Consider the following 70800-nt stretch of genomic DNA (forward strand, 5'->3'; position numbering starts at 1 on the left):
TATATATATTTTTTGAGACGGAGTTTTGCTCTTGTTGCCGGAGCTGGAGTGCAATGGCACGATCTCGGCTCACTGCAACCTCCACCTCCCAGGTTCAAGCGATTCTCCTGCCTCAGCCTCACCAGTAGCTGAGTTTACAGGCATGCACCACCACACCCAGATAATTTTTGTGTTTTTAGTAGAGATGGGGTTTCTCCATGTTGGTCAGGGTTCTCAAACTCCTGACCTCAGGTGATCCACCCACCTTGGCCTCTGAAAGTGCTGGGATTACAGGCATGAGCCACTGCACTTGGCCCAGAAACACTATTCTTTCATGAGACTCATCATCTTCTAATCAGGGAACCAAATAGCAATACAGTGCCCAAGTGCCTGCTCGGCATGGAAAGGAATTTTAAGGTGGAGCTCAGCTCTCTGAGCATTGTCTGGATAATGCTTTTCTTTCTCTTCCCTGTAGACACGCAGGTGGCCCTGGTGACTGAGATGACATCCTCTCTAAAGATCTGGGGCCTGCTTTGCATCCTTTGCAGGCTGTGTGTACACTGCAATGACGTTTACTGGAGAGAATTCTTAAAGCTTCATTACTTAAGTCCAAGTCGAGAATTCAAAGATTACAAATGTGATGTCCTCATGAGAGAAAAAGCAGCTCTGAAAGGCAAGAGCTCTCACTTGTTCATCTACAGCTTATGGTTCAAAATTCAACGTACATGCATTAATGAGAAGGGGAGCGACCGATATAGAAATGCATATGTATGGGCCCCAGGTACCCTCAAAGTACTCAAGTGTCACTGGGAGATGTATAACAATCGGTACACAGAGAGCAGAAGCTTCAGCTACGTTGAATTCCATTGTGGCATAGATGGGTATGTTGATAGCATAGAAGACTTGAGGATTATAGAGCCTATCAGCAACTAGAAAGTCTATGCACATCCTCAGGTATTGATAGAGTATTCAGTGCTTCCCAAGTAGTGGGCCCTGCCTCCATCAATATCCCCTGCCACTCCCCTCTTACATTTATGTGTCAGTGTTTTCCAACTACTTAGAGTTATGTATCTTGTGATTTCTTGATACCAAATCTTTGTGTGGTTCCTGTATCTGTAATACAATTTCGTCCTCATTTGCCTAATTTACATCCACATTTTTTCCAAGATTCAACTCATATGGCATCTGTCCTTGACTACCCTAAGACTTTTCCTGATATTGACTCTCTTTATACCTACCCACGCTGAACGACCTGCCTTCTCTTAAATAAATTATATTGCTCTAATGTATGTGACACTTATATATGTTATGTATGCAGAGTATGTTTTGTGTGATTGGTATGGGTATGGGTGATCTAGGCTATTTTTCCTATGGCTATGCAAGGGGTTTTGGGTGCATTTTTTGTGTCTGTATCTAATGTATGTGATATGTTTATGTATTTCATGTGGATATAAATGATTGTGTGCTAAACTGGAGACAAGTAGTGATGTAGGCATTGATTGTGGTATCAGTTTGAAACCATCAAAAGGGTCAAAATCCAGTTTAAAGAGTGGGCTGGGCACTGTGACTCATGCCTGTAATCCCAGCACTTTGGGAGGCTGATACAAGTGGATTGCTTGAGATCAGGAGTTTGAGACCAAGCTGACCAACATGGTGAGACCCTGTCTCTATTAGAAATACAAAAATTGGCCAGGCTTGGTGGTGCATGCCTATAGTCACAGCTACTTGGGAGGCTCAGGCAGGAGAATCGCTTGAACCTGGGAGGCAGAGGTTGCAGTGAGCTGAGATTGCGCTACTGCACTCCAGCCAGGGAGACAGAGCAGGACTCTGTCTGGAAAAAAAAGAGTTTATTAAAGTGAAAGCCTGGGAATGGACATTCTGTGGTACAGACTCCAGAGAAACAGGGTCAGTACTCCAAAATTGAAAGTTAAATTCTTTTTTATGTAGGAAAAAGAGACAGAAGTGAGAGAGGATTACATTTTCTATACCAAACCGGTTCAACAGTTACAACAAATTAATTGGTTACAGTTTTGTCGCCCCACTACATGACTTGTTCTATTTATAGTTATTTTCAATCCTTTCCAACTCAAAAGAATGTATTTAACATTCCATCTTAAGACACTGTGAAAGCTGGGAGGCCGAGGTGGTTGGATGACTTGATCTCAGGAGCTTGAGACCAGCCTGGGCAACATGATGAAACCCTGTCTCTACAAAAGAAAAGCAAAAATTAGTCAGGCATGGTGGCATGTGCCTATAGTCCCAGCTATTAAGGAGGCTGAGATTGAAGGGTGACTTGAGCCCAGGAGACAGGTTGCGATGAGCCAAGATTGTGCCACTGCACTCCAGCCTGGATGACAAAGCCAGACCCTGTCTCAAAAACAAACAAACAAAAACAAAATGACAACAGCAAAACAAAAAAGACAAAGTGAAAGCGATGAAGTCTTTGCATGAGAAAGGGAAGAGGGGAGTTAATTCATAATGAACATCAGCAGTTGAGAGAGGATGAGTCTTCCCTGGCCCCCTTCAGTCATTTATAACATTTCACAAATGCAGGTAAGAAAGAGGCTTAATCTCTAATCAGAGAAACCAAGGTACACTTGCCTTGGTTATAGCTGCCTGGTATATGACTCAAGCATCATAATCACATTCCTTTAAGGTTCTGAATAATTTAGAGTTCCAATAACTTAGATTTGAAATTGTAGATTTTTTAAAGAAAAATTTGTATTATTTTAATTATTTCTATGCACAGAAAACTCAACAGTGTACTTTTAATCCAGTTTAGTGGCAAGTTTTTTAGCATTCTCTATGCCACGATGGCTGATTCCCCTGCTGGGACAATACATACTATGCAAATTAAGTGCTCAAGAAACTTTTCCCCTAGAAAACAGCAACTATATCTGCAGGTCCCACCAAAACAGGCACTGCAGCTATAGATGCTACCCACTCCCCCCCGAGATGAAAGAGGAAAAAGCCTTTTCCCCAGAAGTCTGCAAAAGAGTCAGTAATTGCATTTTGGCAGACGGGGTCTCAGGAAAAGCAAGAAACATGCAGCCAGTGCACATGGAAGTACAAGAGGGGGCTGGAGGCTGGGCACAGTGGCTCACACCTGTAATCCCAGCACTTTGGGAGGCCAAAGTGGGCAGATTATGAGGTCAAGAGATAGAGACCATCCTGGCCAACATGGTGAAACCCCGTCTCTACTAAAGATACAAAAATTAGCTGGGCACGCACCTGTGGTCCTAGCTTCTCGGGAGGCTGAGAGGAGAATTGCTTGAACCCGGGAGGCAGAGGTTGCAGTGAGCCAAGATCATGCCCCTGCACTCCAGCCTGGTGACAGAGTGAGACTCCATCTCAAAAAAAAGTGTGTGTGGGGTACCTTGGAAAAAACATTACCCATTAAAAAAGGAAGCTTCAGAAGAGATAAAATCTATCCTGCAAAACTTTCTAAAAAACGGACTGACCTGTCCTTATAGGTTCCTATATAACACTGTCATCCTGCCTGTAAGAAAGCAGGAGGCGGAGGCTGCAGTGAGCCGAGATCGCGCCATTGCACTCCAGCCTGGGCAACAGAGCAAAAACTCTGTCTAAAATAAAAAAATGCATTTTAAAACTTTTTTCTTCTCTCTTTCTCCTATTTTTTAGACTCAAGATATAACCTTGAAGCAAACCGCAGAAACTTTTTTCCCCTCGTCAGTCTTAATATATAGCTTTGAAACACAAACACTCTGTTTCCTCCCCTTTCCCAGTGTACACTCTCTTACATCACATACATTTACCTGACTGCATGTTTGTATCTAATTATGTGCTTACTTAGAAGTTCCAGGGACTAATTTTGAGACAGATCAGGCATGGAAACCCGGCTACAAAATTCCAGAGATTACCTCAAAGCAGTTAGTCAACAACCTGGCCATTGTGGGGATGATGCCAGCACATGCTGCAGGTGGACATGACTCAGGGCTAAGGTAGCCACCAGAACAAGACACACAGACCTGTACCCAGCACCACACCCTGCATGCCACCTACTACAAGTTCCCTTTGTAAGCCCCTTTCCCCAGCGTAAAGTTTGAAATGGTTCATTTAAGGCACAAGCCATGGCCACTTCCCCAGTGCTAGCTATGAAATAAAGTTACTTTCTTCTCTTTTTTTTTTTTTGAGACGGAGTTTTGCTCTTGTTACCCAGGCTGGAGTGCAATGGCACGATCTCAGCTCACAGCAATCTCCGCCTACTGGGTTCAGGCAATTCTCCTGCTTCAGCCTCCCAAGTAGCTGGGATTACAGGCGTGCACCACCATGCCCAGCTAATTTTTCGTATTTTTAGTAGAGACAGGGTTTCACCATGTTGACCAGAATGGTCTCGATCTCTTGACCTCGTGATCCACCCACCTCAGCCTCCCAAAGTGCTGGGATTACAGGCGTGAGCCACCACACCCAGCCAGGTTACTTTCTTCTCACTGCATCTCATCCCTGTTATTGATTTTGCAAGCAGCCAAGCCTGCATTTGGTTATACTTTATTGTTTAAAAACTACTTTCAAATGCATTACTTCTAAAAATTCTCAAAATTACTCACTGATGTCCTAGAATATGAAAGAACAACTAGATAAGCAAGAAGGTGATAGTAGCTTAAAACACTAGCCAGGAAAATGAGAATCAGGAAACTAAAAATAACATCTTAACATACTTCCCTGAGTTCTTCAGACCCCGTACCCCCACCAAACAGATCTGCTGGCATGCAGACCTTAGATAAGGGGGAAACTGAGGACTAAACTCTGACCACCATTATTCTAATTTTTTTCGAGTGGTCTGGAGAAAGCCACACCCATGATCCAAAACTAACATTGTTTTCTGCTGACCCCCTATTCTTAAACAAACTTTCACCTCCCTTAACCATTTGCAAATCAGAAGATCTTTGAATCTACCCATGACCTGTGAGCCCTGGCTTCAAGATCCCGCCTTATTCAGCCAAACTAATGTGTAATCTCCACATATTAATTTACTATTTTGCCTGTAACTTTCGTTTTCCTGAAATTTATTCCTACCTTTAAAATCCCCTACCTGAAGTCACCAGAGAGGTCAGGTCTTCAGTGTGAGCCACAAGATTCTCCTTGCTTGTTGGCTTGCAAATGACTCCCTCCTTTGTCCTGCTGCGGACTTTGGTGTGGCTGTTTGATCTTACTGTGTCGGAGGAACAGACCTCAGTTCAGTTCCGAAGGAACCATCTCTCCTCCACCCACCACACAGAATCTATCAGCACATGATTCCCTATTATTTAACAATTGACAATTGTTTGAAGAAAAGGTCTGGATATAAACTGAATATTCTGACATTCTAATAGCTCGGTGGTCCAGTGACAAACTCAACCAAGGTGGCTCAGGTAGGAGTAGCCCTTGAGGACGTTGATAGAAAATACATTCAAGGCCAGGAGCAGCAGCTCACGCCTGTAATCCCAGCACTTTGTGAGGCCGAGACAGATGGATCACTTAAGGTCTGAAATTCGAGACCAGCCTGGCCAACATGATGAAACCTCACCTCTACCAAAAATACAAAAAATTAAACTTTTGCTTACCATTACTGAAACAGTATTGGTCACGTACCAATTTACAGAGAGTTGGTATGAAACATGGTGGAAATTCCAGATGTGATATGAAAAGGGTTCCACCCTTGGCGAACTCTGACTTTTTATCTTGCCCAAAGTCCTATCCAAAGGGTCTGGGGAGTCATGCCCTACAAATCATAAATTCTCATCAGATGGGTTTTATTTAACCCTATAAATTGTGTTTGACTTTCCAACCTGACTTTGGCATAACATTACAAGACAAAGAAGAAAAAATACTTTACCCTAAAACATGTTTCTTTGCCACATCTTGAAATTGCCCTGCAAAGCTGTTCTTTTTAGGGGAAAATCTGCATCTGTGAAAAATCTCAGGCTGGGCCCAGTGGCTCACACCTGTAATCCCAGAACTTTGGGAGGCCAAGGTAGGCGGATCACCTGAGGTCAGGAGTTTGAGACCAGCCTGACCAACATGGAGAAATCCCGTCTCTACTAAAAATACAAAGTTAGACAGATGTGGTGGCATATGCCTATAATTCCAGATACTCGGGAGGCTGAGGCAGGAGAATTGCTTCAACCCGGGAGGCGGAGGTTGCAGCGAGCCGAGATCGTGCCATTGCACTCCAGCCTGGGCAACAAGAGGGAAACTCCATCTCACACACACCAAAACAATCTCTAATAACAAAGCTAGATCTTTTTCTTCTAGACCTTTCCAATCCTAAAGAGATTAAGATCGGAGAGGGAAAAATTTGTCATCTATTGTATCTAAGGGCAGACTTCAAAACAATTGGTCTCTACAATCTTTATTTTAACCTGAACATTCCCTTTCTACCAATCCCAGGTCTTTAGACAAAACCAGTTGTTAGCCAGAAAGCATTTGAATTTACCTAGAGCATGGAGGCCCCCTTACTTCCCACCAGCTCTGCGTTGTCCCAGCTTTCTGGACCAAACCAATGTATTTCTTAAGTGTATTTGATTGATGTTTCTTGCCTCTCTAAAATGTCTAAAACCAGCAGTTCTCTGACCACCTTGGGCACATTTTTCTCAAGACCTCCTGAGAGCTGTGTCTTAGGCCATGGTCACTCATATTTGGCTCAGAATAAATCTCTTCAAATATTTTACAGAGTTTGAATTTTTTCATCAACAATAATAAACTGCCTAGTGAAACTTCAGATACTGGCTACCTAATCATAACTGTCTGGCCAACAGATTCACTACTCTTTCACCTCTCAATGAAAATCCTGCAGTTCACAATGTTATAAGTGGCTTTCCTCAGAGAAGTTTCCGTGTAACACAGCATAACCAATCAGGGACTTCCCAGAACTTTGTCAGGCATTGAGTGGAGAAGCCAGGTCTCTTGTTGTCTACTGATAGCACCAGATAACCCCTTTCTGGGGTCACCTCACTTTAGAGTCTTGCACTTCTTTTGTGCCCCGGAGTCAGTCTTTGATGTTTGCAGCCTTTGCTTGAGGCCACTATCTGAATAAACTCGAGTGTTCCAGATGAGAAGATACAAGTACAGGTTCACATAATAAGGCTGTTCCCCATCACCACCGCTGCTGCCAATCAGCTGGAGCGCTGCATCTCCCCCTGCTATTCCTTTCTCCACTGCTGCAGATTTCCTGGGCTCTGAAAAAAGGAGGAGGACGCAGACTCTGCTCTTCAGATCCACACACTGATCCGCACTATAACCACTGACCTGAACTCGGAGTCTGAGTAGGGTAAGAAGGGGTCTGCTGAGGACGCTCCGGGGATGACCAGGAGCACTGGAAGGAAGCTGATTGAACTTTGAAATAGCAAATAATGGAGAAGGATCCAAATCATCGAAAACAAAGTCCTGAATTCTGGTCAGCCTCAGTCCCACTGATACAGGCTTTCCCTGCCTCTCCCTTCCTTCACCCCCAGTCTTTCTAAGCACAATGCATTAAGCGGCTCGCATCCTGCTCTTCTCTCCTCTGCAGGTCTTTATGACCAGGACAGATTCCACAGATAGGAAGTACTGACTCTTTGTTCTGTGTCAGATGTGGGCATTTGACACTGTGAGAAGTGCGCTCACATACATGCATCTCATCAGACCCTCTCAGGCCTGTAGGGAAGAGCCATTATTAGTTTCATCTGAGGACATCAGTGCTCAGAGTTGTACATCAGGTTAGAGATTCAGTAAGGACAGGTACATTTCTCACTGGGAGGACAGAGCACTGGTTTAAAGGGCAGCCTCTTTCAAAAAAAACCCACACTCCATGTTCTCACCAGAGAAGCCACTGTGGGGGCTCTTTTAGCCTTGGGACTTGATTGATTACAGGAATGTTTCAAATCTAGAATTCTGGCTGGGTGCGGTGGCTCACACCTGTAATCCCAGCACTTTGGGAAGCCGAGGTGGGTAGATCACTTGAGGCCAGGAGTTTGAGACTAGCCTAGTCAAACTTGGCCAGTTTGAAACACTGTCTCTACTAAAAAAAACCCAAAAATTATAGACTTGTGGCACATATACACCATGGAATACTATGCAGCCATAAAAAAGGATGAGTTTATGTCTTTTGTAGGGATATGGATGAATCTGGAAACCATCATTCTCAGAAAACTGACAAAAGAACAGAAAACCAAATACTGCATGTTCTCACTCAAAGGCAGGTGTTGAACAATGAGAACACATGGGCACAGAGAGGGGAACATCACACACTGGAGTTTGTTGGGGGTGGGGGGCTAGAGGAGGGACAGCAGGAAGTGGGGAGGTTGGGGAGGGATAACACTGGGTGAAATGCCTGATGTAGGTGATGTGGGGATGGAGGCAGCAAACCACCATAGCATGTCTGTACCTATGCAAGAATCCTGCAAGATCTGCACATGTACCCCAGAACTTAAAGTACAATTTTTTAAAAATGAAAAAACAAAAACAAAAATTAGCTGAGAGTGGTGACACACACTGTAATCTCAGCTATGTGGGAGTCTGAGACTGAGAATCTGTTGAACCCTGGAGGCAGAGGTTGCAGTGAGCTGAGATTGTGCCACTGCACTCCAGCCTGGGTGACACAGTGAGGCTCTGTCTCAAAAACCAATAAACAAACAAACAAAAACCTCAAAACTGGAGTTCTTTTATAATGACATTTTCAATGAGCAGCTCTTACAAACCAAGTGATAATTAGGGGACTGGCCCCTGAGAAAGAATATGGGTAGTTAGTAATGAACATATGTTCCATGCAGGCTTTGGGGGAAGTGTTATAAGGAAGTCAAGGTTGGAGAAGTGTCATTTTGCAGAGTCAGTGTAATTGCAGGCTGAGCTGTCATCTCAGGAAATTGAAGCCTTCCTGCCTAGGAACCACCTCCCAAGTAGTTACTCAACTTCTACATTTCCCTAAAGTGTGACCACCCTTTCCACTTCAAGGACAGAAACCTTAAAATACCATTCTCCTTTGGACACACGATCTCCTGAGAGCTGATCTGGTAAAAAGGAGCCAGCTGGGGGGTGATTGGCTCTTCAGGTTGGGTGAAAGAGAGAGAAGACAGGAGATGGTCAGAATTCTCAAAATGAAACTCATTTATTTTTTCTAACTTTGTGTTTGGCTTACACAGCCTGAAGCATGTGTTTGGTTCTTAGAAACTGTATCCTCTAATGAGAATTATCATCTTCTCACTGGTGAACTAAATAGTAAAACTGCATCCAAGTGAGGAAGGAATTTTAAGGTGGAGCTCAGCTCTCTGGCATTGTCTGGATAATGCTTTCCTTTCTCTTCTCTGTGGACACACAGGTGACCCTGGGGACTGAGATGGCATCATCTCCAAAGATCTGGGGCACACTTTTGGCCCTGCTTTGCATCCTATGCACACCGCTTGCACACAGCAAGGATGTTTCTTGGAGAGAATTCATGAAACTGCACTACTTAAGTCCAAGTCGAGAATTCAAAGAGTACAAATGTGATGTCCTCATGAGAGAAAAAGAAGCTCTGAAAGGCAAGAGCTCTCACCTGTTCATCTATGTCTCATGGTATAAAATCGAGCATATGTGCATTAGTGACATCTGGATGGATCGCTTCCGAAATGCATATGTATGGGTCCAGAATCCCCTCAAAGTACTCAAGTGTCACCAGGAAAATTCCAAAAGTAACTACACAGAGAGCAGGAGCTTCAACTACATTGAATTCCATTGTGGCATGGATGGGTATGTTGATAGCATAGAAGACTTAAAGATGGTGGAACCTATCAGCAACTAGAAAGTCCATGCACAACCTTAGGTATTGGTAGAGTATCCAGTGCTTCCTAAGTGGTGGCCCCTGCCTTCATCAATAGTTCCTACCACTCCCCACTTGCATTTATTTGTTAATGTTTTCCAAATACTTAAGAGTTATGAATCACATGATTTCTTGATTCTGTAACTTTGCCTGTGTCGTTTCTCTGCCTGGAATACACTTTTGTCTTCATTTACTTAATTTACTCCTATACTTTTGTCAACATTCAGCTCATATGGCATCTGTTCTTGACTAACCCAAGACTTTCCGGATTCTGGCTCTTTTGAAACGTACCCAAGCTGAACAATCTTCCCTTTGCTAAATAAAATTATGATTCCAATGTGTGTGACGTTCACATATGTTATGTCCAGAGTAAGTACTGTGTGATTGGTATGGATGTGTGTGATCTAGACTATAGATGTGATCGATGCTGTGAAGGGATTTAAGGTGTATTTTATGGGTGTATGTCTAATGTATGTAATATGTGCATATGACGAGGGTGTAAATGACTGTGTGCTTAGTTCGAGACAAGTTGTGATGTGGGCATTGATTGCAGCATCAATTTGAAATAATTGAAAGAGTCAGAATCCAGTTTTAAAGAGTTGATTTAAGCAAAAAGCTGGTAATGGGCATTCTGTGACACACAGACTCCAGAGAAATGGGGTCAGTGCTCCAAAGCTGAAAGTTAACTTCTCGTTTATATAGGAAAAAGACAAAAGAATTTAACAGGATTACAGGGGAATTGCTTGAACCCAGAAGCGGAGGTTGCAGTGAGCTGAAATTGCACCACTGCACTCTAGTCTGGTGACAGAGCGAGACTCTGTCTCAATAAACAAACAAAAAAAAATGTATTGAGTTTCTTGAGTTCATAAGCAGATTGAGTTCCTGAGAAATTTTGTTTGCTAATTGCAGAAGTAACGTGCAAAGTAAGAAATGTTTACTTGTTACAATTTTGCCTAGAGCAGTATGGGCAGGGAAAATGCTAAACACTGAAGTACCTTGTGTTCTTCAGTCTCCTGCAATGTGAAATGACTCTGGCCTTGAAACAATTAAAGAAAAGACCAAAGTGTCAACATTATTTATTATGTGACTGCACACTTTCCTAGAACTCTGGCCTCAATGAATAGCTAGTGTATCTAGATTGGTCATCATGTTCCAAAGGCAGTTCCTCAGCTTTGCAATTTTTGAGTGCACCTGGGGACGAGCAGACACTTGGGGATGATGATCTTTACCAACCAAACTCAGAAAACACTAGTATTAAACCAGCAGCTCTGCATGTAGGATCAATATGCATATGAGAAGAAACAATACTGATTGTTTCACTTAGTTGACAAATGCTCTTCAAAATGTATGTAAGGGAGGAAAAATTTTTCCTTCTACCCTTTTGGTTCTTGGCTGGGCCACTGTAACAAAAGTCAGATTAACAAGAGAAAAACGGAAGTTTAATAACATGTGCATCTCATGTATACATGGGGAAACTCAGAAAGCAACTCAAAGAGGTGGCCAGAACTTGGGCTTAAATGCCTTCAGCTAAAGCAAAGGAAGAACCACGTGGGTGAGTGACTTACAGGGAGATGACCAGGAAAAGTATAGTAAACAAGGGAAAGGTTCTTCCTGCAGATTTAAGTCAGTACCTTCTCCACTGATAAGGGTTTCCTGTGATTTAGAGACACCTTTCTCTTTCTGGTACAGAGAGAGAGAGAGATCCTTAAAAATGAAGGTTTCCCTTATAAACGCAAATTTCTCTTACAAAAGGGTAATGTGCACTCTATTTTCAGAGCTTGACTTGTGTATACTTTTTCTCAAAATAAGCAGTTCAAAATAATGTTTATACGACAGAAGCATATTTTGGGGTAGCATATTCTGGTCTCCTATACTAGGTTCTCACAAATACCTCATTTAAGTAACTTTAAAGCATGCTTTTATTAAAGAGTTAGCAGATGGTTATTCAAAACAGTATAGGAGGAAAGTAGATTTAAGTGCAATTAGTGTAATAACTTTGTGTTGTTTCTCTGGCTTTCCTGGTATCCACTCCTTATTTGAATAGCTGCATATTGACTCCTCTTAGGTATCTACCCTTCCTCTTTTGTGTGCAGTATTGGCGGTGCTGTTTGCTAAGGTCTGCAGTCCTGTCTACTGAGCCAAGCGAAGGTTATGAGATCTAAGGTAGCCTAACTGAACTCTCATAGGAAACAAAAATATGTCAACCAAAATATGCCTCCCGATTCAAAGTCCTGTCAATTAGCATTTTTGCTGCTCTGCATCCTTACCAGCTTTGATGATGTCAATTTTCACTGCATTTTAGTCATTCAAGTAGGTGTGTACTATTATCTCGTTGTTTTAATTTTTAATTTTCTAATGATAGATTGAAGGGATTTACAGCCCACCAATATGGCAAAACTGCCCTTGCAGGATTATGAAGTGTTGCAAGCCAGGCTCTAGGCAGAATTACACATTAATCATAGTATGCTGGAACACTTCAACCCACTTCCCTGTAGCATGCTGATCACCTGCTCCCCAACTGTTCCTATAGGTAGAATCTCTGATACTAGAATCATGAAACCTTTTTACTTTAAGAATTGCTTTAGGAGGCCAGGCACAGTGGCTCACGCCTATAATCCCAGCACTTTGGGAGGCAGAGGCGGGAAGACCACAAGGTCAGGAGGAGACCACTGGCCAACACAGTGGTGAAACCCCATCTCTCCTAAAAATACAAAAATTAGCCAGGCAGGGTGGTCTGTACCTGTAGTCCCAGCTACTCGGGAGGCTGGGGCAGGGGAATCACTTGAACCCGGGAGGCGGAGGTTGTGGTGAGCCGAGATGGCACCACTGCACTCCAGCCTGGGTGACAGAGGGAGACTTCCTCTCAAAAAAAAAAAAAAAAATTGCTGAAAGAGTTTCTCTGATTCTGAATTCCAGTGCAACAGCTAATGTGACTGGTCTGAAGACCCCTACCAAGAAACTGGCTTGGCACAAGAATGCTGAGTTTCTTCATTTCCCTGTTCCATGACTTCACCCCCTCACTTATTGATGAATCAGAAATCTTCACACTTTAGCCCTTGTCTAGATTCCTCAAAAACCCTATCCCCAAACCTTTGCAGGAGGTAAATTTTAGGTTACTGCCGATCTACTCATTTGACTGCCCCATGAATATTAAATTCTTCTCAGTTTCAATCCCTGTTGTCCTAGTATATCCATTTGCTGTGCATCAAGTAACAAACCTGTTATGATTGTAGTGGCATGAAAATTATTTTAAACAGAAAATGTTTGAACAGACAGAAGCTGCAGAAAGAAGCACCATCTAAACTTAACCGAGTCCTCCTAAAAATTTAGCTGCCAATGATCTCCTTCCACGGTGTTTTCTTGTTTGAAAGCAGACAGCCCCTTAGCACTGGGAAGTATAAATTTAGCTGCCATAAACCTCCATACAGGGAATCTTCCAGCCAGGATAATGAATTTAACTATTTCTACTAGCATCAAAAAGCTTACTAGAACCTTACATATTTTCCTTTTGAAACCCCACCAAAAATCTTTTATTTTATTTTATTTTGAGACAGAGTTTCACTCTTGTTGCCCAGTTGCCCAGGCTGGAGTGCAGTGGAGCAATCTTGTCTCACTGCAACGTCCACCTTCTGGGTTCAAGTGATTCTCCTACCTCAGCCTCCCGAGTAGTTGGGATTACACCCTGCTAAATTTTGTATTTTTAGTAGAGATGGGGTTTTACCATGTTGGCCAGGTTGGTCTCAAACTCCTGACCTCAGGTGATCTGCCTACCTCGGCTTCCTAAAGGGCTGGGGTTACAGGTATGAGCCACCGCACCTGGCCAAAAACACTTTTTTTTAAAGTTGGTATATAAACTTTACCTCTGGTTATTCAGCAAGTTATTCATTTTGTAATACTCCTGTGTGCATGTGTAAATAAACTTTGAATTTACAAGCTCCTTTACCACCACCTTTAAAACCTAAAAGGAAAGAGGAGAAGTTTTTCTCCAAACAGTGAGATGCTGAGCATTGGTATTCTGAGCACTTTTGAATTAAAGAAAACTAGAAGTTCTTAGAAGATGCCTTGGAACCAAACATTTTCTTTTCTTTTTTTTTTGTTTTGTTTTTTGAGACGGAGTTTCACTCTTGTTACCCTGGCTGGAGTGTAATGGCGCGATCTCAGCTCACCACAACCTCTGCCTCCTGGGTTCAGGCAATTCTCCTGTCTCAGCCTCCTGAGTAGCTGGGATTACAGGCATGCGCCACCATGCCCAGCTAATTTTTTTGTATTTTTAGTACAGACAGGGTTTCACCGTGTTGACCAGGATGGTCTCGATCTCTTGACCTCATTATCCACCCGCCTCGGCCTCCCAAAGTGCTGGGATTAGAACCAAACATTTTCTCATCTCTTATTCCTCCCCCTCAAATGCAGAGAGGAACGCTCTTTGGGAGTTCCCTTGTCTGGGTGAGAAAAACTTCTTCCCAGAAAAGCAATTGTCTTAAGACGGCCCTTTCTAGAAATCTCATCAGATAAACAGGAAATATGAGCCACCAGAAAAGAGACTGAAAGTCCACACCGCACTCAGATAGACTTTCATCTGTTCTTCCAAGAACAGCTCTAAAGGAGTACCTAAGAGACTTTATCTGTTTAATAAGACAATCTTTGTTCATAGTGCAGTTCTACCCTTCACTTTCCCATAATTTATCACCCTTCCATTCAGCTTCCAAAGAGACTCATTTGCAAACTATTGTCTACTCTTCGGGGCCAATTCCTTAAAAAAAATTTAAAACTCCTCAAAATTGCCTACATTTTCGCTATGTCCCTCTCCCCTATGAAGAAGGCATATGAATTTCAACTAGTCTTTCTTTGAGTCTCATAATTTGTGTGGTTGCCATGATTATGCACAATAACAAATTTGTATGCCTTTTTCTCCTGTTAATCTGTCTATTGTCAGTTCATTTCAGAAGATCTGAACCTTCAGAGGGAGAGGAAAAAATTGTCTGACCCATACCAATTCAGATGTTTTGACTATTTTTCAGCTAGGTTGTTGGTTTTCTTACGGTTGAGGTTTTTTGAGTTCCTTGTATATTTTGGATAATATTCCTTTATCAGATATATCTTTTGCAAATATCTTTTCTCAGTCTCGTCTTTTTATTCTCTTAATAGTATCTGTTGCAGAGCAGAAGTTTTTAATTTTAATGAAGTTCCACTTATCAACATTTTTCTTTCATGGATTGTGCTTTTGGTATTATATCTAAAAAATCATTGCCAAACTCAAGGTTGCCTAGATTTTCTCCTGGGTTATTTTCTAGAATTTTTATAGTTTTGCATTTTGCATTAGGTCTATGGTCCATTTTGAATTCATATTTGTGAAAGGTGGAAAGTCTAGGTCTATGAAAAGGTATGAAGTCTAGATCTATGGAAACATTTAATTTTTTTTTTGCATGTGGACATGCAGTTCTACTAGTATTTGTTGAAAAGACAATTAAAAATTGATCCTTTGTCAAAGGTCAGTTCACTATATTTGTGTGGGTCTATCTGGGCTTTCTACTCAGTTCCATTGACCTATTTGTCTATTTTTCACCAGTACCACACTGTCTGTATTACTGTAGTTTTATAGTAAGTTTTGAAGTTGGGTCATGTCAGTCTTGACTTTGCTCTTCTTTTTTAACATTTTGTTGACTATTCTGGATCTTTTACCTTTAGATAAACTTCAGAGACAGTTTGTCACTACCACAAAATAATATGCTAGAATATTGATTGGGATTGTGCTGAATCTATAGATCAAGTTGAAAGGAACTGACATCTTAACATATTGAGTCTTCCTACTCATGTACATGGAATATCTATGCTTCTTCAATTTCTTTCATTAGAGTTTTAAATGTTTCCTCATACCAATTTTACATAATGTATTAGATTTATACCTGAGTATTTCATTTTCTTTGGTGCAATATAAATGATATTGTGTTTTAAATATCAAATTGCAATTGTTCATTGCTAGTGTATAAGTAAGGAACTAATTTTGTATATTAATCTTGTATCCTGCAACCTTGCTATAAACAGACATCATATTTATTCTGAAGACATTTGGAACCATAAAAGCGTGGAACAAGAGTGTCATACTATTATATCTTGCTCAAGAAAGAGTAATCTGGAAGTTATGTGTAGAATGGATTGGAAGGAGAAAAAAAAACAAGAAAAGGAGTCCATGGGGGAGGCTTTTATGTGAGCCCTCCATGAGACAATGAGTTTCTGAATAAGGGTGTTGCAGTACCAGTGAAAAGGTAAAAACAGATTTAACAGGCAAATACCTTAAATTTGTCTTTCTCCTTCAGTCTTACAGGTCTTTTCATACACAGTTACCTCTTTGGGAGGCCCTTAACACTCTCTTTATCTAACTTCTAATTATTCCTCAAAATTAAGTTCAGGTATTGTGCCTTCCAGTGATCCTTCCCCTCTACTATCTTCCCTTAGTCTCCTGTAGTGTCCTCTATCACACTGTAAGTGCTATTTATATTAATATAATCTACTTGTCTATATACTTACCTGCCTATCTCTAGTCTCTTTCATTAAATCATAAGCTCCTGAATTTTTGTAGCTCAGTACCTGGCCCAGTAAGTATATGCATAAATGAATAATTCATTCACATCTGTTGTAAGAACTCACAACATTACCAAGTATGTGGCAGGTATTGTATCAGATTTATGTAATATATTTTCTCTTATGAAACAGAATTCATAAAGCTTCAAAAAAAAAAAAACTGAAGCCTCAGATAAGACAGGAAGCACTCAACCCACATCAGGAAGTGATCAGTTCCTCAAAACTGTGAGTTTTCAGTCATGTTGTTTCTTTAAGTGGGCTTACCCTTCCTGTATACACATGATAATGACACTGTTTTAAAGAACAGGTATGAGAGCCTAAGAGTTTAATCCATCCGAACTCTGCACAAGAAGTTAATCTGCCAAGGCTTAGGATTCTCTTTCTGAAAGCTCAGAATATTTCTTCCCCTTCCCTACACACACAGTGCTGGAAGCGTTAAAGAAGAAAGGCAGACAGCAGCCTCTGAGCTTCGGACTAATCACAGCCTCTGTTCTCAGCAGAAGCCCCAACACTGAGACAAGGTAAGAAAGGAGGCCTTGGGGCTGGAGTGAGTAGAGCAATAAAGATGGCTTGGAGGTAGTGGTCAGATAGAGGGTAAATATTTCAGGAGGGAAAAGGGAAGAAACTGTTTCTGGTATAAGAGCCATCAAATGCATGAGTACAGGTGAAAGAAAATGGGATATGCCAATCAAAGGGGAAGGTCATATTTCTCTTTCCTGGGCTTCAGGTTCTTCATAGAATTATGAGACTCTGAAAAAGAAGATGGTTTTTAAAAGGGAGCTATAAAATCTTAAAAGGCAAAAGAAAAATCTAAATAGTTATGATTACAAATTTTACTGTTTTTTCTACTATAATTATCTTCTCTCTTTCTACACAGGAAAGATGGTGCAACACTTTCCCCTTCTTTTATTGCTGCTGGTTCTATGGGGACAAGTGTGTCCACTTCATGCTATACCTAAGAATCTCACCAAGGCTCAATGGTTTGAAATTCAGCATATAAGGCCAAGTCCTCTCCAATGCAACAGGGCAATGAGTGGCATCAACAATTATACCCAGCACTGTAAGCCTCAAAATACCTTTCTGCATGACTCTTTCCAGAATGTGACTGCTGTCTGTGAGTTGCTCAGCATCACCTGCAAAAATGGTTTGCACAACTGCCACCAGAGCTTAAAGCCTGTCAACATGACTGACTGCAGACTCACTTCAGGAAATTATCCCCAGTGCCGCTACAGTACTGCTGCCAAATACAAATTCTTCATCATTGCCTGTGACCCCCCTCAGAAAGACGATCCCCCCTACAAGTTGGTTCCTGTACACTTAGATCGTATTTTTTAGGGCATCCATTGTTTTTCCTTTCATTTGACATAACTTCTGTTACAATTGCATCCACTTTTTCTTTTCTTTTGTTGATTTCCTTGTTCCCACAGAAGAAAGAAGAAAGGTGTTGGGAGAATGAGAGTGCCTAGGATACCAGACCAGAGTTGAGACAAAAGGAAATAAGATTATTTTGTGCTTTGTAGTTCTGTATGTTTTGAGAAAAGGGCTTAGGGAAGAAAGCAAAGAAAGATTCAGATTTCCAACCCTACAACTTTTGCCAAGCTTTATTGCCCTGTGTTCACAGCAATAAAACCACTTCCTGCTGCATTCTAAAGAGTGTGTGTGTTTAAGATCCCCTTTCAAAGCATTGTCTACTGGTATTCAAAGGAATACTGTTTTTTATCACTAGAAAACTTTTGAGGCCTCCCTGGGGACTCTACCATTTCCTTCCCCACAAGAAAGGAGAGTGTTTGGGATTTTGTAGCATTTCTTCAATTCAGCATATATGGCATATACTGCTCATGACTTTATATATATTTTTTTGAAACTATTGTCTGTGTTTAATTGGAGGTAGTACTGATACCTCAAAGACAGTTGATACTTTCACACATAGATTCAAACACTGGCAACTGAAGGATCCTATATCTTTTCTATTGGTTTCTATTTTTAATCAGATAATGTTTTAAATGTAAGATAACACTAGTAGTAGTAGTAGTAGGGACAATAATTCACTGTAGTAGTCTTAGAGTCTATCCTCCCATTATCTATTGGAATGGACAAATAGAAAGCATTGATCTAGAAGAAAGCAGTAGGCCTTGGTGGCTCACACCTGTAATCCTAGCACTATAGGAGGCTGAGGTGGGCAGCTCACCTGAGGTCAGGAGTTCAAGACCAGCCTGGCCAACATGGTGAAACCCTGTCTCTACTAAAGATACAAAAAAATTAACCAGGCATGGTGGCAGTGCCTGTAGCTGGCACAGAATGGATTGGAAGGAGAAAAAAAAGGCTGAGGAAGGAGAATTGCTTGAACCCAGGAGGCAGAGGTTGCAGTGAGCCAAGATTATGCCACTGCACTCCAGCCTGGGCAACAGAACAAGACTCCAGTCTCCAAAACAAAACAAAAAAAGAGAGAAAGAGAAATGCACTAGGAAGCTGGACATGGTGGCTCACACCTGTAATCCCAGCACATTGGGAGGCCGAGGCAGGTGATGACTTGAGGCCAGGAGTTTGAGACCAGCCTGGCCAATGTGGTGAAATCCTGTCTCTACTAAAAAAATACAAAAAATTAGCTGTAGGTAGTGGAAGGAGCCTGTAATCCCAGCTAATCAGGAGCCTGAGGCAAGAGAATTGCTTGAACCTGGGAAGAAGGCTGCAGTGAGCCGAGATTGCGCCACTGCATTCCAGCCTGGGCGACAGAGTGAAACTCTGTCTCAAAAAAAAAAAAAAAAAGAAAAGAAAAGAAAAAGAGAAAAAAGCACTATAAAACTAAAAACATTCTAGTCTTATGTCAGTACTGAAATACCACAGAAATGTTGGGGTTTCGGGACAGAACTTGAACTAAGTCACCTTCACAGAGGGTGAGGAGGGAGACCCAGGCATTTGGGATTCCTTCTCCCTCTGTTATTCACTGTGCATCTCAATAGAAGAGAGAGTAAGCCAGCTGGCGCCTCTTTGCTCTGCTCTTTCCTGAAAACAACAGGGTAGGCCTTGGGGAAACTCTCCAGAAGGCACTATTTTTACGTAATACAAAATCAACCCAGAAACCTTTTCACATGTGAGTCCTAAAACTGTAAACTGGAACCCTTTCATATGTGATTCCTGAAACTAAACAGAGACCTTTTCACATGTGGGTCCTAAAACTGTAAACGGGAACTCTTTCATATGTGATTCCTGAAACTGTAAACAGAGACCTTTTCACATGTGAGTCCTAAAACTGTAAACCGGAACTCTTTCATATGTCATTCCTGAAACTGTAAACTAAAACCTTTTCACATTTGAGTCCTAAAACTATGAAGCTAAGATTCTTCCATGTGTAACATCTAAAGTATAAGCCTATATAAAGACTGAACCTTCCTTTGTTAGATGAGCTTGGCTGTTAAGCACCTATGCCACCTTGCTCCCAGCTGAAATGAATTCCTTCCTCCTGTATTCCGTGTCCGAGAGATCCTTTCCCGCGGCCGCTCCTGCTACAAGGGAACTTCAGTTTCCTTGTCAAACTCTAGAGTGATTGGGCTAGTGGCCAGGTGTAAATCCTAAGTGCAAGTGCTTTGTAGAGCGATGAGTCTTTAAGTAGCTGCCAAAGACAATGAAGTTTGGAAAGGCTACATATTGAAGTGTATTAATTACCTGCGCTGCAAAATGATTCTTTCCAAACCAGACTATTAGTTTAATAGATGTGCTAACTCAGCTCACCTTCCTTTATGCCACACATCTATGTCATATCTTAGGAACGAAGAATGGAATATAAGGTTTCAGGAGCCTGGATTCCAGGGTGATGACTGATCAAGGGCCCTCCCATTGAGAAGAGATTAGCAGGCCAGGGCAATATGACACCTAGGAAGGTGGGTATCCTATAGAGGGAATCCTACAGTAGGATTTGAGTGCTCTAACTCAAAGCAACTTTCAATTGTATTCAGCTTTAAGCTGCGCTGCATTTGCATTTTATTGTCTCAGGGTCTTCAAGTAAAGTGTGGTGGGATGGCGGGGAGGATCTGTGCTCATGTTTGGTATGAACAAGTATAGGAAAGTATACTTTCTGAAAGGAAAGGGGTTGAAGGAATTTATATACCATATGAACATTACCTGGAAATTGTCAGAGATTCTTAAAGGTAACTTAGTAAAACCAAACAACCCAATTGCTTATGCTATTGTTATTTATTTAAAAAAAAAATTTATTTTGACAAAGAGTCTCATTGTTGCCAGGGTGGAGTGCAATGGTGCAATCTCGGCTCACTGCAACCTCCGCCTCCCGGGTTCAAGCGATTCTCCTGCCTCAGCCTCCTGAGTAGCTGGGATTACAGGCACCCACCACCACACCCAGCTAATTTTTGTATTTTTAGTAGAGATGGGGTTTCACCATTTTGGTCAGGCTGGTCTCAACCTCCTGACCTCAGGTGATTCACCCCACTCGGCCTCCCAAAGTGCTGGGATTACAGGCATGAGCCACCATGCCTGGCAGGTTTTTATTTTTTTAGGGGGAGAATAAGAATGAGGAAGAAGAGGAGGGGAAAGAACAGGAGGAAGGAAAGGGGAGAGAGGGTGAGGTAAGAGAAGGAACGGAAGAAGAAGAAGAGGAAGTGACAAAGAACTATGTGGCGCAATCTCGGTCACATATTTTTATTAACGATAACAAAGTAAATACTTTTGTGGATGAATCCTTTATAGGATAAAATGTGTTGACTTGTGGTCTTCTCGACTTGTCCTTTGGCTGTGTCTGAGGCAGGTGGCTAGAATTCAGGAGGAGGGAAGACACCTGGCAGGCAGAGAATTTTGAACTGGGGCTTCAGGAAAGTAATGAAATCAGGACTAAAAAACATATATATTTGGCCCTCCCCTGTCTTCTATTAATAATCCTTTTTGTGCACTGTTTCAGTCTTGTTCTGTAATATACCCATTTCTTCTGCTTTTCTTTTTCACACTGTAAGTAGACAGTCATCTATTTTCATCTTACTTTCTAATTTTCTCTTAAATATTATTTATTTTTTAAGGGATTCTGACTGATCACATAGATCAGACATGACCAATCGAACAGAGCCACATTGCAAAAAATAGCTTCCAGGAGCCTTTCTTGTGGACCATGCAGAAGAGCTGGTTAGAGAGAATTGCCCTTAGGACTGGGCAAATGGGGTCTCTGGCCTTGCCTGCTCCTTATGCACCCCCTTGCATCTTGAAATACCCTTCTCAACATTTTCTAAGTCTCCCATGAGTGGCTGCAGTCAGCCCAGGCTGGCAGTGCCTGGACTGAGATCCGCATGGGCTCCGTTCTGTTTCTCTCCTTTGGGACTGTCTCCCACCCTCAACCCTTCCTCCCAACACAGGAAGCCCTGAGGAGCTTCAGGACTCATGTCTGTAGTGTTGTCTTGGGGCCAGGACTGATTCCAGGAGAGTTAGCCCCGGTTAGAGATCTCATGGTTTCCAGAGAAGATGGGCTACATAGACAATTTGATACCTTTTTTTGAGACAGAGTCTTGCCCTGTCACCAGGCTGGAGTGCAGTGGTGTGATCTCGGCTCACTGCAACTTCTACCTCCCGGTTCAAGCAATTCACTTGCCTCAGCATCCCGAGTAGCTGGGACTACAGGTGCGCACCACCACGCCCAGCTAATTTTTATATTTTAGAGACGGTGTTTCCTTATGTTTGCCAGGATGGTCTCAATCTCTTGACCTCGTGATCCTCCCGCCTCGGCCTCCCAAAGTGCTGGGATTACAGGCGTGAGCCACCGTGCCCAGCCAATACATTTTTTTTTAACCACACAGTGTGGAAACAGAATTTGAATAACAATGTACTCTTGAGGAATAGAGGAAAGTTTAAGACTGGAGGATGTGAGACCAGTAAAAACATCAAAACCACTTTTACAGCTTTACTTAGTGAGTTAGGTATACTACTAAATGTAGTATAGAAAGACAAGGACAGACCTAGTCACGTTGGTTAAAATTAATATTTTAATTAATTCCATCTGAAAAGAAATCACACAATCTAAAACTGATTTTATTGATTTTTTGATACTTGAAATACTTCTTCAAGTCATCTTTTGAATTTGTAGTTATTTTTGAAAATGCCATCTCATCTAGACAGTGCTAACACACACAAGAAAACGTTTGACCACATTTGAGGCAAGATTGCAAAATAGAACCCCACAAAAACCCAGGCGTGGGGATGGCAATGGCAGAGCCAAAGAGCCTCACAAGGAGAAGAAGCAGAAGCTTGTGGGGGTGGGGATCCTTCAGGAGCTCTTCATACTTGACGGATTTTGTCAAGTTTTTCCCTTGCTCTCTCTCATGAGCTCACTTCATTTTAAATGAGATTAATTACTTTTCAAAAATTAAATAATGCAGGTAAATACAATGCACTAGTGGCATGCAAAAGAAATAAATATTAAGTGTTTCATTTACTTAATGTTTTAAAATAAATAAAATTTTTAAAACATTGGGGTCAGGTCGGGTGCCGTGGCACACCCCTGTAATCCCACCACTTTGGGAGGCCAAGGCAAGCAGATCACCTGAGGTTGGGAGTTCAAGACCAGCCTGACCAACATGGAGAAACCCCGTCTCTACTAAAAATACAAAATTAGCCAGGCGTGGTGGTGCATGCCTGTAATCCCAGCTACTCGGGAGGCTGAGGCAAGAGAATCACTTGTACCTGGGAGGCAGAGGTTGTGGTGAGCTGAGATTGAGCCATGTACTCCAGCCTGGGCAACAAGAGCAAAAACTCCATCTCAAAAAAACAAAACAAAACAAAAAAAAACAGATTCACCTGCTGGAGTTCATCTCCTAGAAAGGGTAAGCACTCCTTTATTTATGGGGCAACAATGGTCTCTCCACAGGTCAGAGATGTCTTATGTGTCTCCAGGTGGCTGTGGTCCTTCTCTTCTTGATTGTGCCTGGTCCTCTCAAGGACCTAGTGTGGTTTCTTCTTCCTCTGCCCTCCTATTCAGGGCACTGTGCCTCCCTAGAGTTTCCCTGGCTATGCAGGGCTACACCTGGACGCTTCATCTTCACTTCCTGCTTCCATGCCCCAGATGAGGGTCCCCAGGAGTCCTATGGCAGGGAAGCTGAGAGGAGCCAGAAGCCAGAGCTGGTGAATGTGCAGATATGGAGGAAGCAAAACTCCAAGTGAGTGTGTAAAAGCTTCACTGAATGTTCTCATAAGATTAGCAGGAGGAAAACTGGGAAGCTTTGGAGCTAAGAACAAGGGTGAGATAAAGTTAAGAAAAAAAATTGATTAAGGGAGACATATTTAGAAACTTGAAGTTTCCTCTTTTTTTGTCTTCCATTCTCATTTCTAGTAAGGAGTGAGATCCTCATTGCCACAGAAGTGTGGGAATAGACCTTCTCGCCTGCAGGTTTTCTTCCTTATGCAGAGCCCCCAGGGCTGAGGATTCACTCAAATTAGAAAATTGCAGCCTCTACCAACAACTATAAATGTAGTATATGAAGACAAGGACAGAACTAGACATGTTGGCCAAAAATAGGGCCTTTCTCTAGTTCTGTGACCTTATCTAGAGCCAGACACAACTGTAAACAGGGGATCAAATGTAATGATTAAGTGCTGACAGACGCCAAAGGTAGTCTTTCAGTGGCTGTCAGGAAGGATTGCCCAGAATGGAGTGGATTCACAGGCTAAGTACACTGGGAGCTATAACCAGCAAGATCCAGGAGAGAGCTACAGCTCCACAGCACTTAGTGAAGGAGGGGAGCTTTCTTCCTGAGTTACAACAATGACTAGGAAGTCAGGAAATCTAGGGTCTTGTCCCAGCTATGCCACTAACTAGCAACAGGCCATGTACAAGTCACTTGAAAGGCAAGAGTTACATTTGGTCAGGGATGACAAATGTGTGACACATACACCCTTCCCCCTCTCATGCCTTCAATAGAGGCTATTATTCAACCACATCACTGACCAGAATTTTTTTCTACAGTGTTTTGGGTAGGCACTTCCTTTTTTTTTTTTTGAGATAGAGTTTTGCTCTTGTTGTCCAGGCTGGAGTGAAGCAGCACCATCTCAGCTCACTGCAACCTCTGCCTCTCAGGTTCAAGTGATTCTCCTGCCTCAGCCTCCCTAGTAGTTGAAAGTACAGGTGCATGCCACCACGCCCTGATAATTTTTGTATTTTTAGTAGAAATGGGATTTCACCATGCTGGCCAGGCTGGTCTCAAATTCCTGACCTCAGGTGATCCACCCATCTCACCTAAAGTGCTACGATTATATGTTTGAGCCACGCCGCCTGACCGGCACTTCCAATTAGAGTTGGTATGCAAACTGAAATCTACTTGCTATCCCTCGATTCCATGCTCTCTAAAGTCACTTCCAGCTCTAAAATGTAAAGTTCTGAGTTTACAACTAAGAGGTGCCCATTTTTCTGATTTAGTAGTAGCTCACTCAAAAAAAAAAATGAAAATAGAAATTTAGGATCATAATTTCATTGACTCCTCTTCCCCGCCCTGAGGCTAAGCAGGATCTTTCTTAGGTTGCACTCACCTTCCTTCTGTGCCAGAGAATCATCTTATTTGAGCTTCACACCTCTGTCAGTTCACCCTTCATGGCAGTGTCCCAGGCTTTAGCTCCCTTTTGTCTAAAAAAGCCCACAGTTAACAGTTTCATGTTTGGCATCAAGGAATCTACAGGGAAAGGAGTTTTCTCAAGCCCCTAAAAGCCAAGTCAGAAGGGAAGGCATTTAATTACTCCATTCACCGTTCTTACTCCATTCACTATTCTCCAAAGCTAATCAGATTTACAGTTCTTACCCCTTGCTGAAAAGCGATGCCAGAAACAGTACCTGATAGAACCGCGACACAAATCAGATGTTTGCAACTGTGTTTTATTGAAAGGAAGAGTGGAGGAATAAACACGGGGCCCACCTCACAACCCACTCTTCACCCCCAAAATCACACAGGGGTGGGACTCAGGAGCGGGAAGCATGTGTGTGTTGAATAGGAGCCCTAACTGGAGTTATTTCTTTCACAGCAGTGAAGGAAGAGGGGAGAGGCATCTGTGGAAATGAAGAGGTTGAGGGAGGCGGGGTATCTCACTGCTCTGACTTTAGGTGGAGCCCTCCACTGAAGCATCGAAGTGGACGGGCACATACGGGTTCCCTTCACAGGCCACAATGATGTGTCTCTCCTTCTGGCTGGTCCGGTATGCACAGTTGGGGTACCTGGAGCCGTTTGTCAGGCGGCAGTCGGTGATACGCATGCTGGAGCTGCTCTTGTAGCAGTTGGGCTGCCCGTTCTTGCAGGTGACCTTTTCCTGGAAGCAGACATTCTGGACATCTACCAGGGGCTCGTGCACAAAGGTGTTCACTGGTTTGCACCGTCCCTGTGTCATATTCCGGCGCCTCATCATGTTGTTGCAGTAGGTGGGGTTGCTGCTGGGGGAACCATCTGAGTCCATGTGCTGCCGCTGGAACTTCTCGGCCCGGGATTCCTTGCCCAGGGAAGGCTTGGCCCAGCCCAGCACCAGCAGCACCAGGACTAACAGAGGGAGCAGGGCGAGGGACTTCTCCAGAGCCATGGTGGCCTCGCTTTCCTGGAAAAGCCTAACTGGGTAAAGGAGAAAGAAGGAAAAGAGGCCTCTTAAAAAAAGAACTCCAGCTCCCACCTATGGCTTCCCTGGTTTAGTTTCTGTTTCAGATCAGCCAGAAAGGCGTCCGTCCCTCTTCCTGAGGGTTTTCGTGTAATAAGACACTCACGTGTACCCTTCTCCACGAGTGTTTTATTGCCACTCTCCAAATCAAGATCTTCTTCCTTTCTAGGTGGTGATCTATGAAGTGACCTAAAATCCTGTCAGTTACTATCTTTGAATACTGGAGTTTCTTTGATCCAAAATATATTGTACCCAGTGCTCAAATGGCTCATCAAAACATCAGTTTGAATAAATCATGAGCAAAATTGTATCCCCAACATCCAGGACCTTGGGTGACAGAGCCTTGTTGTCTTACAGCACAAGGGAACTCAGACCAGTGCTTGACACTGGCATCATAAAGGATTCCATTGTATTCCAACAAGAAATGCTGGCGAGCCCCCAGCTTGGGGGCTCCTTCTTCTCCAGTCCCATGGATGCTCTGCAGCCTGCATGTTACACCCTGACCTGCCTGCCCCCAGCTGATGTTGCCTGGGCCATATTTTGTCAACGCTAGCATCATCCAAGCTTTCTCAGTGCTGTGGACTGGCCCTGGCTCCCTCTTCTCCAACCCTGAAGCAGAAGCAGAAGCATCACCTGAGACCACCTCTTGGGCTGCTTACCTGGATCTCCAGCTTGGTAATGAAAGGTCAGCTTCTGCAGTCACTCAGCTGCTGAAGTGTGGACCTTATACAGATTACAAAGGGGTTTGGCTTCCAAAGAGGAAAAAGTGGGAGGAGCATCTCGGGCTCTGTTCAAATAAAATCAAGGACAGTGGGAGGAAGGAGTGGTAAATCACCCCGGCCACCAACTTTCCAGAGCTGCTGGAGAAAGAGTTAATTTTTGCCTATATTCTTCCTATGTGAACCACATCTGTCTGATGATTCACAAGGAGCAGCAGAGAAAGCCACTGCAGCACTGGTGCCCAAACCTGGCAAACTTGGGACAAAGTCCTTGTTACCTCTTTGTGGACCATGATAAATTTATATTAAATAAATGTATATGTCTTTCACTTTTTAATCTGCCTTCTGTTATAGAGCCCCACCTTAGAACTTAAGACAGATAAGAAAGGTATTTCCTCCCCTACATTATCTAGATTTCTCCATGAAACACCCATCATGGCATAGACAAATTGGTTACTATCTTAAGTCAACATTGGTAGGAAAACTTTGAAAAGACAACTGAACTTACTTTTGGGGTCATGTGTCACTTGTCAAAAATATAACTCTGGAAAAACTGTAAAGTTGAGACATGGTTGGAAACCAAAGCCTCTTTGGACACCTTCAGACTGTTAGATGAAATAAAACCTTAGACAAATGTACATGAAATAAAACCTTAGACAAGTGTACATTTTAGCTGAGTTTATTTGAGCAAAGAAGAACAGAACAAAACAGAGCAAACAAAACAAAAACAGTTAAAAAATCAGGCAGCCCTTGGAACCAGAGCAAGGTCAGAGAACTCCAACCAATGACATAATCTGATAGCATCTATAGGAGACAGAAGAAGCATGGTACAGAGGCAGCCTCATTGGTTACAGCGTAATTGGTTACAGAGTCTCCTGCAGTTAACCAAAGCTCAGCTACAACGTATCATTAAACTACCATATTGGTTTGATCTGCTAGGCTTAGTGCAGGAGCCTAGTCCAAATCCATGTCCTTCCATAAATTTTATTTCACAAGACATTTAACTGGCTTTCACCCTCCATGGGATTTGACAATGTTTTAGATATTGCATGTCTGTTTTCAGGATGAGTTGAAGAATTTCCTTGCCAAAAAGCTACAACCCTTACAGCCATGAACAAGCAGCTTGATTTTGTGTTTTCAACCTGGGGCATCCCACCTTTTATATCAAGTGACTGAGGCACACACTTTAAGGCAACCTTTATAAAAGAACTCTTACTCAAAAACTATACCATCCTTACCAAACACAAGTTCCTGGAAAAGCTAAAAGGACTCATGGCATCCTTAAATTAAAATAAGCAAAAATTTCAGAAATCCTTGAGCTCCCTTGCCCAAAATTATACCCACTATCCTTTATGGATATACAGGCCACTCCCCTGAGGACACATAGGTTATCACCCTATGAATTGATACCTGGAAGGTCCAAGCATTGAGAGATTTCACTTCCAATACTAGAGTCGGTCCTACTCCATGCAGACATGACAAAATACCGCAAGGGACTCATCTATTGTACCCGGTCCTATCACCAACAGCTTAAGGCCCGCTTCCTACAAAATCTTCCTAAACAAACTCTCCATGATCCTCACCTAGGGGATTTGTCTACTGGAAGAAAAATCAGAGAAAAACTGCTTTTGAACTTCATTTATAAGGAAGATACTTTGTCAGAATCTGTTAACAATAGATACAGCAGTGAGACTCTAAGGAACCAATCTTTGAGTTCGTGTTTCACAACCAAAAAAGAGATTCAAAATTCCACATAATTGGAAGGCCACTCCAATTGTGTCTACACCATTGCCAATGCTTCTTGTGATACTCAGGTCAAGGACACAGGTAAGGTTAAAAAAAAAAAAGCCATACATTGCTTCAAAAAAAAAAAAAAGCTATTAATATTGGATCTCTAAGGTCCTCATGGCCTATGGGATTCGTCTTCTTGGCCTGGGTTAAGCAACTGGAGTTCCTGGTTCCAAAGCATCTCAGAGAGACTATCAGTTGTTCTTGTTTTTGTGATAGTGGTCATGATGCTAGTCTGTTCCATTTTATCCAGAGTTTTAAATGTTTCTATGCAGCCACTCTCTCATCAGATGATTGCCATAATGATACAATAGAAGATCAAGAAGATCTTGCAATACCGTTCACTATGAAGATGACTGAACAATTTAGGAGTGGTGAGTATCTGAAATTCTAGCTTTCCCTGAGTTGGTAAACTTCTCAGAAGTCAGAGAATGACCAAAAGCGGGGACTGAAAGACTGACCACACAAATGAACAATGGCCAGACCATGTATAAAGCTGGAACTCTGACCTGTATTCTCCAGCCATAAGTATGAGAAGCCAACCTACTATATACAGCAAATAATCCAGGAAGCCAGACAACTCCTGTAGCAATTGCCCCAGACAGCTAGGACTTGATTATTCCTATTTTATTTAATTTTTTCCTTGTTTGAAAGTCTCTCTTATGGAGTTGATTAATAACTGAAAAGTTCCCTAATATTTATTTCCACTTCCCCAAATTAGGACCAATCAGAGAAAAGCCAATATACATCCTTAATCCATCATATAGAATGCCCACCCACAGCTTCCCCATGCTGCTGCCTGCAACCAGAGCATCCCTGAAGCCTTCCCTGTTTTCCATTGTAAAGATTCTCACTCTCCTGCCTGCTGTGAGTGTCTGCCAAGTGATGGTAGTTGCCTGCCATCTTTGGCCAACTCTGAATAAACAGCCTTTGCTTATTCTCATTTGGGTGGCTGTGTTCATTTCCACAAGATCTTGAGAAGAATAAGGAATTGGGTATGTACAGGGTAAGGATGTTTTTACAAGAAAAGCTCAGATAATCTGAAGGATGTCCTGTCATTAGGCTGGCTCCAAAAGCTCAGCACAGCCCCCAAATACACGTGTACAAGCACACACACACCCTATATGCACATATGTACAATATGCACGTGCGTGCGCGTGCGCGCGTGCGCGCGGACACACACACACACACACACACACACACACACACACACACACACAATCAATAGATGGTATTCCGGGATTCCTTCTGAAGCCCAGAAAGTGAGAAAGCAAAGGAAAATTAGAACAGGAAGAGATGGAAAAGTAGGGGCAGACAAAGGGAGGGGAGTGGTGTTTGAAAGTAGAGGGAAGTGAGGGAAAAGGATGGAAGAATTAGCCTAAAGAGATCCAAAGCCCATGCTGTCCCATGCCTCCCACCTATTCCCTGCAACCTGGATGCCTATGAAGATAAAGTAGGATAACAGCCAAGATGACATCCCTCAACTCATTCCGTTTTTTTTTTTTTTTTTTTTTTCAAGAGAGCTGTTGCCCATCTCAGCTCACTGCAGTTCAAGCGATTCTGCCTCCTGGGTTCAAGCGATTATCCTGCCTCAGCCTCTTCAGTAACTGAGATTACAGGTGCCTGCTACCATGCCCGGCTTTTTGTATTTTTAGTAGAAACAGGGTTTTGCCATGTTGGCCAGACTTGTCTTGAACTCCTGACCTCAAGCAATCCACCCACCTTGGCCTCCCAAAGTGCTGAAATTCCAGGCATGAGCCACTGCTCCTAGCCAACCCTTCGTCTTTTGTTGAAAGCTCGGTTCTGGCCTGCAGGGTCCTCTTCCCTTGCGCGCTTAGGCCACTTACTGGCTAATGCTGACCTATGACAGATCAAGGAGCAGAACTGAGCAAGAAGCTACAGTGGCAGAGTCAGAGTCCTTCATTTTAAGTTCCCTCCAGCTGGGCACTCTTCCTCTCTTCTTTCTCTAATGTCTGAGTGGCCTCAGACATTAAAGAAATTGGGACAGATAACAGTTAAGAGTTCTCAGTCATGTCTGAGGAAGTATGTCTGAGTCTGAGGGCATGTGAGGGGCAGGACTGCACCTTCAGCAAAGCTGTGCTTCGTCTTCAGGTCTCAGCCTCTCCTTCCTGAGTTCCTTCCCTGTCTCTCTTCTTCCACACATCTACACAGAAACTCCTTGCCCCGCCCCCGCCAACCCCACCTCTCTGTCTGTCCTCTCTCTTTTCTTCTTAAGAATCCAGAATTGGCCAGGTGTGGTGGCTCGCTCCTGAATCCCAGTACTTTGGGAGGCCAAGGCAGGCAGATCACAAGGTCAAGAATTCAAGACCAGCCTGGCCAACATGGTGAAATCCCATCTCTACTAAGAATACGAAAATAGGCCAGGCGTGGTGGCGGGCGCCTATAATCCGAGCTACTCTTGAGGCTGAGGCAGGAGAATCTCTTGAACCCAGGAGGCTGTGGTTGCAGTGAGCCGAAATTGCACCACTGCACTCCAGCCTGGGCAACAGAGCAAGACTCCATTAAAAATAAAATCCAGAATCATTTAGACCATAGTCAGACTGAATATACATATTTAAGCCTTATTTCCAAATATAGAATAAAATGTTTTAGTTCCAGGGTGGGCGCAGTGGCTCACACCTGTAATCCCTGTACTTTGAGAGGCCTAGGTGGGAGTATCACAAGGTCAGGAGTTCAAGACCAGCCTGGCCAACATGGTGAAACCCCAACTCTACCAAGAATACGAAAATTAGCCAGGCATAATGGCATACTCCTGTAATCCCAGCTACTCAGGAGTCTGACATAGGAGAATCCCTTGAACCTGGGAGGCGGAGCTTGCAGTGAGGCAAGATTGTGCCATTGCATTCCAGCCTGGGTGACAGAGTGACACTTTGTCTCAAAAAAAAAAAATTTAGTTCCTTTTAAAAGGACTTCACTCAATGAGAGTGGATATAACGGAATCATTTTCTTGGGGAGAGCATCTCCTGGCTCCCCAAAATCTCTCTGCAGAAACATGTACTAACCTGAGTGTGAAGGAATTGGTGTGAGGGGGAAATATCCAATTGCATAAAGGTGAAAAACAAGGAGGTGGAGGCTGGTGGGCTCCAGAAATTATGAGTGCAACTGGCCTACCTCAAGTCCTTGGGAGCCTGAGCCTGTCCTCCTTAGAAAGTGACTGCAGTGAAGATATCAGATTTCTTAACACTTTTCCCAAAATGCCAACTTCTCTGTCACTGAGCATGGCTAGGCTACCCAGGTCCCAAGTTTGACTTTCTGATAGGAGGACAAACTTGAGAGTTCAAGGCCACCACTGACAGTCACGTCAGGAAACCACAGCAGTAACCGGCCTGCTCCCAGGCTTCAGTGGGGACATAAAGGGAAGTACATTTTTGCCCTTTTCACAGAGTGCCTGGAATTAATCCCTGAAATCCTCCTAAAGCCAGAGGCAGCCTTAGAAGGTTAGAACTACACCACACCCAAAAACTCAGGGCCCCAAGGAGCCTCCTTAGAGACAGGCTGTGGGAAGGCCCACCCCTCCCATGTTCTTCTCTCAGGTAACACATATGCCCCTGTCCCAGTCTACACAGTTTTCCTGACTGGAGCAAAGGTCAATTTGAATTGCAGGAACTTGGGAGATTTTATAATCCTATGGGCTAAAGAGTCTCTTAGGAGACAGTATAGGCCCTCAAGCCCGATCTAAAACTAAGCATTAATAGGCCTCAACTGAGAAACCTCCTCCCCGGTGAAACATTACGCAATCTTTTCCCAATTTCTGTCTCCTGCCCACACTGCAACGTTTTGCCTCATGTGACAAACCAACTACTGAAGGGGAAAATGCATCCGTGGCTGTGCTGGCTACCAGTCCTGTTGTTTATTCCTCTTCGATAAGACTCTCCATCTCTCTGTCTTTTGGCCTCTCACCCCCACCCCACCCCCACAGCATGAACTGGGAGAGGAAGAGGTTCTGATGCCGAGCCCTTGGCAGAGGCCCAGCAGGCACAGGTTCTACCTTCCCAGACAGTGGCCCTGACTGGCCTGTGAGCCCACCAGGTGCAATCAACAGTCTGGTCTCCAGAACACACAGGGGGCCTCCACCTGCCCTGGCACCACCATCCCATCCTCCTGACACTATCGGTTTTCCTCAGCCCCAAGGACAGGGTTCACTCTCCATATGTCCCTTCCCACCCCACAGACCAGCCCAGGTCTTTTATAATGGAAATCATAAAAAGAAAGACAGAGACTTCATTGTCTGTGATTGCTGATTACAGAAGACCTGATTCCCTTTCAGCCTGGGCTGTTCAGTGGTCTCTTGACTTCACCCATTTTTTGAGAATTTTTCCTATCCCTGACTCAACCCACCAACACCACCGTTCCCCCGTAGAGCAGGCGCCAGTGCCTAGCAGCCCTTTCCTAAGAGACAGCCCACTTGCCCCAGCTCTTCTAAGAGCTTATTGCTGAGGTTGTCAAGGTATGAACTTTTGACCAGGACTCCCATGTGAAAGAAAACATGAACATTTACTTTTGAATTCAAGGAACAAAAAGACACAAGCAATGGAAAGTAACTCCCTCCCATTGTACACAGGAGGAGATTGAGGGACAGGGCAGACCAAGGTCAGACAGCACCTTGGCAGCAGAGGTGGAAAGCTGCCTCCGTCCCCGGCTTCCCCACTCTGTGTGGCAGTGTTCTCACTATATCATGCTGCTGGGTGTGCTGAGCAGGGAGGCTGCCTCCAGGATGTGCACTCAAAGTGCTACACTTATGGTGAAACTGATCTCTTCTTGTAGGTCTGGATTTCACCCAGAGTCCTCCCACAGCTCTTCCTGCTGGGAATTGTGGTGGGAGAAAACATTGCTGCTGATCCCTTCTGAGGAGTTGGGGGATTGGAGACTCCTACTGAGGTCTCATTAGGGGCCCTTCACTGGGGCAGCTGGAGTGTGGGTGAGCAGGTCAGGGCCCCCACCCTTTAGTCCATGGAAGCATTTGTTGATTCCACAGAGACACTGGAGGAAGGGAAGCCCTCTTATGAGGATGAGGCCTGTAGGAGGACAGCTGCTCTGAGCAGTAGGGCCTCACACGCTGGTTTCATCAAGGAAACAAGGTCTAGAGGAAAATCATTTGCTTAGAAATGTTTCCACCTGAGCACGGTGGTGCACGCCTGTAATCCCAGTACTATGGGAGGCCGAGGTGGGTGGATCATTTAAGGTCAGGAGTTCAAGACCAGCCTGGCCAACATGGTGAAAACTGTCTCTACTAAAAATACAAAAATTAGCCAGGTGTGGTAGTGCATGTCTTTAATCCCAGCTACTAGGAGGCTGAAGCAGGAGAACTGCTTGAACCCAGGGGGCAGAGGTTACAGTGAGCTGAGATTGCATCACTGCACTCCAGCCTGGGCGCCAGAGCAAGAGTCACTAAAAAAAAAAAAAAAAAGGCAATGTTTCTTATCACATCTTCCATCTTCTGCCTCCTCCTTCTGTTAATCCTGAGGATTGTCATAATGACATGGTAGTGCTTCTTTTCATGTAGGAGGACATATTGCCAAGGGACAAAGCACACAGATGGGGGAGTCTATCAGGCCTATCAAGGTGAAGAGAGGCTGGTCTTATCTCATTTAGGGAACAAGTTTCACATATTCTTCAAAGGACTCTGTTATCTGTCACTAAATTCAGTCTTCTGACCCGTTATCTGACCTGCTTCCCTCACTCCAATCTGATCTGGCTGAGTTCCTACCCCCTGAACATGGTTCTTACTTCTCCAGAAAAGCCAGTCTTTAACCTCTCTCTGCCTTTCTGGTTCTGCCCCAAACTCAACTCTACTTCCTCTTCTTTCCTTTTCTTTTAGCTATTTATATCTCTTATATAGCAGGTAAAAAGCAGACCTTAGCAGAGTTATAGTTGTTTTATGTGAGCAGAAGAGGGTATCCTACTCAGCACATACACATGTGAGGAAAAGTGTGGGTATCTGTGTTTCTGCACTAAGGTGTAGGGTTTGTTTTTTTGAAGTTCTAACCTCTATGCTTCTTCCACCATCCTCCTAAATTCCCATGAAAGACCAGCAAAAAAAGGTATTTTTACCCCAATATGGATTTTGTGTATGTTCACATTAAATAAAATTCACAAAGTCCTATATTTCTATGAAAAAATTAAATGCCACAGTGTATTCACACTTATAGGAATTTAAAGCTTTCATTGTAAATCTAAGGCAACATAAAGAGTAAATGCTGTAATTTAATGTATAAATTTATTATATGTTGATGTCTACAGTAGAAAAAAGAATTTTGGTCTGTCTGTGGTTTCATCATTAATTCACTAGGTTAAATAGAAAGCTTCAAGAATATAGTACTAGCAGATACCCAAAAATTACAGATAAATCTAGTAATGGAGCTTATAATACAGAATTAGGAGGTATTCATTAATGAATTTTGGATACAAGTCAACAGTCAGTAAATATTCATTAGGAAGTTGAAGTATATATTTCTCTAAGTTATGAAGTGACCTAGATATGGAATATTGAAAAAGATACAAAATATTTAAATTCTTGCTAAACTAATAGAATATACTGTTTGTATTTTCATCACTTACAATAACATTATTAACATTTTACAGTATAATTCTCCACACTTTTGTCTATGTGTATGATTTTATAAAATATGAGGCACTATAAAACTGCTTCAGATTCTGCTTTTTCTCTTCAAATGCATCTGGGGTCCTAGTAATATTTAATTTCTTAATCTGAGTAGTGGTGAACACAGATCTGTTTGCTTTGAGTTAATGTACTGAGCTATGTAATTATGATTTTTCTGTGTGTATGTTTCAATTTTTTTAAGTTTATTTAAAAATGTATCCTAGGCTGGGTATGGTGGCTTATGCCTGTAATCCCAATATTTTGGGAGACTGAAGCAGGTAGATTGCTGGTGACGAGGAGTTCGAGACCAGCCTGGCCAACACAGGGAGACCTTGTCCCTACTAAAAATTTTAAAAATTAGCCAGGCATGGTGGCTTGCACGTGGACCAGCCTGCGCACTGTAGGAGAAACCTTGTCTCTCCCAAAAAACAAAACAAAACAAAAATTAAATTACCTGGGTGCGATGGTACATGCCTGTAGCCCCAACTACTCAGGAGACTGAGGTGGCAGGATGGCTTGAGCCCAAGAGGGTGAAACTGCAGTGAGCCATGATCAAACCACTGCATTCCAGCCTGGGTGACAGAGTGAGACCTTGTCTCAAAAACAAAAACAAAAAAACAAAAATCCATCCTATTCCAAGTCAACATGTATCTATATTACTCTGAATGGCTCTACAGTATTTCATGTTATGGATATATCATAATTCATAAAATAAATTCTGTATTTGGGGACATTTATAAGATTTACAACTTTTTACATGTACACTGTCTTCAATAAAAACTCATATATTTGCATTTATACTCTTGAGTCATAGGGCAGATTCCCTCTGAAAATAAACCCTGAGATTAAAATGTTCATTTAAGATGTTTACTGGGGAGAAATCTTGGAGCAATACCTGCAGAGGGAGTGAAGGAAGCATAATTGGATGGGGGAGGTAGAACTTTCATGCAGTCACAACAAAGGTCTTGGCCAATCCCATAGGAATGCTAGCTTTCTCTAGAACTAGATTGACCTTCAGAATTAAGGTAAAGGGACCAAGCCTTTATATCCCCTCACCATTTATTAGATGTGGACTGCCCCTGGGGAAGAGGCTTTACTTTTAGCAGGATGGTTCTCTGCCACTGTTACAGTCTCACCAATGCACCACAATGTAGCAGTCTCTTGTTGCCCAAGGTAAAAACACTAAAACCTTTCTCACTAAAACCTTTCCCAATTCTCCCCCACCCTATTCAGACAAACTTTTGCTTCTAGATAATCAAAAAGAACAACAAATTCAAGCCACATTAAATACATTTGAAGAAGGAAGTGTATACATTCAAGAGGGGGAAAATTATTAAAACAAGTAGTTTGGACAGTTCCTCTCCAAAGAGTTTCACTTTGTTACAAACAAGGTGTTCTTCTCCAACAGGTTTTTACTTCCTTGTTCCATCTGTCCTCAAGTCTTATTTCCCTGTTCTTTGCCTAAATTAATCTTGCTTGCCAATCTATCAGCCTCTCCCACCCTGCTATGCTCAGGCATGCCTACCAAGAAATCACCCCCTCTCAGCTATAAGAGCTTTTCCTGCTGTAACAGCTTTTTCCCACCAAAACTAATCTTCCCAGCTTCCCACAGATATAACCCGTATTCCTGCAGTTTTCAAGTTATCCAATCGGGTTCAGCTTAGATTGTGCAGTCTTGTCATTAACACATTCTATTAAAAGCTGACAAATCCACTCCTCATTGGACCTGAATTTTGGCCAGAAAATTGAGGGTTTGAGGATAGGCTCTCAAGTCCAAATAAAACAACAATATTTTATCATTTGCTGATTCTTTTATATTTATTATCTTTCCAATATTTTAACATAAGTTCCAGAAGAGTAACAGGAGGAATTTTATCATCTGATTGGCTCTTTATCTTCCCTGTCTTACTTGAAACATTTCCCATCTTGAAGGTTTGGGGTGGTGCCCAACTAGGATGGGCCTTTTCCGTGGAGTTTTCAACCCCCCTTACTGGAGGTTTCTAACACTCCTGGTTGCAGGGTTGGGGTGGGAGCTCAACTTCTTCTATTAGAAGTTTCTTGCCCTGCCTTCCCTTGGAGGCTTGCCTAGTCTCAGCCTCTCCTATCAGAAGTTTCTTGCCTTCTCTTTCCCTGGGGGTTTTGTTAAAGCTCAACCTCTCCTATTAGGTCTCTTGCCTTTCCTTCTCTGGAGGTTTAACCCCACCTGATGGAGGCTTCTTGCACAGCTCTCTCTTCACTTCCTCTGCTCTGGCCACTTCCCTCAAGGGACTGCTTCAGACTGCTTCGAGGAGCCGTATGAGGTGACCATGGAACCACAAAATGGACTCACTCACTCACTCCACATGCACTTTCAACCTCCAGAATCTTCCCCCCTCAACCTCCCAACCACCAAGGAAATACTTTGCCACTCCTCTGACACTTCTTACCTTGGTCTGTGCACAGAGTTACCTGGTCACTATGGTGTTAAAAGCCTTTTCTCCCCTGTTGCTGAGAGTCCAGGTTAATTCATCACACAGGGTGAGTCTCGATTCCTTTCCCCTGAGGTCACCACAATGAGGCAGCAGGATGCATCTCCTCATGAGAGGTGATCAGAGACTCTTTTCCCAGGGGGAGAATGAAGTCCCCATATGGGCCACCAAATTCGTTGGGAACAAATGCTCGGTGCTGCAAAGAAGAATCAGCAGTGAGACAAAGGATCTCTCAGCAAGGCAAATTTACTTTCTGCAGAAAGAGTGCTACTCGCAGATGGAGTGATGGCAAGCACACATAGAACAAAGGAGAGCAAGAGTTTTTATTATCTCTTAATGCAGCTTGAACCTGTTACTGTGTCCTGCCTCCTTTAGCTGGAGTTGGACTGCAGAATCTAAGCTCAACCCAGCTGGCTAACTTGAAAAGTGCGGGAATGCGATTACATCAGTGGGAAGCTGGGAAGATCAGTTTCGGCAGGGAAAAGCTGTTACAGCAGGGAGGGGGTGATTTCTTGGTTGGCATGCCTGAGCACAGCAGGGTGGGAGGGCCTGATAGATTGACAGGCAAGATTAATTTAGACAAAGAACAGGGAAATAAGACTTCAGGACAGAACAAGGAAGTAAAAACCTCTTGGAGAAGAACACCTTGTTTGTAACAAAGTGAAACTCTTTGAAGAGAAACTGTCTTAAACTTTGTTTTTAACAGTTCCCAATTAATACATGTTAAGTAAATTAATGTCTTATTGTAGAAAACTAGGAAGTCAGAGAAGATTAACTGACTAGGAACATAGATAATACCACACAAAAAGTATTAGTCATGGCTGAGAATCAAAAGGTGATTGTGGAAGAAATGTAACGTGTTTTTCATAGAGGAGGACTGTAACCACCCAATGGGTTTGCCTTGCCCACTGCCTAGACAGAGCCAATTTATCACACCAGGAGAATTTCAATGGAGAAAGAGTAATTCACACAGAGCTGGCTGTGCAGGAGACTGGAGTTTTATTATTACACAAATCAGTCTCCAAGCGTTCAGGCAGCAGAGTTTTTACCTACAACATGGTGGGTTGGAGGAAGCCAGTGAGCCAGAGTGCTGATTGGTCAGTTAGGAGATGAAGCTGTCCTCTTGCTCAGAGTCAGCTCCTGGGTTGGGCCAAAAGATCAAATGAGCCAGTTTATCTGAATTGTTGCCTCTTTATTGGAGAGCTAAGCTTCTCATTTATTCCTGGAGGCTGAGGCAGGAGAATCACTTGAACCCAGGAGGCCGAGGTTGCAGTGAGCTGAGATTGTGACACTGCACTCCGGTCTGGGAGACAAGAACAAGACTTGTCTCAAAAAAAAAAAAAAAAAACAGCCTGAGGTCAGGAATTTGAGACCAGTGCAGGGTCTGCAAAATATCTCAAGCACTGATCTTAGAAGGAGTTTAGGGAGGCTCAGAATCTTGTAGCCTCCAGCTGCATGACTCCTAAAGCATAATATCTAATCTTGTGGCTAAATTAGTCCTACAGGCAATCTAGTCCCCAGGCAAGGAGGAGGTCTGCTTTGGGAAAAGGCTATTATTGTTTTTGTTTTAAACTATAAATTAGGTTTCTCCCAAAGTTATTTCAGCCTAGCCCAGGAATGAACAAGGACAGCTTAAAGCTTAAAAGCAAGATAGAGTCAGTTAGGTTAGATCTCTTTCACCGCCTTAGTCATAATTTTGCAAAGGTGGTTTCAGGAAGGTGTCATGATGTGTACAATATTATCTGAAAAAGAATAAATAAGAAGCCTAGCTCTCCAATAAAGAGGCAACAATTAATGACTGCTACTGTAGAAGGGATAAGTTATCAATAATAGAGAAGTGGTGTAATGAATATAGCTCAGGTAATATAAAAGGTCAGGGAAAAAAGTGTGTTTTTTCTCCTGCTCTGCCACTCATAACTTAATGAGATTTTTTATAAATTTGTAAGCTCTTAAAAACTACCAATGTTGATCTGGCACAGTGGCTCACACCTGTAATCTCAGCACTTTGGGAGGCGGGGGTGGGCAGATCACCTGTGGTCAGGAGTTTGAGACCAGCATGGTCAACATGGTAAACCCCTCTCTACTAAAATACAAAAATTAGCTGGGCACAGTGGCAGGCGCCTGTAATACCAGCTACTCGGGAGGCTCAGGCAGGAGAATCACTTGAACCCCGGGAGACAGAGGTTGCAGTGAGCTAAGATTCTGGCATTGCACTCCAACCTGGGCGACAAGCACAAGACTCTGTCTCAGAAAAAAAAAAAAAAAAATCCCAGCCAAACAAACTTCCTAGCCTAGATCCCACCACCAGAGATTCCTGAGCTAGTCAGTGTGGGGTGGACCTGCTAATCATTATGTTTAGACCTCTCCTAGTAATTTAGACGTTCAGCCAGGGTTGAAATCTACTTTCACAGGCTGGGCACAGTGGCTTATGCCTGTAATCCCAGCACTTTGGGAAGAAGGCAAGTGGATCACCTGAGGTCAGGAGTTCAAGACCAGCCTGGCCAACATGGTAAAACCCAGTCTCAAGGGAGAAGCATGCAGCTTGTTGCAATCTGAACGAAAAATGAGTGCTACATACACAGTTGTCTAGTTTTTCTTTTCCTCAATGGAAATTGTTTCATGTTGTAGCCCATTTAAAACTTCCCCCTTCCCCCACTCTAGTCTCCTAAAGAGCTGGGGAAGCTCTTCGTTGGAGAGTTGAGCTTTGAAACAACTAATGAGAGCCTGAGGAGCCATTGTGAGCAATGGAGAACGCTCACAGACTGTGTGGTAATGAGAAATCCAAACACCAAGTGCTCCAGGGGCTTTGGGTTGTTGATCTTTTAAGGGAATAGGAAAAAAAAGTTTTCTTACTATAATAAGGATACTTAGATCTACGAGACTAGTGGGTTTCATTTTATGAGCCAAATCTAATCAGTCAGGCAGTTACCCATAGGGTTCTGCAATCAGTTAGCCAAGCTGATCATGAAAAAGTCAGAAAGAGTATCTAGGACTTACCAACATTTATCTACCTAGTCATATCCTCATAAAATTAGAATCAGAAAATGATAACAGTAATATTTATTGTTATTTGATATTGTTTTGGAAATCCTGGCCAAATCAATAAGATGTGAGAGAAAATTGTGGTTAGGGAATTTGAAACAAAAGAAACTACTGTAGCATTTTCTGTAAGTAATTAAGTAGAAGAAAAAAAACATAGATCACTTTTAAACTTCTAGAATTATAGCAAGAGTATAGAAATGACCAGCTATAAAGGTACATATATGATTATCTTTTTGAAAATAGTTCTATCTTTGAAGTATTTATCAGTTTGTGGGAACTAAATAAAATGATCCAGGTAAAGCATCTAGAAGAGTTCAGCCAGCTCGTATGACCAGAGTCGCAGCCTTATTTGCCTGAATAATGAAATCATTATTGATTTAAGTTCTCAGTTATGAAACCATATGTCAGAGTTACCCAGGACCATCCCTATGTATGCTGCTGTCCTGGCTTAATTACTAATAATATTCCTTTTTGCTCTCAAAAGTATCACAATTCAGACAGCAAATTAGATGGGCACTCTATTCAGAGCACAAAGTAAGCCCTCCATAGAGATCATTATATTGTTATTATTATCAGTTTAATGTGGCTTCTGAAAAGGTCACAATGAACAGTTAAGTTTACATTCTGAATTAGTAGGAGTGAAAATGATTGACATTTTTGTTTGGGCAGGAAGGACAGACTGACTGTTCCCTCATTCTGTCTTTATATAGAACTGGAAAGCAGCACAAAAGGAGGGAGATGTGTCAAGGAATACCAGTTGGGCAGAGGCTGCTTTGAGGCATCTGCCGAAGGTTATGAGTCACTGCAGACACACTGAGAGTCACACTGGAGGAATGTGCAGCAGACAAGGGAGAAGCTCAAAGTGATGCTTCTGAAAGAGACTTGGGACACTGTGTACAATTAATCACCTCTCCACAGGGGTGACTGTGGGAGCCACAGCAGCGCTTGAAACTTCCAGGGGTAACACTGAACATGGAAATTTGTGGAAAGGAAACAAAGGAGGTGGATGAAAGCTGGAGGAACAAGTGTTTAAACAATGCAGCTTTTCTTGCACTGGAAGGTTGTCTTTGGGTACTAACCTTCTGTGTGGTAGACAGAGGGTGGCCAGGAAGAGGAAGGAAACCACCGAGAGAGGCAGTAGCAGTCTTGCCTGTGGTCCCCTGTGGTGCCCTTTCTTTTGAGCTCTTTCTCCAACCCTTAATCCGTGTCAGGCTCCTGGAGGAGCTTTACTGGGCAGCTTCAAATCTCCCCAGTTTGCCCTGTCCCCAGAAAAACAGACCATTGAAATTGCTATTTCAGAGCTGGAAGCTGGTCAGCCAGCTCAGATGACCGGAGTTGCAGCTCTTATTTGCCTGAATAATAAAATCATTATTGACTTAAGTTCTCAGCAAACAGTGGGGTATTTGTTTAACATTTCTGAGCTGCTGCTCAAGTTCCAAAAAATGTCCCCTTCGAAAGAAAAGTATTTAAAATTGGATTGGGAGTAAGGAGTACGTGAAATAATGCTATGGGGGGAGCGGAGTTCTGGGTTTTGCAGTGAACTTTCACTGAACTTCCAGCTCCTTAGGCCATGCTCCTTGTCATCTGTCCATCATGCCCAATGGCCAGCCTCAAGGGAGAAAAGAGAGTTCTCTCTTCACGATAGCCAAAACTACCTGCCTGTCTGTCTGTCTATCATCTCGGTCTCTTTTTTTTTTTTTTTTTTTGAGACGGAGTTTTGTTCTTTTTGCCCAGGCTGGAGTGCAATGGCACAATCTCAGCTCACTGCAACCTCCACCTCCTGGGTTCAAGTGATTCTTCTGCCTCAGCCTCCCGAGTAGCTGGGATTATAGGCATGCACCACCACACCAGGCTAATTTTGTATTTTTAGTAGAGATGGGGTTTCTCCCTGTTGGTCAGGCTGGTCTTGAACTCCCGACCCCAGGTGATTCACCCTCCTCGGCCTTCCAAAGTGCTAGGATTACAGGCATGACCTACTGTGCCCAGCCTATCATCTCAGTCTCTAAACCACTTCCTCGCTCCTGATTCTCTGCCCACTTAACTTGTCAACTGTGACTTTGTGGAACATAATATAATGAAAAAAGGCATGGGCTTTAGGGAAATTGGCCCCAATTTAGGCATGAATTTGAGCCCCAATGCCACTGCATAACCTAAAGCTAATAACATCATTTTGCATAACACACTTACTAAACAATACTTTTTTTGTTTGTTCATTTTGTTTTTTAGATGGAGTCACCCTCTGTTGCCCAGGCTAGAGTACAGTGGCATGATCTTGGCTCACTGCAATCTCTGCCTCCTGGGTTCAAGCTATTCTCCTGCCTCAGTCTTCTGAGTAGCTGGGACTACAGGCATATACCATTATGCCCAGTTAATTTTTGTATTTTTAGTAGATATGGCATTTTGCTATGTTGGCCAGGCTGGTCTCGAACTCCTGACCTCAAGTGATCCACTCACCTTGGCCTCCCAAAGTGCTGGGATTTCAGGTGAGAGCCACCTTGCCTGGTCTTACTAAACAATACTTTTATTAGTTCTCCTGATTTTATTATTTAAGTATAAAACTTGAGTCTTAACCAGGATGAGTGGGGGTGGGGAAAAAGTTCATATCCTGAACCTTTTTTTAGCAATCTTGTTTATTATAGTGGTATGAGCAAAGCAATTCTCAAACTACGATTGATTTATTATAAGAGTGAGCACATAAGTACATGGGTTAATGCTGTTAATCACCCTGTGGAAGAAAGGACATATAATTATGGAAGGGAGGAAGGCAAAGAAGAACCCTGTGGGGATGAACTGAATTAAAGGTATCTCTGTAAACTAATAATTTTTAAAATGTGTATATTTACATATGCATAAGTATTTATGTATGTTACATTCATTTGTGTATATATGCATATATGGAGGCATATATTTATTAACTATTTTCACTAAAAAGGCCTAGAAACGAAGACACTTTGCAGCAAAGAGCACAGCTACCCAGATCTTGGTCTCTAACACCATCCTTCACTTAAAAGTTAGGGCACCTTAGGAAAATGACTGAGGTGGAGCAGATGCAAGATGAGCCTGGAACATATTGTTATGCCAAAAAATATTGAAGTGCTAAGAAAGCAGAAAAGATAGCATATCACAGAGATACGGAAAGCAGCTTGAAAGCGATTTCAGGGGCCAATGCTGGGACTATTTGGGCATCAATAGAATTCATTAACTACAATAATGAATTCTAAGCCACTGAAAAAATAGAAATTTATGAGCCCATACTGCTAATAAATATAAACACAAATAAACCAATGTGAAGAAGGGAGGGTTTTGCTAACAGTAGAATGCTGAAAGCCAACTGTTAGATGTGGCATTCAGAAACTTTAAAATTATCATTTTGTCACTGCCATAACAAAGAGTGGATTAAGCAAGAATTAATCAATGGATGCTAAATCTAGGGGAATTTTTTTTTTTTTTTTTTTTTTTTTGAGATGGAGTCTTGCTCTGTCACCCAGGCTGGAGTGCAGTGGCACAATCTCAGCTCACTGCAACCTATACTTCCTGGGTTCAAGCAATTCTCCTTCCTCAAGCCTCCCGAGTAGCTGGGACTTCAGACATGCGCCACCAAATCCAGGCAATTTTTGCATGTTTTAGTAGAGATGTGGTTTCACTATGTTAGCCAGGCTGGTCTCAAACTCCTGACCTGAAGGGATCTGCCTCCCAAAATGCTGGGATTACAGGCATGATTCACTGCACCCAGCCAATTTAGGGAAAATTTTGAAAAGAAAGAGGATGTTTGCAAAACCTGAATGTATCCCCTTCCACAAACTGTTTATTAATAGAAATGGAGGGAAAAAATAGCAAGTATATCATGAAGATAACTGACAGCATCTTCCGTGGGTGAGCACAACTGACATGACCATTGCAGGACAGATGGATGTTTCATGCTCCCGGAAGACTTGCTGCCCTGATGACACAACATCACCTACGCAGTATTCTGAAATAGAATGCATAACCTGAATTTAATTATAAGGAAACATCGGACAAACCCAAAATGAAGAATATTAAAAAGGGAGGTGTCTTATAAAACTAAACACACTTAGGCCAGGGAGGCCAGGTGAGGTGGCTCACACCTGTAATCCCAGTACTTTGGGAGGCCAGGGCGGGTGGATTACCTGAGGTCAGACGTTCAAGAGCAGCCCAATCAACATGGTGAAACCCTGCTACTAAATACAAAAAAAAAGTTAGTCCGGTATGGTGGCACATGCCTGAAATCCCAGCTACTTTGGAGGCTGAGACAGGAGAATCACTTGAACCCAGGAGGCAGAGGTTGCAGTGAGCCACAGTTGTGCCATTGTACTCCAGCCTGGGCAACAAGAGCAAAAATCCATCTCAAAAAAATTTAAAAAATAACAACACACTCAACACATAATCCAGCTGTCACTCTCCTTGGTGTTTACACAAATGAGTTGAAAACTTATATCCACACTAAAACCTGCACATGCATGTTCATAACAGCTTTATACATAATTGTCAGTGTGGAAACAATCAAGATGTCCCTCAGTGGCTGAATAGATAAATCAACTGTGGTACATCCAAATAATGGAATATTATTCAGCATTCAAATGAAACGAGCTATCAAATCATGACAAGACATAGAGGAAACTTAAATAAATATTACTAAGTAAAAGAAGCCATTCTGAAAAGGCTACTACTGTACGTAGCTAATACTACACACTGTATGTAGCTACTACTACACAGTGTATATACTGTATGATTCCAACTATAAAACATTCTAAAAAAGGCAAAACTATGGAAACAGTAAATAGATCAGTGGTTGCCAGGGGTTGGGAGGAAGGGAGAGACAAACAGGCAAAGCACAGAAAATTTTTGAGCAGTGAAACTGTTCTGCATGATATTATAATGGTGAATGCATGTCATTATACATCTGCCACAGAATGTGCATCACCAAGAGTGAACTCTAATGTACACTACAGACTTTGGGTGATAATACTGTATCAATGTAGGTTTCTCAGTTGTAACAACTGGATCACTCTGGTTGGGGGAATGTTGATAACAGGGGAGGCTGTGTTTGTGCGGGTGCTGTGAACCTAAAACTACTCTAAAAGATAAAATCTATCAAAAAGGTCGGGGGAGGATCTTGTCTTTTGTGATTTCTTCAAAAATGTCAAAGACCAAAAAGACATAGAAAGGCTGTGGAAATGATTCAGGTTAAAGGTGGCTAAGGAGACATGGCAGCAAACTGCATCCTGACGCTCACCTGGAGCCTGCACTGGAGGGAGAAGGTATACTCCATAAAAAGATTAGTGCATCAACTGACAAATTTGAACACAAACAGTACATTTGATACAATTGTGGCATCAGTGTTAAATGTAATGCTCTAGCCAAATTTGTCTATTTACCATTGTCTGAATTCTTCTTTTGAATCACATTTGCCATTTCCACTGCCTGGAGTGCCTTTTCCCACCTATGCAAGTCCTATCCACCTCCAAATTTCACCTAACCACTCATGACCACCCAGAAGAGTTCCCCAAACATTTCAACCCCGAGTGATCTAGTCCTTCTCTGAACTCACAGAACCTGTTTCTACATGGTTGACTTTGTGCTTTTACAGCCTTGTACCCTCAATTGTCTCTCTCTATAAACATATCAAACTGATAAAGGGAATGTTGCTTTATGCTTCCTTTTACCTCATAGACCTTGCTATGATAGATGTCCACTATATTTCATTTATTTGACAATTATTTATTGAGCACCTACAATGCACTGTCAGTATACAAAGATAAATAAGACGTGGTCCCTGTCCTCAAGGAACTTACAGTTCTATGTGGGGAGCCAAACTATAAATAACAAGTTTTAAACATACAAGGAATATAAAAGAAATAACAGGGATTATTCCAAGGTAGGCTCCATGGAGTACTTCATACTTAAATTCAGGCTTGACATATGAGTAGGCATTCACCAGGTGACAGGGAACTGTTGGCAAGGTCCTAATATGGTACATGACTGAGAGAATGCAGGTGTCACAAGAAAGACTTCTGCAGGTCTGTCCTTGTCTGTACTTGTGCGCTTTTTGCATGAGAGCCACATGCCTCATCCTATCCCATATTTGTGGCTGGAATGTCATTAAAGGGAGGTAGTGATGGGTGACCTCAGGAGATTAAAGCCATTGCTGTAGACAAGAGGAATGGAGTGGGGGCAGTTCCAGGGTTTGCCAAGGGTGGAGAACTGAGAAGAAAGCCTTACTAGTAATTAGGGACATGTGCACAGTCTGTGAAATTGAGAAGGTTCAGTTAACCCATCCTGAGAACAGGCTATCATGTGGTGCCCACACACCCCAAGAGGACAGACTGTGTGCTCTCAGTGTGAACAGACTGTGCAGGTCATGATCAATGACAGAAAGACTCAATTCAAACTCTTCCCATTGTTCCGATAATCTCCATCTCAGAGGAAGCATAGAGGCCTTTATCAGGAGAAGAGAAGTAATCAGCTTTCATGCTTATCGGAGGGAAAGAGAACTAGAAGAATTTTTCATGTTATTTTTGGCTGGGTGCAGTGGCTCACGCTTATAATCTCAGCACTTAGGGAGGCTGAGGCGGGAGGATCACTTGAGTCCAAGAGTTCCAGATCAGCCTGGGCAACATAGTGAAACCGTCGCCACTAAAAATACAAAAATTAGCAGGTGTGGTAGCACACACCTGTAGTCTCGACTACTTGAGATGCTAAAGTGAGAGGATCCCTTGGGCCCAGGAGGTGGTGGTTGCAGTCAGCCAAGATCATACCTCCTTTATTTGCCTCTATTTGGAGGCCAGATGCTAACACAGTATGATTTTCACCTTTTTTCCCTTCTCTTAACTCTCCCATTTTGCTACAAATGTTTGAGATTAAGCCTAGGATATAGTTGTATACATTAATAATTATTTTACTTGACATCAAGTAGACTTCTCTGGATATCATTTTGGACTGCTTTATTGGGATGTTTACTGTGATTCAGAGATTAAAGGTTGTCAGTGGCACGGTCCACCTTCCACCGCCAAGGAATACAAAGAATCAGAAGACTAAAGAAAGAGGTGTTTTTTGCCCCTTTGTCAATTGTCTAGAGAGAGCAGATTCCCTGGAAACTTCCTATATTTGTCTAAGCCTCCCTAGTTTGCAGTCATCTCTTCTCCTTTTGTCTGTAATGAAGATGGAGATCTCTTCACCTAAATAACATGCTCAGACACTATCTGTCCCTGTCTCAAATATTTATTCTTGTTCATTATATTAAATCCTACATCACAATTGTAAGCATGGTAAGTATGATTTAAAGTCTCCATTTATTTTCTGAGCTTCAGACCTAATAATTCCATTTATTTCCTCATTTTTCCATAAGCATGGACTTATAAAAAATTCAATTCACTTTCTCCATTTTCTCCATCATCATGAACTTACTTAAATCCAGGTGTCCAGTGTCCTGAGTAAGGATGACTGGCCAATAAGCATCTTTCCTGTGGGCACTCAGTTCAGAGTGTGTGTGTGTGTGTGTGTGTGTGTGTGTGTGTGTGTGTGTACATGTGGTTTGTGCTGTGATAGATCTTGTTTTACAAACAGTGGTAAGACCCACTTTCTAGCTGGATAGAAAGATGGGGAATAATAAGCATAGAAGCCCACCTCATGTCAAATGCAGATCCAGGTGCTAGGGAGACATGGATGAATATGTGTGGATCTTTCTCCTGATGATTAAATTAAATTAAAGCTAAGACTCTGGACACAACAGACCTAAAGAGGAAATATTCTCCATAGAATAATGGGCATACTCTGTAGCTACCTCTCTCTATCTCCTAATCCTGTAGAAAAGAAAGTTTATATTTTTTATATGTATCAAAGGTTGAAAAATCCATCAGGTCTGGCAATAAGCTTAGCCTTGTATTGCTCCCTAGTGGCTCAGATGGGACAAGCACCTTGTTTAGGTCCCACAGAACATTTAATGATATCTGTATCTGTTTTCAGACAACACCCAAGCTTTCCTCCTAAAACGTAGCTTTGCCTTCTTAAGAAAGAATGGCAGAGGGCAAAGGGAAGAGTCAATGATAATAATTCTTGGAGAAAAATATTTTTTCAAAAGCAGTGGTTTCCTGGCTAGTGTGTGTTACCAAGCAGCCTATTGAAAGACAACAAAGAGGAAATTCTATTTATCCAGTGAGTGAAGCATTTTTCTTTAGAAGGGCGCTCTGGGTGAAAGAAGTAGATTCACCCCGTAAAAATTAGTCAAGAGTTCTCTGAGCAAATCTGGAATTCCAAGTATTCCTCTATCAGTATCACCTACTCAGAAGAAGAGCCCAAAATTCTAGGTGAATGTGCCACCTCCACTGTAGTAAAAAGAGGGTATTTGCAGGGCTGGAGAGGACCTCAGAATGTCTGATTTAAGAAGTCAATATTTTAAATAACACTTTAAACTTTTTTTCTGATTAGAAAAGTAACACATTTAAAATGCAGAAATATTAGGAAATTTGGAAAAATCACAAATCTAAAAACAAAATAAAAAAAAAAACTAGTCAGCCATAATCTCACCAACCAAAGATAAACACTCTTCATATCTATAGGTTTCCAGCCAGGTTTTTTGCTGATTATATCAAAAACTAAATCTAAGAAGATTGATCGCCACATGTATCACAGCTTGTACCTGAAGGCGAAGGGGAATGTGTTCAAAAACAAGTGGATGCTCACAGAACACATCCACAAGCTGAAGGCAGACAAGGCCTGCAAGAAGCTTCTGGTTGACCAGGCTGAGGTTTGCAGGTCTAAGACCAAGGAAGTACTCAAGCTCTGTGAAGAGCACCTCCAGGCCAAGTAGGAGATCATCAAGACTTTGTCCAAGGAGGAAGAAACCAATAAATAAAAGCTCCCCCTTTGTCTGTATATACTGGCCTCCGTGATTACATAGATCAGCTATTTAAATAAAACAAGCCTTTATCTGCAAAAAAGAGAGAGAGAAGAAAGAAACAAAAACATAAATGAGGTGGACCCATTCTAAAACAGTTTCCACATGAGTGAGTAAGTAGTTGCTTCTACATGTCTGAAAAAATTTCTGTCTAATAAGAGAGACCTATCTCAAAAGTTTTATCCATAAAAAAAGGTACAAAAAAGTCAGAATAAAAATAGGACACTAAATTAATGCTGTAAATACTAAACAGATTATGAATAACTTTGTGCTAATATATTTTGAAATTTTAGATGAAAGGAATAAATTCCTAGGTGGGAAAAAACAATCTGCCAGAGCTTTTTTTTTTTTTTTTTTTTTTTTTTTTTTTGCGGTGAGCCACCGCAAAGCTTTCTTAAGAAGAAATTGAGGCCGGACGCGGTGGCTCAAGCCTGTAATCCCAGCACTTTGGGAGGCCGAGGCGGGTGGATCACGAGGTCAAGAGATCGAGACCATCCTGGTCAACACGGTGAAACCCCGGCTCTACTAAATATACAAAAAATCAGCTGGGTATGGTGACGCGTGCCTGTAATCCCAGGTACTCAGGAGGTTGAGGCAGGAGAATTGCCTGAATCCAGGAGGCAGAGGTTGCGGTGAGCCGAGATCGCGCCATTGCACTCCAGCCTGGGTAACAAGAGCGAAACTCCGTCTCAAAAAAAAAAGGAATAGAAAAGAAATTGAAAAGTTAGCATCTCTGTAACCATTAAGGATATTGAAACAGAAGTTTAAATAGTTTGAAGTTGAGCCTGGTGGTGTACACCTGTAGACCTAGCTACACTGGAAGCTGAGGCAGGAGGATTATTTGAGATCAGAAGTTTGAGACCAGGAGTTTGAGGCACTTGAGAACAAATATTCAAGGATCATTTAGACCAGTAGTTCGAGGTATGCTCTGTGATCATACCTGTGAATAGCCACTGCATCCCAGCCTGGGCAATGTCGAAAGACCCATCTCCAAAAAAAAAAGGCAGTCTGAAAAAAGAAGAAAATAACAGGACTTCACATGTGAGTTCTATTTCAGTTACAAAATAAAGAAGGAACACTCCCCAATTCCTTTCTGGAGGCCAACATATAACCTAGATGCAAAACTTCAACAAGGTAGTATAAAAAAATTACTCACCAATGTCATTCATAAACATAAATGCAAAAGAAAACCTTTAACAAAATATTAGCAAATTAAATTTAGTCATATATAAAAAAGATTATACCATATAACCAAAATGGGTTCATCCCAGGAATACAAGTTTGGCTTAGTATTCTAAAATCCACTAATCTAATTCACCCCATTAACTGATTAAAGAAAAATACCGTATAATCCCATAATTCAGTGAAATGCCCAATCCATTCAAGAGAGACTTGTTATGAAAGCAGGAATAAGACTCTATAGAGCAGTTTCACAGTATTTGTTCAACACTATCTGAAAGAGAGAGACCTTGTATCTGACAGCCTTCAGCTTTCTGGTCACTGTGGTATGGGCGAATTCATAAAGCTTTTCCAGGGCATTGATGAAACATCCCTCAAGGCCATGTGCTTCTCTTTACTCTGATTAAATAATTTTTATACAGCATTTTGATAACTGGCTTGTCCTTACCATTATTACTGTGTATTACTAGCACAGAAGACAAAATATCATTGAAATAGAGTCTTCAGAAGTAAACTATGAACAATGGCAATTTAGTAAATCTCATAATGGTGGTATTTCTAACTGGAGAGAAAACAATTAATTGTTCAATCAATAGCACTTAGAATATTGGTGATCCATTTAAAAGTAAATAAGACTATATCCCTCTCTGATAACATAGAGTTGAGGGGTTTTTGTTTGTTTGTTTTTTTGAGATAAACTCACTCTGTTGCCCAGGCTAGAGTGCAGTGATCTTGGCTCACTGTAACCTCTGCCTCCCGAGTTCAAGAGATTCTTATGCCTCAGCCTCTCGAGTAGCTGGGCCTACAGGCATGAGCCACGACGCCTGGCTAATTTTTGTATTTTTAGTAGAGACAGGGTTTTACCCTGTCAGGCTGGGTCTTGAACTCCTGACCTCAGGTGAGCCACCCACCTTGGCCTCCTGAAGCACTGGGATAACAGGGATGAACCACCAAGCCCAGCCATCATAGAGTTTTAAAATTGGAAAAGAAGGAACAAAACTGTCACTATTTACAGATATAATAGCGTATGTTGAAAAATCTGAAAGCACATGTGTCAGAACTCAGAAACAATACCCCAAAGTCGGTGCTTTCGCATGCTGAGCACTCTGGGCTTTTTCTGTTACTTCTTTTTAAATTTTTTTTAAAAAATTCATGTGGTTACATAGTAGGTATATGTATCTATGGGGTACATGAGATTTTGATACAGGCATACAGTGCCTGATGATCACATCAGGGTAAATGGGGTACCCATCCCCTCAAGCATTTATCCTTTATGTTACAAACAAGCCAATTATACTCTTTTAGTTGTTTTTAATTGTACAATAAAATTATTGCACCCTATAGTCATCCTATATTTGTGCTATGAAATACTAAATCTTATTCATTATTATTACTATTTTTTTTTTGAGATGGAGTCTTGCTCTGGAGTCTAGTGGCATGATCTCAGCTCACTGTAACTTCTGCCTCCTGAGTTCAAGTGATTCTCCTGCCTTGGCCTCACAAGTAGCTGGGATTACAGGCATGCACCACCACACCCAGCTAATTTTTATATTTTTAGTAGAGATGGGGTTTCACCATGTTGGCCAGGCTGGTTTCAAACTCCTGACCTCAGATGATCCGCTTGCCTCAACCTCCCAAAGTGCTAGGATTACAGGTGTGAGCCACTGTGCCCAGCCTATTCGTTCTATTTTTTTTACCCATTAACCATTCACTTCTTTCTCACCCTTCAATGCTAAGCACTTTGAACTAAAGAACTTAAAGAGTGTTAGAAGTAGCCTCAGAACCAAGGACTTTCTTAACTCTCCTGTTTTGCCCCCACGTGCAGGATGAAACTCTTCCTCTCTGAAGTTACCTTATTTGAAGCTCCTCGAGAAAGAACCCAGTAGTCTTTGATCACCTCTCTGAGGTTTTCTTAACCAAGGAAGATTAAACTAATGGTAGAAAAGTAAGACTAAGGGATGTCACCACACCTAGGCAGACTTTGTCAGAAGCTGTTATCTATTCTTCGGTCATATTCCAAAGAGTTTTCAAAGAGTATAATTTACAAACCATGGTCTGTTCTTTGGGCCCATTCAACTGTCCTAAAAATAATTTCCTACTCCTCAAAGTGCCTACATTTCCCCATCTCTCTCTCTCCTATGAAGAAGGGCATATGATTCTGAATCTCACTGGGTTATTGGGTAGTCAATCTCTCGTGATTCCCCAGTGAATACAATAAACTCGCCTTTTTCTTTTCCTTCCTTCCCTTCTTTCCTTGCTTGCTTGCTTGCTTCCTTCCTTCCTTTATTTCTTTCTTTTTTTGATGGAGTTTCATTCATTTTTTTTTTTTAGACAGAGTCTTGCTCCATTGTCAGACGCCAGGCTGGAGTGCTGTGGCATGATCTTGGCTCACCGCATCCTCCGCCTCGAGGGATCAACTGATTCTCCTGCCCCAGCCTTCCAAGTAGCTGGGATTACAGGCATGCACCACCATGCCCGGCTAATTTTGTATTTTTAGTAGAGACAAGGGTTTCTCCATATTGGTCAGGCTGATCTCCAACTCCTGATCTCGTGATCCACCCACCTAGGCCTCCCAAAGTGCTGGAATTACAGGCATGAGCCACCGCACCTGGCCAAACTTCCCTTTTTCTCCAGTTAATCTACCATTGGTTTATTTCAGCAGACCCAAACCTTCAAAGGGAAAGGGAAATTCCCCTTTGCCCCTATGCGTGCAAATTAATTATTTAGATTAATTACTGCTAGATATAAAATTGGCATATAGTTTATTTTTGTATTTCAGCACATGGGAGGACAAAATGACTTCCTTCCACCCTGTCAGGTGTATTTTGGCTGGGCTACAAGTTAATTTTACAGAAGACAGATTAACAGGAGAAGAACTATATTTAATTATGTATGTATACATAGGAGTCACACAAAAATATAAGACTCAAAGAAGGGCCAGATGAACAAAGTTTATAAAGCATCTTAAGCTACAGAAAGAAACAGAAGCTTGGGGCTTCTGGAGGGTGGTGGTGCAAGTTATGGGAGAGTGAGAGGAGGAATATGTAGCAAATATACGGTAAACAAAGGTTGCCCTTGTTATGCAGATAAGAGTCTCTCAGGCGATAAAAATTGTCTTGGAGCATCTCTCTTCCTGATCAGAAACATCATCTTTACCAATGAAAATTTCTTTTATAGATCTAACTTTCTTTTACAAAAGGGAAGTTTTTCAGAGCTAATTTCTGTGTGGGCAGTTTCTCTAAATAAATAGTCATCAATATGCTAAAGAGAAATATTTTGGAGTGGTGCCTTCTGAGCCCTACACCAGCAGCAGGCAGAAACTGAAATGTTAAAATGATACAATTTGCAATACTATTAAAAATATTAAGTTCATAAGGAGAGAAACTAGGAAAAGATAAATAAGAACTTTATGGACAAAAGTAGAAAATCATTCCTCCACCTTGCTCCAGTTTGTGGCTTGGATGGACTGGCTCCACCCTAGCTCCAGTAATGAGCTACTCCGTGTTTGTGTCTCATTAGATGAGATGAGCACTTGACCCAGTCAGAGACATTTGCTAGGAATACTGGGAGATGGAGACAGAACTCCATCTTGAGAGAATGTATGTGGAGTTGCTCCTGCCATCTTAAGAATATATGAGGAGCATCTGCCTGATAGTGGGACTATGATAAAGGAGAAAGAAACAGTAAAATACAGAGAAACCCACTTCTGTTTTCATCATCTGAGTTCTGATAAGCTGCTTACTAAGCCATAACAATTCGTTATTGCTTACGATAGTTTAACGGTACATTTAAGTTCTTAGGCCATCAGAAAAGATCAAGTACTCGGGGAAAGGGGTTTCAGTTGTGCTAAGTGGCCAAAAGAAGATTATAGTAAATTTTGGATTAAAAATCCATGAGTGTCATTTATTTATTTCCACATGGGTAGCCTTTATTTTTACTTATTTATTTATTTATTTATTTTGGGTAGAGGCAAGGTCTTGCTATAGTGCCCAGTCTGGTCTTGAACTCCTGGGCTCAAGTGATCCTCCTGCCTTGCTCTTGCAAAGTGCTGGGGTTACAGGCATGAGCCGCCATACCTGGCCATGGGTAGCATTTTAAAATAAAGTATTCAAATAGAGCTCCTTGAGAAAGTTATTTTTAAGTAGACTGAGAGAGACACAGATGAAGTTAGCTATGCACATTGAGGGTGCGATGTGGCCAGGGTGGCCCTAAGGTAGGGATATTCCTGGTGTCTTCAGGGAACAGCCAAGAGGCCAGGGAACTAGAGGAAACTGAATGGGAAGGAGAAGAGTAAGGGATTAGTTCTGAAAGGCAAATGATTTGGGAATATGGATCATGTAAGAGTGCATGAGATTTTATAAGGATTTAGCTTTCACTCAAGGCAAAATGAAGAGCACTAAAAGATTTTGAGCAGAGTTTCATAATCTAATTTATGTTTTAAAAGGACCCTCTAGCTGCTTGGGCTATCAATGATGAAGCAGGAAGACCAATGAGAATGCTTTTCCAGTAATCCTAGTGAAAGGTGATGGTGGCTCAGAATGGTGATAGCCATGAAAGCAATGAGAAGTGGTCAGATTCTGTGTGTAATTTGAAGGCAGAAACAGACTTCCCTGACAGGCTGGATGTGGGATGTGAGAGAAAGGAAGACTCTTCAAGAATTAGAGACAATGGACTTACCTTATCCTGAAATGAGGAATACTGAGGGAGGAACAATTTCAGGCGAAGAGTAGGAAAGATGATCAGTGTTTACTGAGGAATGCTAGATTTGATATACTTATTAGAAGTTTAAGAAGAAGTGTCGCCGGGCACGGTGGCTCAAGCCTGTAATCCCAGCACTTTGGGAGGCCGAGGCAGGTGGATCACGAGGTCAAGAGATCGAGACCATCCTGGTCAACATGGTGAAAACCTGTCTCTACTAAAAATACAAAAAATTAGCTGGGCATGGTGGCACGTGCCTATAATCCCAGCTATTCAGGAGGCTGAGGCAGGAGAATTGCCTGAACCCAGGAGGCGGAGGTTGCGGTGAGCCAAGATTGCGCCATTGCACTCCAGCCTGGGTAACAACAGTGAAACTCCGTCTCAAAAAAAAAAAAAAAAAAAAAGAAGTGTCAAATAGGAAGTTGCTATACAAGTATAGGGTTCAGGAGAGAGAAGTGAGTGAAGATTTGGGCATTGTCAGAAAACTGATGATATTAAAAGTGTAAAGGTAGAAGAAGTATGCTATCTCTCCCCTCCATCATAAGGGTCTGACACTCCCAAAGCAAAAGACAAGTTAACAAGAGAAAAGCATAACAAAACTTAAAGTTTTATGTGACTCAGAAGCCTTCAGAAATGAAGACCCAAAGATCCAGGGAAAACTGTCCTTTTTTATGCTCAGATTCTAGGATAGACAGCCAGGCAGCAAGATAATTGGACAAAAAGGGTATGATTTGATAGTAATAGACTGAGGGAGGTATCTAGCATGGACTGTCTGTTTAGATTTTTCTTGGCCTCCCTGAATAGCAATTCTACTTCCCAACTACAGGACAAGACCCTCTCTGGAATCAGTCTTGTGACCTACTATCAGATAAAGTAGTTCAGATAATTTATTTATGGCCAGCTCCTATACAGAACAGCAGAGGGAAAACTAGAGTAATAGTTCTAGGTTTTGTGACCGATTTGGGGGAGAGGGGAACAAGAGACAGGAAGCCAGGAGAAGGTCAGAGAGACAGTTCTGGAGGCTGCATCTGAGCCCTTCCAGTCTCCTTTATTTCAAAGTGTTCAGTATGCCAAAGTGCCATATTTCAGAGTATAGTGTGCTGAAGCCCAGCAAAGCTGTGAGATTAGATATGATCATGAAGAGAGTGCACGTGTCCATAGAAAAGAAAGAATAGTTAACCCCTGGGAAAATCCAATATCAAGAGGCTGGAGAGAAAGGGGAAGAACTAATGAAGAAGACTGAGAACATGAGTCCAGGGACATAGGAGAAGTAATCATGAAAGGGTGCCATTCTTTAACTCAGCAGACATCTTTGACGAGACTGTAGCCTTGAGGGCACCAGGCCTGAGCTCACCAGACTTTTCCTCCTGTTTCTGTCATAAGAAGCTCATTCTCAGGTTGGCTTTAACAAGGTACAGGGAGCAATCAACTCTGTCAAATGCTGCTGAGCATGGAAAGTTAACTCTGTCAGGAGAGAAATGTCTTATTCCAAGTGTAAAGGCTTCCCTCATGATGACGGTTGATGGGGTGGAAGACTCTGGGGAATTCATTGAAGAGATATCCAAATTTCTGGGTCTAGAGAAAGACAATCTTGTCCAGGAGATGAACAGGAAGAGGGTCCACATCTGAATCACGTTTTCATCATGAAGGGAATAAGGAGAAGAAGAGTAGGGCATCTGTGTCTCACTGCCCTAAGATACTGTCCTCCTCTTAACCACACCCCAGACCTCAGTACTTCTCACATTTGTCTCCATCTCTCTTTGCTTCTCTAAGGACCCATCTGAGTAACTCACTTGACCACATCTTCCTTACCTCTTACATATTCATCTCTCTCTCTCTCTCTCTCTCTCTCTCTCTCTCTCTCTCTCTCTCTCTCTCTCTCTCCTCTCTCCTCTCTCTCTCTCTGGGAAGGAGTCTTACCCTCTCACCCAGGCTGGAGTGCACTGGTGCAATCTCGACTCACTGCAACATCCACCTCCCAGGTTCAAGCAATTCTCCTGTTTCAGCCTCCTGAGTAGTTGGGATTACAGGTGCCCACCACCATGCCATGCCCGGCTAATTTTTATATTTTTATTAGAGATGGGGTTTCACTAGGCTGGCCAGGCTGGTCTCAAACTCCTGACCTCAAGTGATCCATCCACCTCAGCATCCCAAAGTGCTGGGATTACAGGGGTGAGCCACCACACTTGGCCCCTCTCTCTTTTCCTTCTTCCCATTTCACTACTCTGGCCCAGCAGGATTTCTTGGAAGTTTACACAGATTACAGATACACTCATCTCATTCTTCACAGCTTTAATTGAGATATAATTGACAAATAAAACTTGTATATATTTAAGATATACAAGTCGATTTTTTGATATACAAAAGCATTGTGAGATAATCATCACAATCAAGCTAATTAACATATCTATCATCTCACATAGTTACCATTTTCTTTTCTTTTTCATGGTGAGAAAACATGAGGTCTACCCTTTTAATAGATTTCAAGTATTAAATATGGTATTGCTAACTATAGTCATCTTGCTAAATACTACATCTACATCTCCAAACCCTCCAGATGGTTGAGGTCACCCATCTCAGTTTTGAATTGTACTAATAGAATACACATAGTACTAATACAATTCTCAAAGCAAAAAGATGTGTTTTTGTTTTTGAGACTGAGTCTCTCTCTCTCGCCCAGGCCGGAGTGCAGTAGCATAATCTCAGCTCATGCAACCTCCACCTCCTGGGTTCAAGTGATTCTCATGCCTCAGCCTCCCAAGTAGCTGGGATTGCAGGCACCAACCACCATGCCCGGCTAATTTTTGTGTTTTTAGTAGAGCCAGGGTTTCACTATTTTGGCCAGGCTGGTCTCAAACTCCTGACCTCAGTGATCTACCTACCTCTGCCTCCCAAAGTGTTAAGATTACAGGTGTGAGCCACCGTAACCGGCCGCAAAAAGATACTTTCTAATACTCAGTACTATCATTTTTTCAGTGTGCTTAACAGATCACTCTACCATTATTCTTCCTCAGCTGGAAAGTAAGGGGTTTGGATAAATGTCTTTAGGAGTTCCTTCCAGCTCAGACTATTTAGAAATCTGATAATCTGCAGCATAGGTATGTGTGTATGTATGCATGAATGTGTAGGAAAAGATGTAAAGGAAATTTGATTGACATTTGTGCATTGTTTGTGTAAATCTGATTTTCCTAAATCATTATTAATTTAGGCAGAAAGAAGCATAATTGTCTGAAATAAAATTATTATATACAGATTACATCATTCTTTTTAAACTATGCAAAAAAAATGCTTGTAACCAATTTTATTGTAGAGAAGATGTGAGGTCCTGACATTTAGAACTGTCATTTAATGGAGCAAGAGAAAACATTAGCACAAAGACTATGGGATAATTTCAAGCCCCTGAGATCTAGATGAGAGGACTGGTTAATAGCCTGGGAGATATCTCTCAGTCAACAAACAATAATGTAGTAGTTCCTCTTCTTGGCTATCTTCCTTCCCTTTGCCTAATTCTAGTCTAATCGGTGATCAAAGGGCACAAAACTCCTTAGACCCAAGAGGAAGCTTTGTTTAACAGGTACTATCTAGCTGAGAAAATCTCAGCATCACTCAACATTTACATATATTGTAATTTTTCATTGAGCTTTGGGAAAAAAAAGGAACCCAACACCACATGGGGGTAACTATTTCATTCAAGGCATTTTTATTAAGACTCACAGCAGGACTGTCTTGTAGGTAACCCTCGCCTCTACTGTTTCAGAGACACCATAGACTTTCACCTGTGCTCAGGATGCAGGGTGTCCCATCATCAGACTTATTAGGTCTGTATATTTGTGATATAAGAGATAAAGAATTTTAAAATTTTCCTGGTAGAAGAGAGAAGATAAGTGCCTTGTTTGAGGTCACATGTTGGTGAATAGCAGAGTTTGGAGTCAAACTCTAATCTTTTTTTTTTTAAAGTCCATTACTTTAGATGGACAACCAAGCTTAAGGATGTGAGCCAAATAGGAGATTCAAATAGATGAAGTAAGGGATGATGCTCCATGAAGGAAAAGATCCTGGTTTCAAAGGAAGAGCATATCTTGATAGGGTAAGAGGCCAAGAATCCTTTTGAAGAAAAGGTACCATTTACTAAAAAATGTCAGTCATAGTGACTGTTGTCGAGCAATAAATGAATTATCACAAATTGAGAAATTTAGGCAAGTAGACTGTTGACTTAGGCAAGCCCGACTCTTGATCTCAGGGTTTTCCAGACATCAAGCATCCCTGGACCATGGCCCTTGTACTATTAACTAATATTATCAGTTCACTAACTCTTGCATTTATACAACATGACCCTAAGCAATAATATACACAACATTATGGACTAATGTGTTAATCATTCACTCCCATTAAAGGAAATGCATAACAAGGAACAATTTTAAATATTTATGTGTACTTTCTAATATCAGTCACTTCACTTTCCACCTGTTGTACATATTTCATAATTTTGTGTGCAGTTTCATCTAGAGCTGTAAATTAATTCTACCTTGGAAAATATTTTTACAGAAGAATAAAGGATCCAAGGACAGTAGAAAAAAAAAGTGAAGCTCAAGGTCAAGGATTTGGCCAAATTCATCAAATTCTGTACAAAAAGAGACTAAATCAAGCAGGTACTATATTTTTTTATCATGAAAAGGTGCTGTAATTATTTGCTAAGACAGTTCCTCAAATTTACCACTAAATTGATGGAAAATATAATTTTCATGATGATCTATTTCCCTTTTTTCTGACTTCACAAGTAAATGCAAGATGTTGAAAGGTGATTTTTTTCTATTTCAGTTTGGGTAAGAGTTCCTGAGAAACAGAAGCCCTATCAAAATGACTTGCTGTCCACCCAAGTAGCACTTAGTCAAAAAAAAGATAAAACTCTGAGTTCTAGTTCCAGTGTCTTCACTTTGGGGAGTAAGGAAAAGAAGCAAGTATACTGTCTTATTGTGAACACCACAGAGGGGATAACACAGTAACGCATACTACACTAACACCTTGATGCATAAGATTGATCGTCCTTATCAAGATTTTTTTTTCCTTTTGCAATGTTTTATGGTACATATTTCGTTATTTCATACACACACACACAAATTACCACATTAAATTTCCCCTACAAACCAATGTATGTGTTGTTGTATTTTACAAATTACAAAACAGAGGCATAGAGAGGATGAATAACTGTCCAACTCTTTTTTTTTAAGAGACAGAGTCTTGCCCTGTCTCCCAGGCTGCAGGGCAGTGGCACGATATCAACTCACTGCAGCCTCTGACTCCCGGATTCAATCAATCCTACCTCATCCTCCTGAGTAGCTGAGATTACAGGTGCATGCCACCATGCCTGGCTAATTTTTATGTTTTTGATAGAGATGGGGTTTCACTATATTGGCCAGGCTGGTCTCAAACTCCTCACCTAAAGTAATCCCTCTGCCTTGGCCTCCCAAAGTGCTGAGATTACAGGCATGAGTCACTGCACCTGAACCTGGACAACTCTTATGGCAAGAGTCTCAAATAGAAAAAGTCAGAGCTGGTATCTGGACAAGACTATAACAAATCTACACTCGACATCACTATGACACAAAACTTATATAATAAATTCATCTACAGAAACACTAACCTATATAATAATTCATTTCCTGTGAGCCCTGAAATCTCAGCAAATGCATCTGTGTGCTCAAAATGCAGCGGTGATAGAGAGGTTGATTAATGGGTATAAATATAATAAATGATATAAGAAATAAGGCCTGGTGTTTGATAGATCAGGAAGATGACTATAGTTAATGATAATCTACTGAACACATCAAAATAGTTAGAAGACAAGAATTTGAATTTTCTAACATAAAGAAAAGGTAACGGATATCCCAATTTTCCTGATGTGATCTTTATACATTATATGAATGTATTAAATGATCGCATGTACCCGGAAAATATGTACCTCCATTATGTATCAATGAAAAGAAATAAGGCTGGGCCTGGTGGCTCATGCCTTGTAATCCTAGTACCTTGGGAGGGCAAGGTGTGCAGATCACCCAAGGTTAAGAGTTCGAAACCAACATAGCCAACATGATAAAACTCTGTCTCTACTAAAAATACAAAAAGTAGCTGGGCATGCCTGTAATCCCAGATACTCAGGAGGCTGAGGGAGGAGAGTCGCTTGAACCCGGGAGGCAGATGTTACAGTGAGCCAAGATCTCAACATTGCATTCCAGCCTGGGTGGCAGAGTGAGAGAAGAAAGAAAAGAAAAGAAAGAGAAAGGAGGGAGGGGTGGGAGGGAAGGAAGGAAGGGAGAGAAAGGGAGGGAGGGAGGGAGGGAAGGAAGGAAGAGAAGAAAGATTTTTTAAATATGCAATGGGATATGAATGCAATTTTCCAATTTCTTGGAAAACACACTTTATTTCATCCCTCCTAAGACATACCTCTTCATAAATCCATCTGAGCTCTATTTCCATTTCTTCCCTTTCCAGGGAGGGAAAGGACTTGTTATAGTTGAGGAAAAAGAAGAAAGGCTTAGTCTTTTCCTCTTTCACACCAGAAACTTGATCAAAGGGATCAGATCTACTTGTTCAATGGCTTTCAGAGGAGATATGCAGGAGGGCCCACACAGGAAGAAAGGGGTTAAGACTATCTCTCTGAGGTTCAAGAGACCAGGAATAGCTCAGTACACCAAATATCTTTAGAACTTAGGTAAGTTAAATATTACTCCATTTGTGCAATTTAATTAACCTGCACCATATTATTATGACAATCTTGTATTACTTTTTTTTGAGGGGGGGAGGAAGGCAGGAAGGGAGGGAAGAAGGACGGTAGGGAGGAAGGAAGGGATGAAGGAAGGAAGGGAGGAAGTGGGGAGGGAGGGAGGGAAGGGAAGGAAGGAAATCAAGCAATGAGAGAGACATTGCCGACCTGGATCTAGAGGTTTACAAGTTGATTTCTTTTTTTTTTTTTTTTTTTGAGAGAAGGAAAGAAAAAAAAAATAAGTAAAGGAGAGGAAGAAAGAGGAAGAGAAAGAGGGAGAGTAAATGGAAATATTGCTTTATTTTGAAAAAAATTGGGTATTATTAATGGCCAATCAATGTTTCATTTAAACTTATGGGTAGGTGTGATGTGGTATTGACAAGAATGTATATTTTGTGTATTTGAAGTGGAGAGCTCTATAAATATTTATTAAGTTTACTTGTTCCGGATCTGAGTTCGAGTCCTTGATATCCTTATTAATTTTCTGTCTCATTGAGTCTAAGTCTCGTATCTGGGTGTTAGAATCGTTAGCTCTTGTTGTTGCATTGATCCTTTTACCACTGTATCTTTGTTGCTTTAAAATCTATTTTATCCGCTACGAGATTTGCAACTCCTGCTTTTTATTTATTTATTATTTATTTTTGCTCTCTATTTGGTTGGTAAATCTTTCTCCATCCCTTTGTTTTGAGTCTTTGTGTATCCTTGCATGTGAAACAGGTCTGGATGTAACATGCCATTGGGTTTTGGCTGTATCTTTTGATTGGGGGATTTAGTCAATTTAAATTTAGGGTTACTGCCATTTGATGTTGACTGGCTGTTTTATCCATTCGTTGGTGTAAATTCTTCTTTATGTTGGTGCTCTTTACTTTTTGGTGTATTTTTAGAAAGGCTAATACTGGTTGTTTCTTTCTGTGTGTAATGCCTCTTTCAGAAGCTCTTGTAAAGCAGGCCTGGTGGTAATAAAATCTCTGAGTTCTTGCTTGTTCATAAAAGATTTTATTTTTCCTTCAGTTGTGAAGCTTAGTTTGGCTGGATATGAAATTCTGGGCTGAAGGTTCTGTTCTTTGAGGATGTTGAATATTGGCCCCCACTCTCTTCTGGCTTGTAGAGTTTCTGCTGAGAGATCTGCTGTAAGTCTGATAGGCTTGCCTTTGTGGGTAACATGACCTTTCTCTCTGGCTGGTCTCTTAGTATTTTCTCCTTCGTTTCAACCCTGGTGAATCTAATGATTATGTGCCTTGGGGTTGCTCTTCTTGAGGAATATCTTTGTGGTGTTCTCTGTATTACCTGGGGTTGAATGTTGACCTGCTTTGCTAGTTTAGGAAAATTTTCCTGAATAATATCCTGAAGGGTATTTTCCAGCTTGGATTCATTCTCTCCGTCGCATTCAGGTACACCTATCAAACGTAAATTTGGTCTTTTCACATAGTCCCACATTTCTTGGAGACTTTGCTCATTCCTTTTTATCCTTTTTTCTCTACCATAGACTGAAAAGAACACAGGAATAGTGAGTGCTAGGTTGGAATCTTTCATGACACCAAATGTTCATTCATTCTCTTCCAGATTTTACAACCTTCCTCTGTGTGTTTTTAGGTTGCGTAACTTTACACGAAGTGGAAGCAATAATCAGGGCAAGACTGAGAAAGTGGATCCAGTGCAAGAGGAGTAAAGAAAAAAATCCCTCAAATATGTGGAGCAGATTGCTTTAATTATCTACAGATTCTTCTGCGCCAAGAAATTAATATCTCAAGTTTCCAGCAAAGAGTGGTGAATGAGATAGAGAGCATTTGTGAGAGAGAGCAAGGATATTACTAAAAATGAAAGGGAAGCTGGGTTCCTCCTGGGCTAACAGCCCTCTGTGGCTCTATTTGTTCTACCTACTATGCCTGCCTTCGTGTACTTTGTTTCATTTAGTGGCCTGCCCCAAAGGACAGTTACAAAATCTGTGGTCATTCTGCAGGCAGCATATAGTTTTCATCCAGAGTCCAGATTCAACTGGTAAAACTCTGTCTTACACAGGATGACTTCGAATTAGAGTCCTTATAGCAGAAAGAGCAACAGGGCTGTCCTTGAATATCTGTTGCTCAGTCAAGTCATCAGATAAAAAGGCTGATTGCACAGTAGACCATGTGCCAATCTGTGGGTTTCTGCATGGCCAAGAGTCAGACCCTCCCTCCTGGCTCTGCTGGCCCAACCCACCAAGAGCTGCTTTATTTAAACAGTTCAAAGTAGGGAAGACCAGCTGCCCCTGAACCCCAAAACGACCAGCTGGATCAGTTCTTGCAGGAGCTGCAGTGCAGAGACTGGGTAAGTCAACATCTCCAAAGCTGGGACAGGAGGGGCAGCGACTGTTAGTATTTAGGAGATGTGGCACACTTTGGGGACAAGAAGAAAAAGGAAATGGAACTCCCACGTGGCAGCAGAGGGGCCTGTGGGGTGAGACACCACAGTGTGTCATAACAAAAACCAGATCAGGGAGTAGTTACTTCTCTTCTCTTCTTTTCTCACAGGAAACATGGTTCCAAAACTGTTCACCTCTCAAATTTGTCTGCTTCTTCTGTTGGGGCTTTTGAGTGCAGAGGGCTCACCCCATGCCAGACCCCAGCAGTATTCCAGGGCTCAGTGGTTTAGCATCCAGCACATCCAAACGGCTCCCCTCCACTGCACCTCTGCAATGCGGGCAATTAACAAGTATCAATCTCGATGCAAAAACAAAAATACTTTTCTTCATACAACTTTTGCTGATGTAGTTAATGTTTGCGGTAACACAAATATGACCTGCCCTCATAATGCATCTCTCAACAATTGTCATCACAGTGGAGTCCAGGTGCCTTTAACCTACTGTAACCTCACAGGTCCACAGACTATTTCAAACTGCGTGTATTCCTCGACTCAAGCAAACAAGTTCTATGTAGTTGCATGTGAAAACAGAGATCCACGGGACCCTCCACAGTATCCAGTGGTCCCGGTTCACCTGGATACCATCATCTAAGCTCCTGCATCAGCACTCCTCATCATCACTCATCTGCCAAGCTCCTCAATCATAGCCAAGATCCCATCCCTCTATGTACCCTGGGTATCAGCATCTATCCTCATCAGTCTCCCTACCCCTTCAGGTTTCCTGAGCTGAAGTGCCTTGTGAACCTCGCAATAAACTGCTTTGGAAATTCATCTGGAAGTGTCTGTGTGTCTACTTCAGCTGCTTTGCTGTCATTTACTGACAATCTACTCTAGAGATTTTTCCTTCCTCTAACCTGAGATTTGTGGGAAATAGAGAGATTTCAGGATAAGAGACTTTCTTCTGTCATGAAGCAGCAGGGACTTATCCCTCTCCCTGATTTAGGCTGAAAAGTTAAGGTCTCAACTGACATCTACCAACTGTCTAAGACTCTTGCCTTGACCAAACTTTAGTCATCTCCTCTGAGCCCTCTCCACAACTAGGTCATTCATTCCTAGTCCTTTCTTATAGAGTCAGGTTTATATTTATATTTATTTATATTTATATTTATTTTTACTTACTTACTTTTTGAAACAGAGTCTTGCCTTGTCACCCAGCTTGGAGTACAGTGGTGAGATCTCAGTTCACTACAACCTCTGACTCTTGGGTTCAAGCTATTCTCCTGCCTCAGCCTCCCGAGTAGCTGAGATTATAGGCATGCACCACCACACCCGGCCAATTTTTGCAATTTAATAGAGACAGGGTTTTACCATATTGGCCAGGCTGGTCTCAAACTCCTGACCTCTGGTGATCTGCCTGCCTCGGCCTCCCAAAGTGCTGGGATTACAGGCATGAGTCACCAGTGCCCGAACAAGAGTTGGGTTTTAAAGAAGTCCTCCTAACTTGGTTTATCATGAATCTCTCACCCTCAATATCTGACCAAATTCCTTAATTCCCCCATCATCCTCCATGTGATACCTTATTCCTGGGCTGCCTTCAAAAAAAAAATATCCAATTGAGTCAACTTAGCATTGGTCCCCTGGCCTTGATATCTCCTCTACGTAATTTTCCATCCACTGACCCCTCTCCCTACACCCACCTATAACTTGTGTATAGATCTCCACTTGTTTTAGTTGTATTCCAGAATAGAGTCCAATTTGGTACTGAGGTCCCATTTGATGCTTTATGGTACAAGTCTTGTTTTTATAGGCATGATTTCTATCCCAAGAGATAAAGAGGCTGCAGTGAATAAACTGAAAATGCACATGTTTGATTATGATTTATGAATAATACATTTTTATAGAATTGAACATTATGATAGAAAACAAAAAAAAAGAAAGTAGTAAAAGTCAAGAATGCTATAAATATGGTAAAACCAAGATTTAAGAAAAGTTTAGCCTCAGAGATATTTCTTTTAAATGAGCACATCAAATCTCCAGCTATTAGGAATTGTACTAGAGGTGGATCTAGCATTTGAGTCACATGTGGAAGGAGATAAATTGTTCAGACAGCAATATGGACAGATTGTAATACTGCCCAGAGGAGAGATGGGCATCTTTCCCAAAACTTCCATGTCCTGGAGATGGGGAGCATCTGGTCACTTGGGAAGGAGAAAGGGAAGGAAGAGGATAGAGAATTGCAAGCACTCATCAAGATGATTGGCTCCTGCCCATTCTGCCCCACATAGCTGTCCCCAGTGGTGAGTCAAAGGGTTCATTCAACGCCTGTCAGGAAAGCACAGCCTCTAAAATTAGGGATTTGTAGACCCAGAGAAGAAATGGATAATGAGAGCCCTTGCCCTGGCCTCCATTACAGGGCTTCACTCAAGAATCCATGAGTAACAGGAAGGGGAAGCCCCTTCTTGCAAGTTTTAGACAGGTGCAGCAATCAAGTGATTGTTCTGGGGACCAAGTGGGTCTTGGATGGCCTGACTCACAATACAACAGAGATATGATGCCATCAGATCTACACCTTGGTCCTTCAGTCTGCGATTTCTGACTTCTATATTTCTGCTCCTCTTCCAGACCCTCAGAAATAGCGATTTCCATTCCTTGGATGACTCCATGTCAGTAGTGGCACCAGAAACAGCTGTATTTAAGTCTCTCCTCTGGAGAAGCTATTGAGATCTTGCTTCTCCAAGGAGGGGCTGTGAACATAAAAGCTTGCACAGGTATACTAGGTTCAGGAAATCCCAGTGCCCAACAGAATCCACTGGCTGTAGGTAAAATAGGGCATGTCAGGAAGTGAGTCCACTCTTTTCACAAGCTCAAAGTAGCAGAAGGAGAAGATGGGACCTTGAAAGCTGGAGCCACATTTCCTGTAAAGAAAGATGGAGTGGACCTTCCTCGCTTCAGGTACCAGATCACAGTCAGGGATGCCTCATCTCTAAAGCCATAGGATAGAGGGATCACATCCTCTCCCCCTTGTGTCCTCATCCCAAAGACATGATCCTTGGAGTCCACTTCTCTTCCTTGAACCTCCAATGTCTGATTTTATAAAACTCTCTTAATATCAAATCTTCAGGAAGTCTTGCAGGAGTAAATGCAGTTAATTGTTGTATAAGCAGGCAGGGAGGGTCTCCAGGGATTATAAGAATTTAACCAACTTGAGCAATCAGCCTGTTTTACAGGCTTGCTGGTGGGAATCAACTCCTGGCATAACCCAGCAACTTACAGACAAACTGCCACAAAATTTCCTCATTACCATGCTGAAGTTTCCACCTGAGGAGGCTATAGCCTCATTATGATAACATGTGAACTATGGGCTGGCAGAATCATTCCCTGTGTCTGGACAACTGAGACTCCAGATTTAACAACTATCTACACACAAAAAAAGCACCTACATAGGAAACAAAAATCAAGTCAACTATCATAGTACCTGATTTGAACTTCATATCACTGAAAGAGGCACTGATGTGATTAGGAAAACAAGTTGAATCACTGAGGCCACCACTCCCCCATCTCCCAACTTCCACCACATGGAGCTGAGAGAGAACCTGAGCGCATGGAGGAGGGAGAATGCAGCAATTGTGGAAATCCGCATTGAACTCGGTGCTGCCCTGTCACAGCCCACCCACAGAGGGAGCATTTAGACCAACCTTAGCCAAAGGGGAATTGCCTATCCCAGTGGTCAGAACCTGAGTTGCCACAGCAGGATAAAGTGCTTTGGGGTCCTAAATTCATTTGAAAGGCAATCTAGGCCATAAGAACTATAACTACAAGGCAAGTCCCAGTGCTGTGCTGGGCTCAGAGCCAGTGGACTCAGATACCACTAGCGTGACACCTGTCAGGACAGCTAAGGCAGTGCTTGCCCAACCCCTCCCCAAAACCCGGGCAGCACAGCTCACAGCAATAAAAGTGACTCCTTCCTTCTGCTTGAGGAGAGGAGAGGAAAGAGTAACTTGGACTTTGTCTTACATCGTAAACACCTGCTCAGCCATAGTAGGATAGGGCACCAATCAGAGTCATGAAGCTGCTATTTCAGGCCCTCGCTCCTGAAGGACATTTCTAGACACACCATGCACCAGAAGAAAACCCACTGCCTAGAAGGATAGGACCCAGTCCTGCCAGGATTCATCATCTGCTGACTGAAGAACCCTCAGGCCCTAAATAACCAGCAGCAATATTCAGTAGTACACTCCCTTGGCCTTGGGTGAGACTCTGAGATATGCTGACTTCAGGTGAAACCCACCATATTCACAGCTGTGGTAGTCATGAAGACAGAATCCTTCTACTTGAGAAAAGCAGAGGGAAAAGTAAAGGGGACTCTGTCTTGCAGCTTAGATACCAGCTCAACTACACTAGAGTAGAGCACCAAGCAGGCTCTTGGGGTCCCCAATTCCAGATCTTGGCTCTTGGTTGGCATTTCTAGACCTGCCCTGAGTCAGAGGGGAGCCTACTGCCTTGAAGGGTGAGTCTCAGGCCAGGCAGCGTTCACCACAAGCTGAATGAAGAGCCCTTGGGCCTTAAGGGAACATTGGTGGCAGCCTGGCAGTACTCCCTTTGAGCCTGTGGTGGAGGTAGCTGCAGGGAGAGGCTTCTCTGCCTGTGGAAAGGGAAGGGAAGAGTGGAAGGACTTCGTCTCATGGCTTGAGTACAAGTCACCCACAGTACAACAAAACACCACATAAACTTCTCAACTTTTTTACTTTGGTCCCTAGCTTTCAAATAGTACCTCTGGATATGCCTGGGCCTAGAGAAACTCGTCACCCTGAAGGGAAGGACACAAGCCTGGCTGGTATTGCCACCTGCTAATTGTAGAACTCTAGGGTCATGGGTGAGCATAGGCAATAGCCAGGTAGGAGTTATAGAGGGCTCTGGGTAAGACTCAGCGCTATGCTGGATTCAGGTCTTACCCAGCACTGTCCCAGCAGTGGTGACTACAGGGGTGCTTGTGTCACCCCACCACCAGCTCCAGACAGCTCAACACAAGGAGAGAGACATCATTTGTTTGAGAGAAAGTGAAGAAAGAAAACAAGAGTATCTGCCTTGTAATCCAGAGAATTCTGAAGACATTCTGGAGTTTAAAATGCAATCAACATACTGAAGAATTCATGAGAATATCTTAATAGCAGAATTGATCAAGCAGAAAAACTTAGTGAGATTGAAGATAGGTGAGTTGAACATACACTGTCAGAGGACACAAAAGAAAAAAGAATAAAAAAGAATGAAGCACACCTACGAGATCTAGAACATAGCCTTCAAAAGGGAAAATTTAAGAGTTCTTTATCTTAAAGAGGCGATAGAGAAAGAGATGGGGTAGAAGTTTATTCAAAGGGATAATAACAGTGAACTTCCCAAAGCTATCAATATTTAAGAAAGAGACCCATATTTGAGTACAAAAAGATTAGAGAACACCAAGCAGATTTAACTCAAAGAAGACTACATCAGTGCATTTGATAATCAAATTCACAAAGTGAAGGATAAAGAAAGGATCCTAAAAGCAGCAGGAGAAAAGAAACAAATAGTACACAGTGGAGCTCCAACATGTCTGGCAGCAGACTTTTCAGTGAAAGCCCTACAGGCCAGGAGAGGCAGGACATATTTAAAATGCTAAGAAAAAAATAAATAAAACTTTAATGCTAGAATAATATATCCAGTGAAAATATTCTTCAATCATGAAGGAAAAGTAAAGGCTTTCCCAGACAAACACTAGTCGAGAAATTTTATCAACATCAAACCTTTCCTACAAGAAATGGTAAAGGGTATACTTCAATCAGAAATAAAAAGACATTAATGAGCAATAATTAGTCACCTGAAAGTATAAAACTCACCGGAAATAGTAAGTACATAGAAAAACACAGAATATTATAACACTGTAATTGTGACATATAAATCACTATTACCTAAGTGGAAGGAAAAAACACAAACTGATCAAAAATAATTACAACAACTTTTCAACACACAGTACAATAAGACATAAATAGAAAAAACAAAATGGCAAAAAGTGAGTGGATGAAGTTAAGTGTAGGGTTTTATTAATTTTCTTTTTGCTTGTTGACATTCCCACGAGGACATCTGCAGACCATCGTGAGATAAGGACATCATCTGCCTCTTTTTGCTTGTTTATGGTCTGTTTGTTTAAGCAATCAGTGTTAAGTTGTCATCAGTTTAAAATAATGGGTTATAAGATACTATTTGGGGGCCTCATAATAACCTCAAATCAAAAAATATACAACAGATACTAAAAAATTGAAAGTAAGAAATTAAATTATACCACCAG

The 70800-nt window shown here is 42.1% G+C and overlaps 5 protein-coding genes, 1 long non-coding RNA gene and 1 other non-coding gene across 11 annotated transcripts; 5 read left to right on the forward strand and 2 right to left on the reverse strand.

The window, feature by feature from the left end:
* Positions 1-384: 384 nt before the first annotated feature.
* On the forward strand, positions 385-1264 carry EDDM3A (epididymal protein 3A). The gene has a single exon (XM_035259964.3). The coding sequence runs from the start codon at positions 430-432 to the stop codon at positions 910-912; it is 483 nt and encodes a 160-aa protein (XP_035115855.3). The 5' UTR covers positions 385-429; the 3' UTR covers positions 913-1264.
* Positions 1265-8887: 7623 nt separating this feature from the next.
* Positions 8888-10091, forward strand: EDDM3B (epididymal protein 3B). The gene is made up of 2 exons (XM_035259966.3): positions 8888-8969; positions 9275-10091. Exon 2 carries the CDS (start codon positions 9293-9295, stop codon positions 9734-9736), a length of 444 nt encoding a protein of 147 aa, XP_035115857.1. The 5' UTR covers positions 8888-8969; positions 9275-9292; the 3' UTR covers positions 9737-10091.
* Positions 10092-16595: 6504 nt separating this feature from the next.
* Positions 16596-17984, forward strand: RNASE6 (ribonuclease A family member 6). 2 transcript variants are annotated; one of them, XM_009005666.4, is made up of 3 exons: positions 16596-16640; positions 16758-16854; positions 17211-17984. In XM_009005666.4, the coding sequence occupies exon 3, from the start codon at positions 17216-17218 to the stop codon at positions 17666-17668; it is 453 nt and encodes a 150-aa protein (XP_009003914.1). In that variant the 5' UTR covers positions 16596-16640; positions 16758-16854; positions 17211-17215; the 3' UTR covers positions 17669-17984. The 2 variants fall into 2 exon arrangements, with proteins under 2 accessions (XP_009003914.1, XP_003734008.1); XM_003733960.5 differs by lacking the exon at positions 16596-16640 and having other exon boundaries at positions 16661-16854.
* Positions 17985-25169: 7185 nt separating this feature from the next.
* Positions 25170-26648, reverse strand: RNASE1 (ribonuclease A family member 1, pancreatic). Of its 4 annotated transcripts, none has more exons than XM_009005668.5 (2): positions 26611-26648; positions 25170-25904 (listed from the first exon to the last, which is right to left on the reverse strand). In XM_009005668.5, the coding sequence occupies exon 2, from the start codon at positions 25877-25879 to the stop codon at positions 25409-25411; it is 471 nt and encodes a 156-aa protein (XP_009003916.1). In that variant the 5' UTR covers positions 25880-25904; positions 26611-26648; the 3' UTR covers positions 25170-25408. The 4 variants fall into 4 exon arrangements, with proteins under 4 accessions (XP_009003916.1, XP_003734007.1, XP_035115858.1 ...); XM_003733959.6 differs by having other exon boundaries at positions 25170-25908; XM_035259967.3 differs by having other exon boundaries at positions 26058-26648.
* A 1910-nt stretch (positions 26649-28558) lies between these two features.
* On the forward strand, positions 28559-29401 carry LOC144577366 (uncharacterized). Its single transcript, XR_013521071.1, has 2 exons — positions 28559-28832; positions 29180-29401. It is a non-coding gene; the product is annotated as an uncharacterized LOC144577366 (long non-coding RNA).
* Positions 29402-64381: 34980 nt separating this feature from the next.
* On the forward strand, positions 64382-65312 carry RNASE3 (ribonuclease A family member 3). Its single transcript, XM_002753747.6, has 2 exons — positions 64382-64448; positions 64652-65312. The coding sequence occupies exon 2, from the start codon at positions 64657-64659 to the stop codon at positions 65131-65133; it is 477 nt and encodes a 158-aa protein (XP_002753793.1). The 5' UTR covers positions 64382-64448; positions 64652-64656; the 3' UTR covers positions 65134-65312.
* Positions 65313-70571: 5259 nt separating this feature from the next.
* On the reverse strand, positions 70572-70630 carry LOC118145373 (small nucleolar RNA SNORD35). The gene has a single exon (XR_004730489.1). It is a non-coding gene; the product is annotated as a small nucleolar RNA SNORD35 (small nucleolar RNA).
* Positions 70631-70800: the final 170 nt, after the last annotated feature.

Source organism: Callithrix jacchus, chromosome 8 (genome assembly GCF_049354715.1).
Source record: "Callithrix jacchus isolate 240 chromosome 8, calJac240_pri, whole genome shotgun sequence".
Lineage (NCBI taxonomy): Eukaryota > Metazoa > Chordata > Mammalia > Primates > Cebidae > Callithrix > Callithrix jacchus.

Bases quoted from the DNA above. Each gene is read 5' to 3' on its own strand.
- EDDM3A (XM_035259964.3), top strand. From the start codon at position 430: ATGCTTTTCTTTCTCTTCCCTGTAGACACGCAGGTGGCCCTGGTGACT.
- RNASE1 (XM_009005668.5), bottom strand. From the start codon at position 25,879: ATGGCTCTGGAGAAGTCCCTCGCCCTGCTCCCTCTGTTAGTCCTGGTG.
- RNASE3 (XM_002753747.6), top strand. From the start codon at position 64,657: ATGGTTCCAAAACTGTTCACCTCTCAAATTTGTCTGCTTCTTCTGTTG.
- EDDM3B (XM_035259966.3), top strand. From the start codon at position 9,293: ATGGCATCATCTCCAAAGATCTGGGGCACACTTTTGGCCCTGCTTTGC.
- RNASE6 (XM_009005666.4), top strand. From the start codon at position 17,216: ATGGTGCAACACTTTCCCCTTCTTTTATTGCTGCTGGTTCTATGGGGA.